Source organism: Megascapheus bottae, chromosome 4, assembly GCF_031878675.1.
Source record: "Megascapheus bottae isolate mThoBot1 chromosome 4, mThoBot2.hap1, whole genome shotgun sequence".
Lineage (NCBI taxonomy): Eukaryota > Metazoa > Chordata > Mammalia > Rodentia > Geomyidae > Megascapheus > Megascapheus bottae.
In genome coordinates this window covers 53,961,006-54,033,094 of record NC_143512.1, presented here as the reverse complement: position 1 = coordinate 54,033,094, position 72,089 = coordinate 53,961,006, and the positions used below count along the sequence as shown (strand labels likewise).

Here is a 72,089-nt window from a genome sequence, read left to right as displayed (position 1 = left end):
TTCTCTAGTCCAGTCTCAAATGGTGATACTCCTGAGCTCTGCCTTCCAAGTATCTGGCATTATGGATGTGTCACTGTGTTTGGTCTTGAAGAGCCAAATTAATTTCAGGGGACAGGTTGATTCTTACTCAGTTTTCTTTTCCTGGTGCTTTTCCTCTGTTTCAGGTTGATTTATCCCAGTCTAGTTCTGCAGTTTTCACTCCTTTTTCCTTTTCTAATACTTCTTCAACCGTTTTACAGTATGTATAGGACTTCACTATTGTCCTTTTCTTTGTTTTCCTTGCACTTGTGTGCCCAGCCAATGAAGATGTGATAATTAAGTTCCAGTTGAGAGACTTACAGAGAGCAGCCAACTTTCAACTTGGGTAATCAGGTAATTGGAAACGTGTTGGTGATCAAACACAGAATCTTGTGTACATGGGGCCACTGCTTTACCACCAAACATGGCAGAGCACGTGCCATGTTCCAACAATTTTGTCTTGAGCAAGACAACCTGGGTCACAAATGTGAAGATGCTATTGACATATTGAGGCAACATTCAACTGGGGATCTCCAATATCCCCTGGGGAAGATCACTGAAATGACCAGCCTCTGAAGACCCACAGAGGAGTCTTGTCACAACTGGAGAATGGTCATCTACGGTGCCCCTGACCTACATTTTGAAGGGAATATTTATCCATTACTGCAGGACATACCTGAAAACCAGCTAGCACCTCCTGCTCTTTTCCAGCAAAAAGACGGAACTGGCAGCGAAAAGCTGAGACTGTTTGAATTTCTTGCAGTTCATATATATATATATATATATATATGTATATATATATGTATATGTATGTAAGATACCTACAGATTATTGGGGGATAGATTTATTGGGTTCAGGACAGAAATCAAGCAGCATCTCATCTTCATTTCTGTGCTTGGTAATCTAAGTTGAGGACAGGTAATTGAGATAGGAGAGTCACCTGATACAGTTTCCTTCTGCTTGCTTGTCTCATGGACCCGCAGCACACAGCGTGTGGTGAGAATTGGGCCTTCTGGGATTGTAGTATAACATCTGGGCTATCCCAGAAGTAGATGTGGAGGTAAAAATAGAAGTACAAAAGACATCTAGGGAAGCAGGGGATGATAGAGGGTGGCAGGCAGGCCACCAAGCTAACTCCCATCATAAGCAAGTGGAATTTCGACAGGGGGGAAGTGTGGGAGATGATGCAAATCCACACACATCTCAGTAGGAGCATCAGAGGGGCGGGGGAGCATTTACAGGACAGCATGCTATATGGTTTGTTGAAGGCGCCTTGTAGAGGTGCCATTTCTCAGTTGCCCTTCTCCTCTTATTCCCCTTCTCTTCCTCCTTCACTCTTCCTCTTCTCTTGTCTCCATCGTTACCTCCTCCTCCAACCCCTTCCTCCTCTCTTCTTCCTTCTCCCCTCTATCATTTCCTCCTCCTCCTTCTCCTCCTCCTCTTCTTTTCTTCTTTCTCCTCCTCATCTCTCCTCTTCCCCTTCCTTCTTCTCTTCTGCTCCCTCTTCTCCTCCACCTCTGTTTTCTCCTCCTTCTCCTCCTCCTGCTCCTCCACTTTCATCCTATTATGTTTCTCCTCCTCCTCCTCTTCTTCTTTCCCTTTATTTGTAATGCTTAGGATCAAACTTTGCATTGGCCAGTATTTTCTTATATTTTAAGAGTATTCTTTATATTTTCAACCCTAAGTCTTATCTAATTTAGAGTTTGGTATACCTGAATCTTGTTAATTTGTCCATCTTTTATTTTTTAAAATAGGAACAACGAGCAATTCTCTGAACTTCAAAAATTTGTTTTTATGTTTCTCGCTACCAGGTATCTCCGTAAAGAAACCAGATTCTTTTTCTTCCTGTGGTGATGCATCTTATTGTAGCAAAATTTAAATGGAAAAAATGAATTAAGAAAATATACTTTGGGGGACCAGGAGTATGGCCTAGTGGTAGAGTGCTTGCCTAGCATGCATGGAGCCCTGAGTTCAATTCTCCAGTACCACATACACAGAAAAAGCCAGAAGTGGTGCTCAAGTGGCAGAGTGCTAGCCCTGAGCAAAATAGCTCAAGGACAGAGCCCCGGCTCTGAGTTCAATCTCTAAAAATAAAAATGAAATACAATAAAAAGAGAAACTATGCTTTAGTCAAAAAATTTAAGTGAATTCACCAAATACAACAGCTTGATTGATGGGGCCAGGAGTTTGGCCTAGTGGTAGAGTGCTTGCCTAGCATGCACGAAGACCCAGGTTTGATTCCTCAGTACCCCACATACATAGCAAAAAGCCAGAAGTGGTGCTGAGGCTAAAGTGGTAGAGTGCTAGCCTTGAGAAAGTCCAAGGACAGTGCTCAGGCTCTGAGCTCAAGCCCAGGACTGGCAAACAAACAAAAAACAACAGCTTGATTGAATTAGTCCCTTATTAGCCAATTCTGACTCCACATAAAATATAAAATAAACAATTCTTTTGTCAGATAATTTGAAATAAAACTTAAAGAAACTGAAAGTCCTCTGATCAGTGGGACAGATCCAGGTTTGATTTATTTTCCCTAATGTCATGGAAAAGTACGAATACCACTATTTTATCTAAAATTGTCTTCATCAGCAGCCTTAACTGCTGTGAGAGTAGAAGGAGCCTGTGGCAGGCTGCTACGTAATCCCCACCTTGTTTTTCACATAGTAGACTTCAGTACAACCTGTAGGAAAAATGACCCTAACACAGGTTTAAAACTTAGTGTTTTTAAGTTCTGAGGCCAGTAAGAATATGGATTTATTTATCTCCATGGTACACCTGAAGAAACAATATAGACATTTGTCAAGATCTCTGTCATTCTTCAAGTATCTTCTTTACCCATCACCCGCTGGAACATAGGTCAGGGAGATTTCGTTTCTTTTCTCAGTTAAACCAATGAAAGCTTAGAGGTTGAGTAGTTTTTCCTGGGTCCCCGATAGAGAATGGCTGAGCTATGTTCATAATTAGGTTTCCTGTTTCTCAAATTCACGTTGCCAGCCTATTGTGCTCAAGTCTGTGAAATCTGGCTTTCAGTTGGCCTGTGGGGAGATGTGAGTCATTTCCCATACAGATCAACCTTTACTTAGGAACTGCTCAGGCCAACTTTTGTTTCATATGCTTGTGTTGCTTATCACAATGCCTTGGGTTTCTATTACTCTTTTCTCTGAGAAAACCCAGGCACATTCCAGACACTCAAGACTAATCAGCCTGATAGAAGGCAAGAAGGACTGGACTGCAGAGGGGAGAAGGGGGTGTTTGGCGCTTGCCCAGCAACTGTTGGGTAACCTGTACCTTCTAGCATTTCTGAAGAAAGTCCAGGCCTCAGTGACCTGCCCCCTTCAGTGCACTGGATACTTGTCTGGTTTTCTTTCTCCTTATAATCACATTCATACCTCCCCTGCTGTGAATTCCTTGTCTGTCATTCCTTCTTGCCAAATTTCCCTGAAGAGTAGTGTGTGTACCTTATTTCTCATTCCTCTTTATTTCTTGCATTGTTTAAATATTTGTGCATTTATTTACCCATTGAATAAATGAAATAAACAGTTAACAGTAGAGCTGGTGTTGTTTTGGGTTATGGCAGAGAGGGAAAATAAAGCTCTTGCTATGAAGTGTATCATTCTCATGGATGAATAGAAACAGGGAAACCTGTTATATGTGTTAAATAATATAGTACTATGAGGACAAAAATGGAGCAGCATGAGGGAGAATGCAAATTCCAGTATGGGTGGAAAGATAGTGGGCATCTTACATGGGATATACAATGACTCTCCTCTGGAAAGACCTGAAGGGAATGAGTCCTAGAAGGTTTTTGTTTGTTTGTTTTTGTTGGTTTTGGGGCCTGGACTCTGGGCCTAGGTGTTGTCCCTGAGCAATTCAGCTGAAGGCAACTATCCTACCCCTTGAGCCTCAGCGCCACTTCCAGTTTTCTGGCCATTAATTGAAGAGTCTCATGAACTTTAGTGCCGGGCTGGCTTTGAACCATGGTCCTCAGATCTCAGCCACCGGAGTAGTTAGGATTAAAGGTGTGAGCCACCACGCCCAGCCCAGAAGGTTTTTAGTTTTAGTTTTTGAGACAGAATTTCACTATGTCACTATGTAGCTCAGACTGCCCTTGAACTTGTAACCTTCCTGTTACTACCTCCCAGGGGGTGGGATTACAGGCTTTAGGAATAGTTCCTCAGCCCTTATCCTCAACTTGTCAGCTGACTTTAGCCCTGAACTTCCCTTAAGTCGTTCTCTCTAAAGGTCTCAGATGATATATTTCCCAAGGTTTCTTTCTCCATAGCCTGCAATTAGCTGCGCTCTTGTTCTTGTAACTTTTTTCCCTTTAACAGTTCTACTCTGGTTCTCTTTCTAGCTCTCCAGATACCACTTTCTTTGTGGTGTCTTGGGCCTCATGTTGTTCTTCCTTTCCATAACAGCTGGGAAAAGCCAAGGTCCTTGAAGTTCCACCTACTTTTCTGTCTGGGCATTGTGTGGCTTCTGTGGCCTCACCTCTGACTTCAGTTTCACAGCAGCTCAATTCTACCATCTTTCCTCAGGCTCAGCCTTGACTGCCCAGATGCTGACTGGTAGTTCTCTTGGATGTCTAGTTCCCATTTTAAACTTAAGTCTGACCTCTGATTTCACTTGATCTCTCTCTTAGACACTTCCATTTCTGCTGGCACCCTCCTTTCATTCCCTCATGGTCAGTGTTTTGTATTATTTTGGGTTCCTTCTTCCCCTGAAAATAAAACATTAGAATCCTTCCTGTCATATCTACTTCTCATCCTTTTGTTTCCATTACCATAGCTGACCATCTGTGTGGCAACAAATAATCTGCTTTTGAATTCTATTCTTCAGCCACTATAACATTCTACACCATTTCACTTACAATATTTATGTTTGTGTTATAGGCTGCTGCCTTCTTGCTATGTATTATCCGGTGTATATTTTCCAGTTTAACGATGAGAAGGTAGAATTATTCTCTTATGGAACCCATAGACTTGGATACATTTTAATGGGGTCTTAGCTTCCCGATGCTCTATTTAGCGTAGAAATGGGTAGCAAGGAAAGAAAACTCACTGCATCATCTTACATTTTTCCAAAGTGGAGTTCTGAGATGAGTCCTCTGCTTTGAGGAGCTAGCTTCTAAAATGAGGCTAGATAAATGCTATCCTATGACTGTGGTGATTAGATATTAGACATGAATGTATGCACTTGCCAGCCTTGAGGGCCTGGCTTAGAAAATTCATTATTTTTTCCTTGTAGAGAGAGATAAGGCCTTAGCATTCCTTATTGATTCTGGAACCACTTCTAGAATGCAAACAACACCTATCTGAAAAATTTAGTTCTTATCACAGAAAAATGTGGTCATGTTCGTCCTGTACTGCAAGAATTTCCATCACGGTAGGTCTATGGAATATTTTCCTCTTACTATTCAGGGCTCTGTGGACAAACATCTCTTTTAATTGGGAAGTCACAGTGCAAAAGCAGGACACTGGAATTCCTTCTTCACTAATTCTTGTTGTCATGTTGGCAGAAACCCTTGGCCAATCTATCTCCCTGTGGGTGAGTCAAATAAATTTCCTTGTTCACCAAATGTTGATATTTAATGTCCACTATTGTGTTGTTCTCAAGCTCTTCTTCTCATTAACGCCAGCCCTCAAGAAAAAATACTGACAGACGATATATGATATCTTTGAAGTGGAATGCAAGGCTTCATCTTCTGAAGGAAATGCGGCTGGCCAGGGATGTCAGTGTGCTGAGAGTATTGACCAGAGATGTGTCTATGTGCTGCACACCTGCAAACAACCCTGTATTTAACCAGACGGGGAACATCCAGATGTCCTGAGGGTCAGATTGTAGAAAGAAGGTGCAATGACAGAGATAAAGTCCTCATCTGTGCACATCTGCTTAAGGCCAACATGCTCATTTCAGAGAGGTTTCTGAGGACAATGTTGAAGAGATTGTTTATAGTCCATCAAACATGTCTGCTTCCTTTGTTGCTTTACACCTCCTTACTCTCCCAACACTCCAATTTCTGGATTGGACCCAGGATGCAAATGATGCTATAGAATTTAACCCTAGCTCTTCTCTCTTCACTGCCATCCATCCTTTCAAAGTGAATCAAGGGGAGAGGTAACACAAGGATGTTCATCTGTTTATAATATAAACAATTTCTGGCTGCAGGAAAGTGGGCTGGATTTTGATAGAGCGATAGTCTGCTTCCTGCAGAAATGACCTTTGGTGCCTGTTTATCTTGACTGTTGGAACGAGGGGCCAGGAAATGCTTTCAAAACACGGACACATCAAGAACTGGGATATTTGTGTACTGATTCCCTGGGACTGCTTGGCTTTGACAGGCAGGCAGTTTTACTTCTGCAGTTTTTCACAAAGTAACTGGTTAGCCCTTCACTTTCTCAAAGGAACTAACTCAAATACATTTTTGAGTATTAATGCAACAAAAAGTCTTGAAGATAATCATAGTTCTTGAACCTTATTTTTGGTGGGTCCTGGGGCTTGAACTCAGCTTGGGCACTGTTTCTGAGCTCTTCAGCTCAAGACTACCACCCTACCCTTGAGCCAAGCCCCACTTCCCATTTTCTAGAGGTTAATTAGAGATAAGAATCTCAGATCCATTTGTGCCCAGGCTGGCTTTGAACCTTGTTCCTCAGATCTCAGCCTCCTGAGTAGCTAGGATTATAGGCATGAGCCACTGTGCCTGGCTTCTTGAAGCTTTTTGCAAAATATTCTTCCTTGGTTGGACCAAACTGGAGGTGAAACCGTATTATGGATAGCCTTCAAGTTTGAAGGTCAATTGGCTTAAATCAGTTCCTCGATGTGAAGAGCTTACTGCCAGTTACTTCTCATAAATGTTCTCATTTCACCTTACTAATAACCCAGGAAGATTTAAAAGTTAATATTACATTAATAGCTAAGGAAATCAGATCAAAGAAAATAAGCATCAAGATCTTTTCTCTTGAGCAAGCGCTCTCCAAGTTGAACCATAAACATTGAGAGAGGTCCTTCTTAGCTACATAAACAACTGTGTGTGTGTGTGTGTGTGTGTGTGTGTGTGTGTGTGTGTGTAGAAAACTTAGAAGGCATTAGTGTCTCTAGGTGGCTTCCAGGGAGTATTATAGCAATGTTTGGGAGCAGGCAATGGGCATTTCTTAGGGCTCAGAGCAGTCTGACTTGAGCCTCTTCCAGGTTTCCATGAGGGAAGATGACTTTGAACCCTGCATTACCCACATCTCTGCCATGTGACTCATCTCCTAGCTCTGAGGCAGCTGCCACATGGTGCTGCAGAAGCCCTGACTTACTTTTTAGTTGGGAACTTTTTGGTTGTGTTCAAGTTATTTATTGTGAACTAAAACAACATTTAGTTTACCTGTTAAATTACAATTTGGTCATGACTTGGGAGGGATAGCTCTTCCTGTTCCCTAAAATGTCACTTGGGGATGCTTGAATCTAGAGATGCCTTGATAGTAGGGGACTGGAATCATCTGAAGACTTGTTTGCTAACATGCCTGATATGTGGCTCAGGCTGTGGCTGGGACATCAGTTAGAATATCTGCATGTGATCTTTCTATGTGGCTCCCTGACTTTCTCATAGTATGGTTGGAACAACTAACAGAAGAAGGCCAAAGCCTGAGGCATGTGGTATGGCATGTGTGCTTTGGTTTTGTTAGCTTACTTTGTTGCCCAGGCTGTCCTTAAGTTCCTGTTTCACCTGCCTGCCTTAGCCTCCAGAATTCTGGGATTACAGACATGTGCTACCATGGCTTGCTAGCTTGTGGTATATTTTATAATGGGCTCTAGATATCAGTACTACTGTACTCAAAGTAATTCTTTTTTTATTGTAATTAATAGAAGGGTTACAGCTGTATTCGCCAGATAGAAGGTGTATTACTTCACATACACTGATATCCCTTCTCATGTTTTTGTCCCCATTTCCTCCCCCACCCCTCTCCTTATCTTGTTTCCCCTTTCCCTTTCCTATTTCAAATAAACAAATAAACATATATACAATATATCAGATAACAAGGTAAGATATTGTAACAATATAAGAATAACCAAGGGATAACAAAAGAGATGAGAAATAACATAGTACATTAAGAACAACAATCACACATTATATGGCCCTTGTTTCCATATCCTGGAGGTTCTTTCATTTAGCCTCATCCTATATGACCTTATGTATCTAGGTTTTAAGCTATTGTAATCCTGTGTTAGGAGATTTCAAGATTTGTACTAATTATTACAGATGAGGGAAAGCATTGAGCCTATGTTCCTTTGGGTCTAGATTACTTCACTTAATATGATTTTTTTCCAATTCTTTCCATTTCCTTACAAATGGGATGATATTGTTCTTTCTGATGGCAGCATAGAATTTCAAAGTAATTCTTATTCAGTGTATGGGAGTTTTCTTTTTTAATGTTATTTCTACAATACCTCTTCATATTTTCTTCTTCTGGTATCTGAAAGAACACTCACCATTCATGTATGAGGTCACTCTTGTTATTCATGCATATAATAATGCCTACTGCTATTTATTTGCCATTTGCCTGTGCTTTTTTTTTTGCCAGTCCTGGGTCTTGAACTCAGGGCCTGGGCACTGTCTTTGGGCTTTCTCAAGGCTAGGTCTCTACCAATTGAGCCACAGCACCATTTCTGGCTTTTTGCTATGTATGTGGTACCGAGGAATTAAACCCCGGTCTCCGTGTATGCTAGGCAAACACTCTACCACTAGGCTAAACTCCCAGCCCTGCCTGTGCTTCTGTGTTTTGGAATTTTCTGTTTATGCTCCATCTGAATAAGTTTCTGCATTCTCAATTCTACTTTTTTAAAGTTTAACATTTGCTATAATATTTTTAAAAATTACATCCTTCTCTTAATTCTGGAGGTGTCTCATTTCCTTCTCCTCTTCTTCTTTCTTCTCCTACCCTCCTCCTTTTTTTCCTCTTTCCCCTCTTCCTCCTCCGTCCTTACTTTTTTATTTATCTGTTGTGGGACTTGAACTGGGGGCCTGGGCATTGTCCTTGAGCTCTTCAGCTCAAGGCTGCCACCCTACCCCTTGAGCCACAGTGCCATGTCTGGTTTTCTGGTGGCTAATTGGAGAGAAGAATCTCATGGTAAATTTAATGCCCAGACTGGCTTTGAACTGAGATCCTCAGATCTCTGCCTAGAAGATTATACTATTTGAGTTCTCTATAGAATCTCTTAAACTTCCATTAATTCATTTATAACAACTTATATACCACTTAGTGTGTTTACTTATAGATTTACAGGCATATTCTAGCTACCACAAATGAGAGAAAGAGAGAAACCTTTTTTTTTAATCTTTGTTTTTTCCTGGGTCTAGTTTATTTCACTTATATAATTTTTCTCAAGTCTTCCTATTTCCTTTTCTAATATATGAGAAAAAGTCCATTTCATATATAGAGCACATTTTCTTGATCCATTTGAGGGACATCTGTATTGATTCCATATCTTGGTTATGGTGAATCTAGTGCAGCAATGAACATGGTTGTGCTGATGATTTAACTGTATCTTTGTGTTCTATTAGATAATTGCCAAGGAGTGGGATTGCAGGGTCATACAGTAGTTCTATGTTTGTTTTTTTGAGGAACTCCAGACTGATTTTCATCTTAAACAGACATCTAGTATGGAAGTGCTGATGGGTAAAGCCCGGAAAGCCAGATCAGTTATGACAGTGTCACTCCAATCTTGTGGCTGACAGCCATTTCCTTCCCCTTCCCCTCTTGCATTGGTGGCATCTCAAATACCCCAGTCTTATCTCCGTGACTGCAAGAGAGCAGAGAGTGCCAGCCAGGGGAAGTGATTTCTTGGAGAAGCTTGCAGTTTATTTAAAGGGTCTTTTATGCCTCACCACATTTAGTTTAATTTAGAGGAAGCTTGCAGTCTCCAAATAAAGCAATGTCTTCTTTATATGTTTATTTATTTTTTACCATATTTTATTTTAGTGAGTGAACATGGAAAATAAACCTTGTGCCTGAATGGAGTGCCAATGTTTAATAATTTTTCTTAAAAATAAAATTCCTTCCTTCCCCTCTCCCACCCTCCTTCCCTCCCTCCCTCCCTCCCTTCCTTTCTCCCTTCTTTCTTTCCTTCCTTCTGTCCAGTTTCTCTAGTAAGCAAAATTTTGGGTCCTTTCTTGTTTGTTTAGTTTAAACTTGGGAAAGGTAGAAGACCCCTGAGGCTGATATCTTACAGAGGGCAAAACAACTCCTCATATTCCTTGGCTTGGCATCCCTGTTTCTCTTCCTGAATGCCTGATTGTTCTGAAGCTACTGGCATCTTTACTATTCTGGGAGGAGGGAAGGGGTGAGTTACAGGTTTTCTCTTTGATGAGCCTTTCATGCTGTCTCCAAGCCTCTGCCAATCTGTTAAAATCCAAGGAGAGCTTTAGTTCTCAAAGTTTCTAGGATGCTTTCCTCACCAGCACTTTTCCCTCTTGGTGGATGAATACAGTTGCCAAAGATGAAAAATGAAGCCCTGGATTCCATTCTAGCTCCTGTACTGGTTAGCAACACGGGCTAAAACACTTGACTTTCTGAGTCTTAGTTTTTTCATCTATTACAAGGGGAGTGATATCACCCCTTGTGAGAACTGTCATGAAGACTGTGTCAGTGGACGTGAAAGGCTGGAAAATAGTGCATACTGGACGTGTGTTTGGATCCATCCCAGTTTACTCAGAGCCAGGGTTCAGGGAATTCAAATATGTCAGGATTTCATATGGCATGGTGTAGGAAAGTAGGGATCTGTGAAGAAGAAACAGGGGCCAAGATCACAGACCATGTATGCTAGCTACTTGGGGGAGAAAAGGCGGGGCGGAGGGAGGGAGGGAGAGAGAGAGCGCACAGGAGAGCTGGGCCTGATGCTCAAGGGCTTGTTTGGGGAGTGGATGTAGAGACCAGGTTTTAGCAGTGTTGCTCGCTATCAACGCACAGAGCAGGATGAGATCACTCGCTATCAATGCACAGAGCAGGATGAGATCACTCATTCTCTCCTTGGCTTGGCACTGGCTGTGGAGGAGGCTGCTCTCACAATAGGTGTATTTCTTAACACTGGGCAATTCACTATCGTGGTGCCGGCACATTCAGTCTTAGATGAAGGCTCATTTTCTTTTAAAAACTATCTTTAAGGTGTTATACAAAGGGGTTTGAAGTCAACATGTCAGTTTATGACCATAGTGCATCTTGACCAGTGTCACCCCTCAATCATTCTCCTCAGCATCTCCCAACCCCGCCCAACCCCTCAAGTTATCGGGTTCCATCTTCACACCTGTATATTGAATATTATGATTATTATTGAATATAACGATTGTACTTGCCCACTTTTCCTTTCTCCATTTGTCTGCCCTCCCTCCTCTTGACCTCAGCCCTTCTCCACTGTAGTTAGCTTCCTGGTATTCATTTTCTTAAACTGCAAGTTAATTGTTCAAAAGATCTTCAGTGGCTTATAGCATACTGTATTTAATCTGTTGTAGTATATGCATAGGACCCTGTCTGTATTTTCACATGGCTTTATAATTTAGCATTTTTTTTTATCAGTTCTGGGGCTTGAACTCAGGGCCTGAGCACTATCCTTGGGATTTCCTCAAAGCTACAGCTCTACCCCTTGAGCCATAGCACCATATATGGCATTTCTGTGTAGATGGTACAAGGAATTGAACTCAGGTCTTCGTGCATCCTAGGCAAGCACTCTACCACTAGGCCAAACTCCAGGTGTGGATTTTTAATTTAGATCTAACTTCCACATATGAGACTTTAAGGCTCACTGTCCTATTTAATGATAGTGCCTGCTTGCACTGTCCTTCCACCAATGCAAGCAGCTTCATGCCTCTGGCCTGAGCATCATGTTATTATGCAGTCATTTTCAGCCTGTGGCTTTTCATGTGTGGTTATGATGTGAGTTTAGGGCAAGACAGTGGTAACATTTCTTGTAGATCTCATAAAGCATAGGATCTCATAAAGAATAGCTGGTGAGACTTCAACAGAAGGTTGTAAGTGTCATGCTATTCAGATGTGAGCAGAATTCAGTGAAACTGAGATTCTATTTCTCAGCCACACAGGACAGGTAGATGTGGGAAACTGAAATGGTGCAAACACAAACCATCAGAAACATCAGTGGTAAAGGGAAAAAAGAAAGAATTAGAATCAGATAAACCATGTCTTGGGGTTTTGGTTCAAGTGGCAGAGTGCCTGCCTAGCAAGTGCATGAGTTCAAGCTCTAGTACTGCTTCAAAGAAACAAACAAATAGATTAAGCCAGGCTGGAGATTTGCATGATCTCTTTCATACTTCATTTCCTCATTTTTGGTAGTTTATTGGAGATAAGAAGAGTTTCATGGATGTTCTTCCTGGCTTTGAACCATGATCCTTAGACATCAGCCTCCTGAATAACTAGGATTACAGGCACAGCCCACTAGTGCTTGGCTTCCTCATCTTTAAATTAGAAGCATTGTCACTTCTCTTATAATTAGAGAATTTAAACTTTCTATATGTGATGGGATTAGCAGAATGCTTGTCCTGGGATAGAAATTCAGTAAATAGCAGCTCTTTATTATGAACCTGCTCCAGGTCAGGCACTTTGCTCCCTATTGGCACTGTGGAAACTGGGTTGTATGGGGGCTTGCGTGGGCCTGTCAAAGGGGATTTTGGTTCCACCTCTCAGAGGCTAAGGTAGTTTGAGATCTCTTAGAGATTCACTAGTTTAGGCACAAGGTGTAGAGTCGGTTTTAAGTTGCGCAAGGTTGTAAGATATGCCTGTCAATCAATACCTGTCAATATGTGTCGGTTTCTTCTTGCTGCTGTAATGTATTATCACAAATGTAGTGACTTAAAAACAACAGAAATTTATCAGCTTATGGTTCTAGAGGTCAGAAGTCCTCATAGGCAGAAGGGATGCGTTTTTTTGGCAGATCGAAGGAAAAATCGATTTCTTTGCTTTTTTTTCTTTTTTTTTTGAACAGATAAAATCAAGCTTTTATTTATATGCATACATAAATTATTCTTTGCTTTTTTTTCTATTTCTTGAGGCTGCCTGTGGTCCATGACTGGTGGACCCTTCCACCATGTTTAAAGCAAGAAGTCTGCTTTCTTCCTATGTCTTTCTGACTGCCTCCATACTTCAATGGAAGTATTTGCTCTAAAAACACTGAGGAGATCCCCTGGAATTGCTTCTAAGGTAGAAATACATATTGTAGGGGGTGGGGGGAGGGAAATGGGGACCAAGACATGAGAAAGGGTATCAATGTATGTGAATTAATGCACCTTCCATCTAGTGAATATAATGTAACCCTTCTACTAATTACAATAAAAATATCTGGAAAAAAGAAATACATATTGTAAAGTTTTCCTAAAACAAACCTGAGAAGTATAAAGCTTATGGAATAGCCTGTTTCTGGTATAGAATAACCAAAAGAGAACAATAGAGTGTAAAGAGTATAAAAGAAAAAAATGAGATGCTGAAGAAAATCAAAATGTTGAAGAGTCTAATATTCCTCAGGCCACAGTAACCAAGTATCCAAAACTGTATGGCTTAAAACAACAGAAAATTATTTGTGAGAGGGACATGGGGAAAGGATAAGATACTGAGCTGTTAAGAGGATTTAAATATGAAGACAGCATAATTAAACCCACCAAATACTGTTTGTATAAGGAGGGAGAAAGGGAATGTGAGAATCTAATAGAAAAGGTAAACCTGTTCAAACATACATATGTATTCATAGAATTATCACAGCAAATTCTCCTCAGATTATAATGCATATCATTCATAAAGTAGAATTGTTATTTCACAGAATTCTAAAATCAAGATGTTAGCAGAACTAAGCTTTCTCTAATGGCTCTAGGGGAGGATTCCCCTTGGCTTTTCGCTAGTTTCTTAGAGAGAGCTAGGCTGGGTCCCTATTGTTTCAGTGCCATCTTGCTTCTCCATATTCTAGTTTCTTTTACCATTCTCTGGACTGTAAATAAATCACACCCATTGCACACCAGTGTTTTCCTTTTATATCCTCACATAACAGAACAGGTCATATTGGATTACAGGCTACCTCAGTGACTTCATTTTGACTTGATTAGCTCTGTAAAACCCTATTTCAAAATAATTTCACATCCTGGAGTATCAGAAGTTGGGATTTCAACATACTGTGTCGGGAAACAATTGAATACATAAAAACATGTTAGATCTAAGATAATAAATCAGAAATCACAGTAGTGAGAGTTGCTGAAGGCAACCAAACGCTCACCCACACAGGGGAATGAGTTGTCAAGATTTTAAAAGAAAGAATGGGTCAAAGTACAAAGTCAAGAAATACAATTTTAGTTGGGCTAGAGTGGCTCACACTTGTAATCTTAGCTATGAAGGAGCTGAGATCTGAGGATAGAGGTTCAAAGCGGGTTGCCCAGGTAGACAAATCTGAGGGACTCATTTCCAATTAATTATTCCAGTAGAAAGCTGGAGACAGAGATGTGGCTCAAGTGATAGTTCATAAATCTTTTTTTGGGGGAGGATATGCCATTAGGAGAGGTTCTAATAAACTTCTGGGAAAATGTAGAAGCATTCAGAAGAGATTAATTCAAGGAATAAGGAGTAGAGAAAATATAATATATATATATATATATTTGAAGTAATCCAAGAAGCCATAGAATGTTCCTTGATAGGTTTCCTTGTACACAGTTTTATCATACCAAATTAGAAGGTTTCACAGTCTAAGGAGGCCTTCCTGTGGGTTATAAAAACTTCAGACCATTGATCCAAAGTAACCAACATCTCTTAGATGTTATTTACTTTTCACAGAAGATCAGATCCAAAAATTCACAATGTACTGCATTTTTGCTTTATTTTCTTTGGCATCTATGCAGGGTCAGTGGATGAAGTGACAATCACCATCCAAAATAAACAAAGGTTTGAATTAGAGTGGGAAGTCTCTGATATGTATTACCAGAAGGCTTTTTATTCTGTGATTTGAACATTATCATCTTCTTCTGTGCATAGCTGAACACTAATTTCACCGTGTTTACAGAGAAGCTAAGCCTAATTCACAAGGACTTCAGCACAGTGTAAAAAGCAACATACACAATGTTGAAACCATGTTTTGAACCAAGTGATAATTAACATCTCTTTGTTGATTTCTCTGGTCCTGCCAGAGAAATCCAAAGCTGGGGTTATACAGAGGACATAGAACTTGAAAGCATCTGATGTGGGCTTGGATATACTTCATGTAATCCAGTTTCTCTGAAACCTCTGTCACTCTTGTTAGCCACTAAGAGAAAGGGAAGAAACAACATACATCTGGACTGAAGAAAGCAGGGTACAGTCTATTGCTGGGATCAGATCTTGGGCACAGGACAATCATGGAAACTTTGCATTTGGCAGTATCCTGTCAAATTAAATTGTAGTCGGCAGTTTCCTGTAGAATTAAATTGATGAGCCTCAAGATATGCCACTTGTGACAATTTGTGTGCTGTGCTTGTAGGCATTGTCTCTTCAGGAGCTGAGTTTACTGTCTTTGATGACCTTTATTGCATTGATGGAGTCACTTCTTGTTAGGGAAATGAGTTGATTTGAGGGAACTTTCTCCCACCGGATCATTCATGAACCAGCACAAATTTTATTACAGGAAGATCTTGGGGACATCTGATGGAGATGAGATACACAAAGGATCAATCTTTACAACATTTTCCCTGTTTTTGTCCTTTTCTATTTTTTGTCAAATCAATCATCTCTTCACTGATGAGGGATATAACATAGATAAGGGATGTAGAGGAGAGCAAGGAAAGTTGTCCTAAGAAAGTTATGAGTAGTCAAAGCCTGCAACAGCGACAACTATTGTTTGAATTAGAATGGGAAGTCTCTAATATGTATTACCAGAAGGCTTTTTATTCTGTGATTTGCACATTATCATCTTCTTTTCCTGTGCACAGCTGAACACTGATTTCACCATGTTGACAGAGAAGCTAAGCCTAATTCACAAGGACTTCAACACAATGTAAAAAGCAACATACACAATGTTGAAACCTTGTTTTGAACACTACTCCAAGTATCCTATAAGAAAGCATGACACAACTTCTTCCCAAGCTACTAGGGCTTTCCAATAATACCACCTTCAAATTTTGGCCTCATTTTCTAACTGGCATGGTGGTTTTAGTCTTTAAAATGTCTTACAAGATCAAGGAAGAAAGCTTACCTTTATTCTACCAGAGATATTTTTTAGCAAGATTTTTTTCCAGAATTTATTATCTCCTAAGCATGCACTTCACCAAGCTAAGGTATCAACAGATGGTTTTGAGGGTTACCAGATGGAAGTGTGGAGAGTTGAACCTTCTTGTGTGTTGCTCTAAAAGTTGGACCCGGATTAGAAGCAGATCTGGCATCTTTCCATATGGCTGTGACTTAGATTTTTGTGGCAGCAGGCAGAAGCTCCAGGTCTAAGGTCTTCATCATCAGACTGTACAGCTTCTTCATTCCCACTATCCAATGTACCATTCTACTTTGAGAGGGCAAGTTTAAGCACAAGAATAGCACATGCTGATAAAGAGAGAAGAAAAGAAAAAAAAGGCACAGACAAACATACTGGTATGTGTCTTGGCATCTCTTTTGCCCAGTTTTACTGGTTAATGGGGATGATAGTCTGGGCCAAAGATTTACCAGAGATTGTTATTAAAAATTAGAAGAGGGTTAAATTATAATTTTCTAGAAGACACCCATAGTAGACAATATCAACTGAGTCCTTTTCATGTACTGGTCCAGGCACTGTGTAAATAAAATAAAGTAAGGCTGATCTCCATTCACTCAGAACATGTGATAGTCACTTAGAATGATTCAGAGAATAAATAAATAAGACAAATAAACATACCAGTGTTTGCACAAATATAAGCAGATACAGAACAAAGTAAGTTGGGGAAAAAAACAAAATATTTTCTTAGGGAGAAGAGAAAAATTGTTCCACAAAACAGAAAGCAGTGATCCCTATACTATTAATATATGCTAATAGAATGTGTCATATGTTCATTAAAAAAGGCAAGTAAGTCCATCAGGAAAAACTACCCATTCTTTCTTCTAGGGGAGAATTTTCTTCGGGGTCAAGGTCAAAGGAAGGTGAGGAGTGGCAGTGCACAACACCCTAAGTAGGAAGAAGGAAGGAGATGCTGTTATAGTGTCAGCTTCACCCTTCAGGCGCTCTCAGTTGTGCTATTTTATTCAGCACTATACAGCCCCAGTCAAAGAAGTAGGATTGTTGAACACTTGTCATGACTGAGAACTCAGAGAGAAGCAATATTTGGTTAATTATTATATAGCTGATATGTGGCAGATCTGGGTCCTAATTTGGGTCTTTCTGTCCTTACTATGGATCAGTCTTCTTTGAAAGGACACAATTACGGACAAGAATGGAATAGGCTAGTAGGGAGAGAAGGAGAGGGGGTGGAGGCAGAAAGGACAGATAGGAGTGCGGAATAATCCCAGAGGGTTGCAATAGTCTGATTTATGTTCTGGGTACTATGAAAACTATATCTTATCATCTATTTTCTGATATGTATGTGACAAAAAAGAGAGGACGAGTTAGGTACATTAGGTGTCCCTGGTCTTCCAGCATGGTTTATGAAAGGACGCAGCCCCTGTACTATCCAGGAAAACACAAGAGAGATGGCAGGTGGAGGTGAGGGGATGGCAGCTGTGAGGCAGGTGATAAAAATCACACCATGGCATTTGCCCAGCAAAGTTCTACCCACCCTTAGTGTCATTTTTTTTCACAATTGAAATGGCATGTTTGTTTTATTAGCTATACTTGTAAAAAATGTTATGTCTTGTAACGAATGGCATATTATATTCAAGGCCTTAGTGTCATCTTGAATGCCATCTGCTCCACAGAGGCCTTCTAGAGTCCTCTGTCTGTCTCATTCTTCTGCATAGCTATTAACCTTTCTTCAGTGACTTGGCCTGTCCTTGCGTGACTCCTCAGCCATTTTTGTACATGCCATGCCTATCTGATTATTAACTTTCAGGAATAGAAGGGTTTCACTTTGGGATTTTCCTTGGCCCCTTTGTCAGATGAGGTCCTAATTGATACAGACTTGAAGAGAAGAAACAACATTGTGGCAAAGCTGGTGGAGTGAATGTCAGTAGTCCATGCCTAAGAATGGGCAAATATTGGCCCCGGTCAAATTTTCAAATACTTGACACTACTTTTGGCTCCAAATTTTCCTTTTTCCCCCCTCCTTCCTGGACTCCCTGGTGATGGTGGTGTGTCAGGAACTTTCTCCCCCTCCCTGAATTCTTAGCGTAAGAATGTGCCTGCATAGTTCCTTGCCCTAAGGGCAACATTTTTTTTTTTTTTTTTGCCAGTCCTGGGCTTGAGCTCAGGGCCTGAGCACTGTCCTTGGACTCTCTCAAGGCTAGAGCTCTACCACTTGAGCCTCAGCACCACTTCCGGCTTTTTTCTATGTATGTATGTGGTACCAAGGAATCGAACCCGGGTCTTCCTGCATGCTAGGCAAGCACTTTAACCACTAGGCCAAACTCCAGGCCCCAGGGCAACATTTTGTAATTAGGTCACTAAGCAACCCATGCCTGCTTGTGTTGATATGCAAACATCCTACCACCTGACCTCCTACTCCAAGCTGCTCCACAACCAGCTCTTGCCTCTCCTGAAGAGGCATATAGACCCCTGTGTGAAAAATAAAATTCGCAGCTTGATCAGAACGCTTGTCTTGCTGCCTTCTTCGTGTCTCCTGTCCCTTTCATTCCTCCCTCTAGGTTCTTGGCCCTCGTTGATGTCACGGGACAGTGGTGGGAGGGTAGGGATGAATGGCTCTCATTTCCCTCCTATTTTTATTGGGGAGAAATGTGAAGGAAGAAAAGAAAAATATACCACATACTAAGTACTTAACATATGCCAGAAACTTTATTGAATTCTCTGGATTGTAAGATGGCACTGAGTTTGGAACAATATTTTTTGGGAGAAGATTTTTGGAATATCATACCAATACAATGGGAAGGTCCATTTTAATTTTGATGAAGGAATTTCGAGATGTAACATGAAACTTAGCCTCCCCATTTAGCTCTTAATGCTAACAAAAAGTGGTCCTGCTTAGTAGGAGTCACTTGCCGTTGAAACTAGTTAAACAAATATTTCTATGACTTGAGCATATTCTCTGACATTTCACTTTTACCACTGCTTTGCTTTATTATCTTCAGATAGTTGTACAAAGCCGTTCTAATTGAACATGTCCATTTATAAGCATACTGCATTTTTATCATTCTCATCACCATTTATCTATGAATGTATTAGTTCTTTGAAAATGGTGAAATCTCTCCAGGTAGACTTTTTTTGGCCATTGAATTATTTTTCCAATAAATATTTTATGTAATATAGTTCTCATGTATCTATGTCGGAAGCAAGCATTACTATGACTACATACAGAAATATAAAAGGGTGCTTTTTCCAGGTAATAAGGAGTGGCACAGACAGGATTGAGTTGAATTGCCTTGTCTCTAAGACATGCACCTTTCTTTTTGCTTCATTCCTGCTCCAGTATCTCTGCACCAGAAGTCTTCCATTACCCAGTAAATCTAGCCAATTTGTAAATCTAGGAACCTGAAGGGATCTCGGCTAGAAAGAGATGGTAGAACCAAGCAAAGATGATGATTAATACTCTCAAGCTTACATGTAGCCAGGAAAATAAGAATTATTATGAGGAAACTATGAATCTTTGATTTGTAATCCAAGCAGTAGATTTAGGAGTGTGCATGTGTATGGGAAGGGAGGAGCAAGCAGTAGATTTAGGAGTGTGCATGTGTGTGGGAAGGGAGGAGTAGTGGTGGAACTGAAGGTCCTAGAACCAAGTCAAAGCACCAGGGAAGTAAAGGGACTGATAGCCAATGACTCCTTGCTTGCCACAGCCACTTCCTGTTGAAAAGGAGCTTGGGTGAGAGGAGAGCACACCCCCTTGCATTCAGAAATAGTGACTTTAAATACAAAAAGGAGGTTTATTGCACTCTAGAAATTGAGAGTGGACAAACACAGAGATTTATATAGAACTCTAGAAAGCATAATATTAAGTTTACAAATATTACATAGCTTAGAAAAGGAAAATAATTTGTACAACCTTGCCTATGTTTTCCCTGACCTTTCATAGGAGCCTGAGGACTTGGAGGGAGAGTGTGGGATGCTGTGCATTGATTGTTCTAAAACCAGTTCCTGTTTGCTGAGATTGACTTTTTTTTAAAGGAAAACAATGAACTTTGACTTTTTCTTTTATTTGTTTCTGTGATATTTTCTTTCTTCTTGTGTGTTTTGCATTATGTTTGAGAATTAAAACTGAGGATGGAGAAAGCATGAGGAGATGGGGTTGAGAATTAGGAATAAAGGAGAAGATAAATAAGGGAAGAAGAAAAAGGTGTCCTAGGTCTTCCAGCATGGTTGAAGGAGGGCTGAAAGACCCTCTCCTGTCCCCTGCTTACAACTACCAGCAGATGACAATATTCTGAGCGTAGGCTTGTTAGGGTCTTTTCCCGATTGGCTTCTGTGTTCATTAATTTTCTTTGGCCAGCATTTGGGATTTTTCTGTTGTTGCATTTCATTCTCATCAGCTCTGGTGCCCTCAATTATTGTCTTCCTTTGGAGCGTTTCCTTAGAAAGACATTTTATTACATCAGTGCAGCAGCTTCTTAAAATGGTGCTCTTATTCCAGAAATGGCAGCGATGGTTGTTTGGGGTAATGAATTGTGCATGGTTAGGCTCTCTATTGAAGGCTGGATCTCAAGGTTCTGAAATTGGCAGAAAAAAAAAAAAACATGGCAGACAGAATAATGCCTGCCTCAAAAAAATTTATGATATCCATCTACCTTCCATCCCCCCCTACCTGCCGAAACCTCTGTGAATATGTTCCCCAGTTGTGACTAAGTTAAAGATATTGAGCTATTGGTTATCTTGCATTGTTTAGGTGAGATCAATATAATCACAGGACAGAGGTAGGAGAAGGGTTAGAAAAGCTTGGAGCTTGGAGTGATGGAGTAGTGATGTGACTGATGGATTTGAAGGTAGGAGAGAATCATCTGAGGAAGACAAGTACCTTATAAACACTTCTCAAAGCAGGAACATCAATTACTTCCTACATCTCTAGAAGGAACCCACACTGCTAAACCATTTTGTAATCCTTCTCCCACTTTCCCTCCCCCCAACCCCTCTTACTCATCTTGATTTTTTCCTTACCTTCCTTTTTCAAATATACAAATGAACATATATACAATATACCAAGTACCAAAGTCATGAAACAAACCTTACGGGGAAAAAAGACATAGTACATTGAGAACAACAATCACAAAGATAAGCCTCTTGTTTCCATATGCTGGAGTTCATTTTGCTTAGCCTCACCTTTATGGACATATGTACATAGCTTTTGAGCTATTATTATCCTCTGTTAGGAGAATCTTGGACATACACTAATTGGGACAAATGAGAAAAACACAGAGCCTATGTTTCTTTAGGTTTGGCTTACTTCACTTAATATGATTTTTTCCCTAAATCTTTCCATTTCCTTACAAATGGGGCAATGTCATTCTTTTTGATGGCAGCATAGAATTCCATGGTGTAAATATCCCACATCTTCATGATTCATTCATCTACTGAGGGTCATCTGGGTTGGTTCCATATCTTAGCTATGGTGAAAAATGCTGCAATGAACATGTTTGTGCTGGTAGGTTTAGTATGGCTTTGTTTCTGGATATTTAGGTAAATGCCCAGGAGTGGGATTGCTGGGTCATAGGGGAGTTAGTCTATGTTTAGTCTTTTGAGGAACCTCCATACTATTTTCCATAGTGGTTGAACCAGTTTACACTCCCACCAACAGTGCAGTAGCCATCCATTTTTGCCACATTCCCCCCAGTATCTTTTGTTATTAGATTTCTTGGTAATGGCTATTCTAACTGGGGTGAAGTGGAACCTCAAAGTTTTTTTCATGTGTTATTGGCCTTTATTTATTTATTTATTTATTTATTTATTGTGAGTTGTGGGACTTGGACTCTGGGCTTGGGTGTTGTCCCTGAGCTCTTCAGCTCAAGGCTATCGTCCTACCTCTTGAGCCATAGTACCACTTCTGGTTTTCTAGTGGTTAATTGGAGATAAGAGTCTCAGGGTCTTTAATGCCCAGGCTGACTTTGAACCTTGATCCTCAGATCTCAGCCTCCTGAGTAGCTAGGATTATAGATGTGAGCCTCTATGCCTAGCTTCTATTGGCCATTTTTAGTTCCTCTTCCGGGAAGTCTCTCTTTAAGTCTTTAGCCTTAAGTCTTTTAATGGGATGATTGTTTGAGGGTTTAAGGGTTTGTTTTGATCACTCCAACTTTAAACTTTTTTTTTTGCCAGTTCTGGGCTTGAACTCAGGGCCTGGGCACTGTCTTTGCACTTTCTCAAGGCTAGAGCTCTACCACTTGAGCCATAGCACCACTTCCAGCTTTTCTATATATGTGGTACCGAAGAATTGAACCCGGATCTTCTTGCATGCTAGGCAAGCACTCTACCACTAGGCCAAACTCCCAGCCCCTTTAAGTGTTTTTATATGAATAATCATTATATCTTGGGCTTTTATCTAACTTTCTTTAATTATATCTCTTTGCATTGCATGTAGTTTCTTCCACTACTGGATCACATTACTGGAAACACTTTTCTAGTATATTCTGGCATAAGGCACTGAGTTAGTAGTTGCAAAATTACTGAATAAATTCAGTAAGTTTTTTTCATATTTTTTATTGTAATTAATAGAAGGGTTACATTATATTCACCAGATAGAGGGTGCATTAGTTCACAAACATTGATACCCTTTCTCATGTCTTGGTCCCCATTTCCTTCCCCATCCGCTCCCCATCTTGTTTTCCCCCCTTCCCTATCTGATTTCAAATAACCAAATAAGCATATATACAATATATCTTATAACACAAACAACTACCATTTGATTATCTGGAAAATTAAATATCTGTATTTAGGCCCCTCATTATAGAATTTTGAACTCTATATCTAGGACATAGTCTAATCTCTATCCTATGATTATTTTATCTCACTATTGAAAACCAAGCACAACTACATGCTAGAGGAGAGTGTAGGTTTTGGATCAGTTATGCTTTCAGAAAATATTTTTTGTGATTGAAGAATAAGCAGGGACATTGTGCTATAGCACTAGCCTTCAGTTGTAGCTCAGAATGTATGATTAATGGAGAGAGAACTTTATCCACAGTGGTGTGGAACTCACCTGAGAAGCCTGTGTCAGTGCTGTCCTATCCTAGCAGGAATACAAAAGATTCAAGTGTCCAACATTATTTCCTGATCATGGGTCTATAATGTGCTTTAAATTTTGTTTTTAGAATTGCGATTTCTCCATTTTGTTGTATGTTTAGATTCTTACTCCTTACTTACTGAATTAAACTTTTGAGCCTAAAGTCAGAGAATCTATCATTGTATAAGATTCTGTAAGTAAATTAGTTGATGAGTCAGTCTAGTAAGGTACTCATGAATAACATGCCACTTTATTACTTTACCTTGATTTTTAAAATACAAAGTTTTGAGATGGGGGGTTTCCTGATTAGTCTCATTCCTCAATCAGTCAATATTGATAAATAGGCAAATACCCGAAGGTTCAAAGTTTAAACTTTTGTTTGTCTTATGGGTTCATTTTTCATCTAATGTTGCAGGGTTCTGTTGCTTACTCTTTTGGAAGTTCGTCTGACCTGTTCCATAAAGTGTCTGTGGGTGGGGAAATATGTTTTTCTGGTCATTTAAAATGTAGGTCAGAATTTTTGTGAGAGTTACTCCCTCTGCAAATGGAAAGCGTTATAGCATATAAATCCCAGATATCATTGTTGACATTATCTCTGACTACTAATTACCAGAACACTAGTTTATACACTAAGCTTGAGATTGTTAAGGAAATGACAAAAAACTTATAATATTATATGATCATCCGTCATTTAATGTTCTTAAAATTCGCCTTTTAATTTAATGTTTACATGATCAAATATGGAAGATATAAAATTGCAACATACAGATGAACAGGTTATATATGGGAACATAAGTCTCTCTGGACCATTCTCTAGTTTTTTTTTGAAAACTTAGAGGAAATAACAGGAAATCTAAGAATGCAAATACAAAGCGAACTTAATTTAATGTGAGGAGACTCCATTCTTGTAAAATGAAGTGCCTTTACAGATTAATTTTAGGAAAGTGCATTTACAAAAACATGTTCATAGCTAAGGAAACCAGGAATGATCAAGTTATTTGAAAAGGTTAATCTTAAACAGTAAATGTATACAGATTCAGTTCAGATATTTAAAATACAACTAGAAGTTTCACAACTAAGAGGAACCTCAAGAACCCGCAAAGCTTTAGTAAGTAAACAGATAAACAATTTAAATCTTCAGACAAGAACTAAAAAAATACAAATAACCCTGATATCCAAATAAACAAAACAGTACTTAAAATGTATTGTTAAACCATCACTGGATTTATCAAACCATTTAAAGACTATGGAAAGTTGCACTGATACTTTCATAGATGATAGGATCTCAGAGATATGTGCATCAAGAAGTATTGCTAGTCACTGGATGTAATAAAGCAGAATTATTATATAGTTTTTCCAGGAACACATGGGATTACTACACTGCACTTAATTATATCTTACAAAAAGATACTGCAGTTGTATTTCCTTATTGTGAGATCCTTCAGAAAAGAAATATCTCAAATCATAGCTGAAGGGACTTGTTCAAGACATGTTTTATTATTCTAAGCAAAACAAAGTTATGCTCACATTGTAGTGGAATGATATTAATTTGATGTTGCATCTAGTTACAGCATTAGGCTTTATCTGTATGTTTACTATTTTATAAATATGATGAAGTTTAATAGTAAGGTACTAAAATACATTTGACCAGCAGAAATCCACCAAGAGCTGCAAATGTAGTTGATTTATACACAATGTTAACAGAATGGTGGCTGGTTCATTGTGCTTATTTAGCAAGGAAACAAAACATGGAGACTGTTGGAGAGTAAAGAAATTTACATTAGTTGCCCAGATAGCCAGGTATTCTCTAGTACATTTTTAAGACAGATTTTGTTTTTTGGTACTTACGTGATAACAATATTCATTTTATGTAAATGACAAGGTAAACACAGAACAAATACTTCAACAAGACACAAAGTTCTAAATATACACAGTTCTTTACAGACAGCTTTTGCTGACTATTGTAACAAGATCTAGATTTTTTTTTTTGCCAGTCCTGGGCTTGAGCTCAAGGATGAGCACTGAGCCCCAGCACCACTTCCGGCTTTTTTCTATGTGTGTGGTACCGAGGAATTGAACCCGGGTCTTGGCGCATGCTACACAAGCACTCTACCACTAGGCCAAACTCCCGGCCCAAGATCTAGATTTTAAACCCTGAGAACTCTAGGTATCCATAAAATGGTATTTCTCATTTTATTCCTTACCGCATTGTATTTGAGCTGAAGAGCAGACTGAGAGCACAGGTGAGAATTCTTTTCAGTTGTTAGACCTCGGGACGGTGGTTCGCTAAGCCAGACCGCAGGCCACCACGCGTGGAGATAACGCATTGGCTAGGTGTGTGCGGTAGGAAGCGGGGAGAGCCGCGCCAGGACCACGACCTGGAGGAAAGGGGGCCGTTCAGAAGCATTTCCTGTGCACGATAGGAGGCCCGGCCTCGTCGTATTCCTGCTTACTGATCCACATCTGCTGGAAGGTGGACAGGCTGGCCAGGATGGAGCCTCCGATCCACACGGAGTACTTGCGCTCTGGGGGAGCGATGATCTTGATCTTCATGGTGCCGGGTGCCAGGGCCACGATCTCCTTCTGCATCCGGTCGGCGATGCCTGGGTACATGGTGCTGCCGCCAGACAGCACCGTGTTGGCGTACAGATCCCTGCGGATGTCCACATCGCACTTCAGGATGGAGTTGAAGGTGGCCTCGTGGATGCCGCGGGACTCCAGGCCCAGGAAGGAAGGCTGAAACATGGCTTCCGGGCATCGGAAGCGTTCGTTGCCTATGGTGATGACCTGGCCGTCCGGGAGCTCGTAGCTCTTTTCGAGGGACGAGGCTGTGGCGGCGGAGGCGCTCACCATCTCCTGCTCAAAGTCCAGGGCGACGTAGCACAGCTTCTCCTTGACGTCGCGCACGATCTCCCGCTCGGCGGTGGTGGTGAAGCTGTAGCCCCGCTCGGTCAGGATCTTCATGAGGTACTCCGTCAGGTCTCTCCCGGCCAGGTCCAGGCGCAGGATGGCGTGGGGCAGCGCGTAGCCCTCGTAGATGGGCACGGCGTGTGTGACCCCGTCTCCAGAGTCCATCACGATCCCCGTGGTGCGGCCCGAGGCGTAGAGGGACAGCACCGCCTGGATGGCCACATACATGGCCGGGGTGTTGAAGGCCTCGAACATGATCTGGGTCATCTTTTCCCGGTTGATCTTGGGGTTGAGGGGGGCCTCGGTGAGAAGCACGGGGTGCTCGTCGGGCGCCACGCGCAGCTCGTTGTAGAAGGTGTGGTACCAGACCTTCTCCATGTCGTCCCAGTTGGTGACGACGCCGTGCTCGATGGGGTACTTCAGGCTCAGGATGCCTCTCTTGCTCTGGGCCTCGTCTCCCACGTAGCAGTCCTTCTGACCCATGCCGACCATCACACCCTGGTGCCGAGGGCGCCCCACCATGGAGGGGAACACGGCCCTGGGGGCGTCGTCACCCCCAAAACCTGCCTTGCACATCCCTGACCCATTGTCCACAACCAAGGCCGTCAGCTCGTCATCCACCATGGTGCTAGCTGGAGTCGTCTAGATGGGCCAACGGAAGGAAAGCAGAGGGAACAGTCTAGATGCGCCAGAGAAAGAGGGGACAGAGCTGCTTTCGGCCAGGGCCACCTGCGTTCTGACCACAGGTATTTAAAGGACTGCATTGACCACACCCGCGACCTCCCCCCGTCGGTTCCCAGCATCTCTGGGTGGAGCCACCACTGAGGTATTAATAATGATGATGATTAATAGACCCTTCATAGGTTACCAAGTGGCCAAATCTCAGGTTACTGTAATTAGGCGGCCCACACAAGCTGCCGGCTTGCTTGGCCGGATCTCCAGATAGTTATGAAGCACTGGGGGAGAGAAAGGCAAGATGAAAGAAGGCCGGTGGTGGGGGTGGGTGACACCCCTACAAAAACCATCGACTCCTTAGTTTGCCCTCTGGATCTCTTTTCTCTACACTAGCTTTGACTTTTCAGATTTACTGTATGGTTCTTATGAAGGGTCTGAGGTTTGTAATCTTCATTCTTTCAAGGTTTCCCTTTCCATTGGGTTCCTAATCCTACAGGATGTCATCATGATTGAAGCTGCTTTAATGAGCGAAAATAATGAATGTCCAAGTGGGACCCGACAGCTATAATTATAATGCCCTTGTGCACTGTAAAAGGTAATGATACTTAACAGCTTCAAATTCATCGGAGATAAGTTAAATAGGGTGATCAATAATGCAAACCAACATAGATTTTTTTTTCTTGATGTAAATTTACAATCACTAATTTTTATTGCATGCTTAAGACACATAGATTTTTCCTTAGGTTAATTGGCTCCATGTTGGCTGAATGGAGGCAGAAAGGCAATGTTCTTCCATGATTTATTCATTAAAATACAGAGTTAAAATGAGTCTAGATGCAGTAATTTAAGTTATACAACAATGAACAACAAGACAGACTTAAATTATATATTTGAGCTGATGTTTAAAATATTTTTTATCATTGCTATAATTCTAGCTACTCAGGAGGCTGAGATCTGAGGATCATGGTTCAAAGCTGAAAATCCATGAAATCCTTATCTCTAATTAACCACTAGAAAACTTGAAAGTTATGTGGTAGCCTTGAGCTGAAGAGCTCAGGGTCAGCACCCAGACTCTGAGTTCATACCCCACAACTGAAAAAAAATGTGTAAATATATATATATATATATATATATACACACACACACCTATATATTGCCTTTAAGAGACATACATCATTAATAGGATCAAACCTCTTTGAACTTATTAAATTCTTCATAACTGAAATAGTCTTCTTTTTCTTCCATTTTATATGATATGTTATGTTTAATAGAGAAATATAGACAACCTGATAAGATATGTACCCATGATAAAATGTAGGATATTGTAATGTGTTACAAAGAAAGCAGTAATTAAACAAAGCTCATTACTTCTGGTGACATACATTTTAGATAAAGAGGATGTATCTTTTGTTATCAGTTTTTCTAAAGCAAAATGCTATTTTATATTCATATCTGAGTCACCTTTATTTTCCTTCCTTCTCATTTTCCTTCCTTTTTTCCTTTCTTCTTTCTCCAAGAAAGCACATCTATTAAGTAGTAACAGCATCCCTTCATTCAAAGCCAACAAAACTAATTAGCCTGTGTCTTTGGAAAGTCAAAATATATTGTGATCCCTTGGGTATATCATATTGTTGCAGTATCTCACTTTGTTATCTGATATATTGAATTTATTTGTATTTGGTTATTTGAAATTTGATAGGGAAGGGGGGAAAACCAAGACGGGTAGGGGGGTTGGGGGGAGGGTTATGGGTACCAAGACATGTGAAAGGATATCAATGTATGTGAATTAATGCACCTTCTATCTGGCAAATATCATGTAACCCTTTTATTAATTACAATAAAAAATTAAAAAAAAGATATATTGTGAGTGTCTTCATCCACAACTTCATATAGAATAATTTTTATTGTAATTAATAGAAGGGTTACATGATATTTGCCAGATAGAAGGTACATGTTAACAATCATTGCTCATGTTTTTGTCCCCATTTTCCGCCCCACACCCTCCCTTCATCTTGTTTTCCCTCTTCCCTATCCTATTTCAAATAAACAAATATATATATATATATAATATATCAGATAACACAGTAAGATGAGAATAACATAGTACGTTAAGAACAACAGTCACACCTTATATGTCTCTTGTTTCTGTATCTTGGAGGTTCTTTCATTAGCCTCATCCTATATGGCCTTATGTATCTAGGTTTTGCACTGTTGTAATCCTCTGCTAGGAGAGTCCAAGGTTTATACTAATTATTACAAATGAGGGAAACTATTGAGCCTATGTTCCTTTAAATCTGGCTTACTTCACTATATGATTTTTTTCTAAGTATATAGAATAATTTTTTTCTCTGGTTTAATCTTTAAAACAAAGTACCTTTAGACTGTGCCTTTTTTGTTATAAATCAGCAGTGGCCAAATGTGTGTTTCAATGTAAGATTCCTTCTTGTGCTTTGGAACCCACCAGGACTAAATTATCTTTTAATCCTTTCTGAAACTGAAAGTTTTCCCTGTATCATTGCTAATGAACTAATCTTCTAACCCAACTGATTTTTTTCATATATTTTTTGTTGTAATTAATAGAAGGGTTACATTATATGCACCAGATAGAAAGTGCATTATTTCACATACATTGATACCCTTTCTCATGTCTTGGTCCCCATTTCCCTCCCCCCACCCCACCCCTCATTTTATTCTCCCCCCTTCCCTATCCGATTTCAAATAACCAAATACACATATATACAATATATCAGATAACAAGGTGAAATATTGTAACAATATGAGATAACCAAGGGACAGCAAAAGAGATAAGAGATAACATAGTACATTAAGGACAACAATCACTCATTATATGGCTTTTGTTTCTATATCCGGGAGGTCCTTTCATTTAGCGTCATACTATATAGCCTTATGTATCTAGGTTTTGTTCTATTGTAAATCTCTGCTAGGAAAGCCCAAGGTTTCTATTGATTATGACAAATGAGGGAAAACATTGAGCCTATGTTCCTTTGAGTTTGGCTTACTTCACTTAATATGATTTTTTTCTAGGTCTTTTCATTTCCTTACAAATGGGGCAATGTGGTTCTTTCTGACAGCAGCATAGGATTCCATTGTGTATAAATACCACATCTTGTTGATCCACTCATCAACTGAGGGACATCTAGGTTAGTTCCATATCTTTGCTATTAACTCAATTGATTTTATAAACTTTCTTTCATATATGTGGCACAATCAAATTTTGATTAAAACAATTTCTAATTGCTATAGAATGATGCTCCTGGAAATTTTTTTTAAATTGTATTTTATTGTTGGGATAATGTATAGAGGGGCTGCAGTTAAATTCATCAGGTAGTGGGTACATTCTTTCTTGAACCTTGATACCCCTTCAGAATGCTTTTTTTCAAAAAACAAAGTACCTTTTATCAAACTGGGTTCATCTTACAAAATAGAAAACATAATCCAGGTCCCCACTGATGAATGTTGCAAACTATATGTAGCAGGTATAGCCTTGCACCCTAGAAAGGAAGACTGTTGATATTGTATTCATACAGCCTCACTTATCGCAAGCATGTGGCTGATGTGGAGTTTTGGTAATGTGCTGGCTTCTATTTGGTTTAGTGTCCCAAAGGAAAGTTTTGTTACTAATGTATTGTTATTATAGTTAAATTAGCTTCTAATAGTAGAACAGAGCATATCATAATTCAATGGCCATTAAAATGTCATTGTTTTAGTCTGGCTAAATTTGAAATGGTAGAAGAACTTGTGTAAGTGAACATAGGAATCTTAGTTTTCAAATATTGGGCTCTAGGGAAGGAAGTCAGGGATTCTCTTCTGCAGGTACTAGGTATTATATCTAACCAGAATTTGAAGATGTTTAGCTTAACTAAACCTGGAAGGCCTTTTGTAGTTAATTAATTTCTGAAAGCCCATCATCTCATTTTCTTGTGCATTTAACCTAGTTTGAGTACCCATTGTGAAACTACAATATGGTCATTGTATGTGAGGACAACCCCTCCTGAGGTGACTTCCATGGTGAATAGAAGTAGTTGTCTTATATAACCTAGGATGTCTTTATTTAGTCCATATGTACTAAGCATTGGTAATATTCTGGTGAATACAGCAGTCTCATTTTACAGAGTCTTTTGTTTGCCTTTCCCCACATTCTTCCCATGTAAAGAGTCTCATTCACCTGTAGTACTTTCTTAGTGGAGATGTGCAACATGTTTATTAGATAGTGTGATGTATTCACTATGTGCTGTTTTTGTTTGCCCTGGTCATGGGGCTTGAAATCTGAGCCTGGGTGCTGTCCCTGAGCTCTTCAGCTTAAGGTCACTGTCCTATCCCTTGAGCCTCAGCATCACTTCCAGTTTTCTAGTGGTTAATTGGAGATAAGAGTCTCATGGATTTTAGTGCCCAAGCTGGCTTTGAACCATGATCCTCAGATCTCAGCCTCCTGAGTAGCTAGGATTACAGGTGTGAGCCACTGCACCCGGCTTATGTGCTTATTTTTTAAATTGATAAGTAGATACGACTGACCACTTTTGAAAATCTCATTTGTTTGTGATTAAATATCACCTCAAGTTTACTTTTTATGTTGATAAAATGGTTCAATTTTAGTATGTTATGAACTGTAAATATACACTCTGGAGAAATTCCAAACACATGGGCTTTCAAATTTTCTTTTCTCTTTTTTGTTTTTTTGGCCAGTCCTGGTGCTTGTACATAGGGCCTAATCACTGTCCTTGGCTTTCTCAAGGATAGAACTACCACTTAAGCCACAACACCACTTCTGGCCTTTTTTCTATGTATGTGGTGCCGAGGAATCAAACTTGGGTCTTCGTGCATGCTAGACAAGCACTCTAGTAGGCCAAACACCAGCCCTCCCAAATCAATAATAATTACCAATAAATTTTGTAGTAATTTTCTGGCTAGTTGTTTTAATATAGAAATCTTTGTTAGAAATAAAAATAATGTGAAAAATTTAAAGTGTCATGGATTTCTTCCCAAATGAGACATGAGATACCCTGAGACAGGCCTGGACAGAGGCAGGTAACAGTGGTTTGGTGAGGTACCTCTTGACCAGTTCCAGGATGTACTTAGAAGGAAAACCCAGATGCAAGCATCATTTTCATGATGCAGCTTGCCAAAGTCTAGGCCTCCAGCCAGCACCATCCTACTAGCCATGAATAATTGTAGGGTTTACTCTACAGGGTACTAAATCTCCCCTTTGTTGTTGAAACTTCAGAAATGGAACTTATGGTAGTTCTTAATAAATGACATTGCAAAACCTTTGGCTATTTCAATTGACCAGCAAACACAGTTGCTAAGAATAGGCAGAGATTTTGGTATGTGGTGGATGGACCTTTGGGTATGTTGTGATTCTAAGAAGAATCTAAGTGGAGGAAATTTGTGCAATCAGAAGCATTCACAGAAGCTCATCCATGACTGATAGAAAGCACATAAGCCTCCAAGATTGTGAGTTATATTCAGATCCTGTACGGCGGAGGAAGAACAAGAAAAGCCATGATTACAAATCACTAGAATGTTCGTCCCATGCTAAATGTTTCATTTGCACATTAGTTTTTGAAAAATCTTCATAGCAACCTGGATGAGGCACATGGAACCATCTCCCCATTTTAGGAGTTTGAAACTGAAACAATAAACTCACCAAAGATATTGAGATGATATCTCATGTCAATCTCAAGATTTTAACCCAAGCAAACTAAACACACAACCCAAGCTTTGCTCAAGATGAAAGAAAGGCCAGAAGAAATGGTAGAGAACCTGAGGGGGTTGGCTCCCCACTGAGAGAGGAGGTCAGCAGTGATCACTCCTACAAAGTCTGTGTGCCCTGTCAGCAATGACTATCGGAAAGTTTCCAAATGCCAACTCAGATCATTCACATCAAGATCTCCTCCTCTCAGAGTGGAGGAAAAGAAATGAAGTTAATGCCTGGAAGAAGAAAGAGGAACATTTGCAAGAGGCAAATCTCCCATTATGTAAAATAAGCAAATGGTGTAGAGTGAATTCCAGAGGATGTAGCTGGATAGATGATTGGCTGTGAGGAATAAAACCTACATCAGGAAGACAAATGTGCCCTTTGGGACGCAGTCCCTATGGGAAGTATAGCCTGCTTGGTAGGTATCAGTTTTCAGATCCCAAATGACACTGTTTTCAGACACACAGATTTGATTCCTGGTCTGTAGCAAATGTACAAAAAGTTGTAGAAAGTTGGTCAGTGGCTCTAGTTTTAGGATGCGGAAGGAGCATGGGAGAGCCTGCCTGGTGTCAAAATAAAGGCCCTCATGATTAGACCACTACAAGCTGCAAGGAAGGATTCCTTTGTGAGCTGATGAGCTAAGCCAATTCACAGAATGTGAGTGACCCAGAGCCTGCAGGGAAGCTCTCAGAGTTGGAGAAAAACAACTGTGAATCCAGTTGTGACCTGAGGCAGATGGTGCAGAGATCATAAGTCCTGAAAAAGCGAATTATCAAATCGAGTCTGTCCTAAAAAGACAAAACACAAAAAAGAAATAGAGATGAAAAAATGCTTTATGTTTACTGGGTTGTGGTTGGCCTTTATCTTCATTCTGTTGAAGCTGATTCTGTGACTGAAGGTCACATCTGATTTCTTCCACATTTTGATTTGGATCACACAGAATTGCCTGTTTAGTTGTAACTGACAGAGCAGGCTTACAAATGGTCAAATGCTAGAGCATACTCTCGTTGCATGGACAGCCTGCTGCTGTAGAAATGTTCTGTCCTGGGTAAAGGACTTTGGAGGAGGAGAATGCAAGATGAAAAGGTTAATTCTGTTTTGGGAGGATCTTCTAGATCTTGTCCAGGGGAAAAATTTGCTAATTGGTGGGATATAACTCAATGTAGTTTTGTTTTATTTTAGCTAATGTCTGCTGTTGCCTGGGATCAATACACATGAGGTGAGAGGATATTGAGCTTTGTAGTTTAGGGAAGCAGCAGTTCTAAGATTTCAGGAAACACAGGGAAGGAATTGTATCCGGTATCTGGAACTTCTGAGGATTTTCTTAGTTCCCCAATGGCTGACATCAGGGCAGTTTGTGATCTGCTGACAGAAAAAGGATATATGGGAAGAAAGCCCTATTGGGGTGAGGTTTAGGAGAGAAGGGATACAGAAGTAAAATAGGAGACCTAGATGAAGCTCTATTGGTTTCCTTTCTCTTATTTGTGATTCACCCAGTCTAGGAAAGAGGACACCCATAAGATTCAAGAAAAGACAAAGCTATCTGCAGTGTAGATTCTGGTTTATGGTTATGTCTTCTTTGTCCTATACAGTGTTTAACAAACATTACTGAATTTTTAGCTTTAAAAGTGTATATAATAAGTAGATTTATGAGTTGTCATTTCTCTTGCAAAAAAATAGAAAATCAAGCAACAGTAGCACTTCATTTCTAAACTATAGCTGAATAGTAGTTAAACCCCTCAGAAGGGGTTAGTATTCTCCTTAATTCAGGCCCCAACACTTTCTTTTTTTCCATATATTTTTTATTGTAATTAATAGAAGGGTTACATTGTATTCACCAGATAGAGGGTGCATTACTTCACATACATTGATACCTTTCTCATGTCTTTTGGTCTCCATTTCCCTCCCTCTTCCCCTACCCCTCATCTTGTTTTCCCCCCTTCCCTATCTGATGTCAAATAACCAAATACACATATAAACAATATATCAGATAACAAGGTGAAATATTGTAACAATATGAGATAACCAAGGGACAGCAAAAGAGATAAGAGATAACATAGTACATTAAGGACAACAATCACTCATTATATGGCTTTTGTTTTTGTATCCGGGAGGTCCTTTCATTTAGCGTCATACTATATAGCCTTATGTATCTAGGTTTTGTTCTATTGTAAATCTCTGCTAGGAAAGCCCAAGGTTTCTATTGATTATGACAAATGAGGGAAACCATTGAGCTTATGTTCCTTTGAGTCTGGCTTACCTCAGTTAATATGATTTTTTCTAGGTTTTTTCATTTCCTTACAAATGGGGCAATGTGATTCTTTCTTACAGCAGTATAGAATTCCATTGTGTATAAGTACCACATCTTGTTGATCCACTCATCAACTGAGGGGCATCTAGGTTGGTTCCATATCTTTGCTATGGTAAGTAGTGCTGCAATGAACATCGTTGTGCTAGTGGATTTAGTATGTCCTTGTTTCTGGACAATTGGTTAAAGGCCAAGTAGTGGAATTGCTGGATCAGAGGGGAGCTCTATGTTTAGTGTCTTGAGTAACTGCCATACTGTTTTCCATAGTGGTTGAATGAGTTTGCACTCCCACCAACAGTGTAACAGTGATCCCTCCTGGCCACATCCCCTCCGGCATCTGTTGTTATTAAATTTCTTGATCATGGCCATTCTAACGGGAGTGAGGTAGAACTTTAGAGTTGTTTTGATTTGCATTTCTTTTATGGCCAGAGATGTTGAGCATTTCTTCATGTTTCCATAGGCCATTCTTATTTCTTAGGTCCCGATCCTTTTGCAGGTGCTAAATTCCAAAGTATTCTGATAAACAATTCTTCTCCCAAATGATTCTGAAGACCAGTGTCTTCAAGCACTAAACTTCTCTGCCCTGGTTTGGTCCTGCCATGACTAAGGAAATATATGATTTTTGATTATGATGAAGCCAGGTTTGTAAACTTGACAGGTTTGTAAACTGGGCCATTCAGAACTTCCTAAAGTCCTAGTTTCCAGCTCTGTGAATGGAAGCTACTAATTGGATTTCCCTCATAAAGTTGTCTTGGGGTTCACATGAGATGATGCCTATTAAATGTTCAGCAGAGCAACAGTTCACTAACTACCAGCAGCAAACATAGCATTTCCCATTACTTCTCAGGAGGCCAACGCAGCTCTGGCTCATTGAGTGTCCTCACTGTGCCAGGGGAAGGGAGGTGAACAGAACATTTCTGGCAAGGATCCTGATGGGGTCTGAGACAACCCTGTACAGGAAGAAGGAATCTAGGGTCAACACCAAGGAAAGGGAATTTGGGGGCCCCTGAAGGGAGGTGGATAATTGGTGAAAGTTCTTGAGGTAAAAACATGCCTTTATTTCACTTGAGTGTTCAAACAGGGTTGTTGATTATGCTGTTGTGTCAGAGGTGGCTGTGTTCTGGATAGATAGAGAAACAAAATTGCTTTGAGGGGTTTATTGATCTAAGACAAGGTAAGGAGTCTGGCTAATGGATCTAAGTGTAGTGCTTTTCCTATTCCTGGGGTTTGGAGTTCTGAGACATCTGTTTGTTTTGTTAGCTCCCTGTCCTGGCTTGATTCCATCTGAGTCCTGTGGTATAGCTGAGCATCATGCTTGGACAGGGGTTTGGGAGAGAATGTGGTAGCCCATGTAAGTACCATGTAAGTGGCCCTGACATCTGGAACCACATCTGCTGCATAATCAGTGATGGTCACTTGGCAGAAACTAACTATCCGGAACTACCTAGTGCATAACGAGACATCAGGGAAGTTATAAGCATTGGTTTGAATCACACTTCCTACTGGCTTGTGTGCCATTTACCTGCCCAGCAAGGCAATTTTGATTGTGTTTTATTTTGTAGCATAGACATTTATCTATGCAGTTAGAATTTTCAACACTGAATGGATCTTCATTTGATTCTTAGTTTGTAATTCACAATCCTATGTGGACAATGGCAGAGAAATACAATATACTCCTACTATACACTTGAGAATGCTTATGGAATGATCTCATTTGTCACATTATTTGTTAAGGTTTCAATGACCAATGGTACTGTTGAGTCTTGTCTGCTGCATAGGAAAAAAAAACTAGTGGTATTACCCAGAAGTAAGATTTGATCTCATCACATAGGCTTACTTCCTGACCTAAGTAAGGCAGTAGATGGAACAGAGGGGAAAATATTCAGTTGGTTCTAGGGCTCTAGATGGTCCCATATTTCTCATTTTAGGCACTCAGGTGACTTGGAGAAAGCCACCTAGCATCTGTAGTCTTTATTTTTTCACTTATGAAATGAAATTAAGACATGTCTTGTTCATTCTGGCAGGTTTAACACATCTGTTTATCTGCATGTTCTCTACAAATACCACTGTACTTAGAGTAAGGAAATAAAAGGGCTTTAAGAGTGACTACAATGAAAACAGAAGAGCATATCACAGCTAGAATGTTTTCTTTTTCTTTTTCTTTTCTTTCTTTTTTTTCCAGTCCTGGGCCTTGAACTCAGGTCCTGGGTACTGTCCTTGGGGTTTCTCAAGGCTAGAGCTCTACCACTTGAGCCACAACAACACTTCTGGCTTTTTCTATGTATGTGGTACCGAGGAATCAAGCCTGGGTCTTTGTGCATGCTAGGCAAGCGCTCTACCACTAGGCCAAACTCCTGGCCAGATATAATATTTTCTTTTTTCTCTGAACTTCTGGTTCTGGTGCATGAACTCAGGGCATACTCTGATCGTCAGATCTCAGTTTCCCAAGTAGCTAAGGCACAGGCCTGAGCCACTGATTCCTGGCACAGCGGTCACATTTCTAAACAAGAAACAGGTAAACAAATGGAAACTAAGATGACTGGATTCCAGCAGTATGGGAAGGCCCAAATGCAAAAGTGTTCTTACTGGAGAGGCCCAGAAAAGCTCAGGAATGGAGATGAGGCACTTCTAAAAGTGAGGGTACAATAGGTTAGGAATAGAAAAACACACCAATGACACAAATAAACAGAAAATAAGTAAAAGATTCATTTATCCATTCACTTACTCATTCATCCACTATCCATGCAAATAACACACACACACACACATACACACACACACACACACACACACACACACTCTCCACCCTCTCCCTCTTCCCCTTCCTCTCCCCCTCCCTCTCTCTCCCCCTCCCTCCCTTTTTCCCTTCCTCCCTCCTTGCCCCCCCCCTCTCTCTCTCACACACACACACACACACACACACACACACACACACACACACACACACACACACATTATATTTGGCTAGTTACTAGAAAAAGCCTTTGCCTTCTGATTTAAACATTCATGACTTAAACACTTACAGTGTAAACAATGTGAACATTTATAATTTTAAAAGCACAGGGAGTGCCTTTGATGGATGATTTTCTCAGAACTATGCTGCAGAGGAAAAGCTATGCAGAAAGATAAGTCCTGTTGTGCTATTTTAGAGCCATTGGTGAACGTTGTGCTCGTCAATTAAATGTGAGAATGAAAACAGCCACTGAATCCTTTCTATTCTTACCAGACACCTGGACTTTCAGATTCATAGCACACACTTGTAAAGGAGAAAAGAAATTAATTAAAGGCATTGTAGGTGATTTTAAAAGAAAAGCAAAGTTGTTAACAATTGCTTGTCGTATACCCCAAAGAACTACCTTTTTTCCTTTTTAGTCATGTGAGTGTGAAATGTGGGCCTTCTTCAGTCTTGTGTCCTTGGACTGCAGCAAGCTATTGAAAGGAAATTCTTTTCCTCCCCTAGATGGCAGCAATGTTCTTTAGTGGGTCACTGGTCCAGCGCTCTGTTGCTAGGCAAACTTCTAATGCAGGGAGCTGCCACAGTCTCCCTCCTTAGTCTTTGCCCTCAAATTTACATAGTACATTAAGTGTGCTATTTCTATGGCTGCCTGGCATAGCAAATACACTATTTATTAATGCGACTAAATGACTCTTGCATGGAAAAATAATAGTTATGTATATTTAGTATCATTGTATTTATAGAACAGGCTTTTTCAGTATTGGCATTTTTTACATCTTTGGCTTCATAGGTCGTGTGTGTGTGTGTGTGTGTGTGTGTGTGTGTGTGTGTGTGTGTGTATGTGTAATAAATTGGGGTGCAGTGTCCTCTAAGGATATTTAGTAGTATCTCTGACCTTTATTCTGTGAGTAGCTGTAGCAGTCCATTTCACCTGACAATTTTCACAACCTAAAATGTCTCCAGAAATTGTTAAATGGCCTCTGGAGATCAGCTCTGGCATAGAATCACTGAATTAGCTTGTTTTACACTCCAGAGTTTAACCCTTATATTACACTAATTTAAAGTTTGCAGGTCTGAGTAAATGAAAGCATATCTACATATAATTTAAATGTTCTTTTTGTTTGTTTGTTTGCCTGGGAAATACTTTTCCTATAGGAAAAAAAATGAAATAGAAAAGACAGAGATACAAGTTAAAAGATGTGATGTTACACATCTCACCCTCAAGTGAGAGCACTGGATTTTTTCTTCTTGAACTTATGGTTTCTTATTAAGCATAATTACTGATTTTCTAGAGGTTAATTGGACATAAGAGTCTCTGGTGTCTTGGTGCCCGGGCTGGCTTTTGAGCCTTGATCCTCAGATCTCAGCCTCCTGAGTAGCTAGGATTACAGGCGTGAGCCACTGCTTGGCTTTTCTTTCTTTTTGTGAGATAGAGTCTTCCTACGTAGCCCAGGCTGGCTTCAAACCAAAGTCTCCATTCTCTTGCCTCAGCTTCCACAGGGCTGAGATAGATGTGTGTCACCACACCTCATTTCTTATGCCTCATCTTCAGTATAGGTGTGATTTCCAGGATAGACTAGATGGGGTTTTTTTTTTGGTGGGGGTGGGGGTGGGGGGATGAAGAAAGACAAGAAAGTTGGGTCAAAATAGGATCATTTTAGTCTTCTTCATCTAGCCCTAAGTAACAGTAATGCAATCACAGGGCAGAATACCTGTTAACGATAGGGTTTACTAGTGAGTAAGCCTGAGGCAGGTATGTGAGGGCAGAGAAAAAGGCCAGTTCTGGAGGAGAGGATCTTCTTTGAAGTTGCATATTCTTTAAATTTTCCTACTGGAAAATCCTATTGCTAGATCAAGCTCCATAAAGAATATCCATCTCCTTGGGGAGCAAGCTCTTTCTTTTCTTTTCGTTCTTTTGTTTCTTTGCGGGGCTTGAACTGTGGGCCTGGGCATTGTCTCTGAGGTCTTCAGGTAAAGGCTACTGCCCTACCCCCCGGAGCCACATCTCTACCTCTTCTCTCCTCTCCTCTCCTCTTCTCTTTCTCTTTCTCTTTCTCTTTCTTTTTTTTCTGGTCCTGAGTCTTGAACTAGCCTGAGTAGCTAAAATTACAGGTATGAACCACAAGGTTTTTTTTTTTTTTTACCCCTATGGCTTTTTTTTTGTCCTGTGATTCTTATCTTGCACAGAAGTTCCTCAGTTCTAGAGAGATCCTTTGGAGAGCTGAGTATTCACAGAATCTTCCCAGCAGTGACTTGGCCTTGTGGCCTCTGTCTGAGATGTTCAGATTCTGCCAAGTTGCAAGTAAGAAATCTTTCCACTGCAATGCAGGCCATAAAGCCCTGTGTGTGTTTCAAGAGGCTAAGGATGAGAGAGTAAGAGAAGGTCAACAGTGAACTAGGGACAATGCCAGGGATGGAACTTGATTTCCTAATTCTTGTTCCAGAACTTGAGCAGCTTGGCTCAGTGAGGGCCAGTCTGGTTCTGTTCATGGAGCTGTCATTTAGTTTTCGGCCACTTACCCACCATTTGTGAACTGTTCATAATTCCTGTGCAATTTTCCTCAGAAGAGGGAAAACAAAGACAGCAAAACAAGAGCTCCTTATGCTTTTTGCTCTGCTGTCGTCAGTGAATGAAATTGGCTGGGCAGAATACAAGCTTTTTCTTGCTACACTTGATGGAAAAAATGTTTTTGGCTGCATGAACATTTTTAGGGATGAAAATGTGTGTGTACAGTGTAAGTGCAGAAATATGTATAGCCCCAAATGAGAAGATTTGTTTTTCAAATAATAATTTCTTATTAATCTTGCCATCTCTTTTGACTGGGAGACAGAGAGATGGGTTAGAGTTACTGGATTAATCATTCAGCCAACATATATTTGAATAGACACAAATCAATTGTCACTGTCAGAGATGCTGCTAAGCCCACATCAAGTCTATGCAAATTTCATACTGAGCAGAAATAAAAGAGCCCTGTCCATGGGTACATGTCCCAGCCTGTTTGTTGGGTTTGTTTGTACAGATTAATAATACATCCAATATATGTGTCTATACTTTGAGGAAAGAGAGTAGATCCTATATTGAGTCATTAAACTTAAAAATTTCCTGAAAAGTAAGATTTTGAACAGGAAAAAGGTGGTTTTTTTTCCCCTTTCAATTCTTGGCTTGAATTCAGGGCCTGAGCACTGTCCTTGGACTTTCTCAAGGCTAGAGCTCTACCACTTGAGTCACAGCACCACTTCCAGCTTTTTAATATGTATGTGGTACCGAGGAATCGAACCCGGGTCTTCATGCATGCTAGGCAAGCACTCTATCACTAAGCCAAACTCCCGGCCCTGAAAAAGATTTTCTTAAAGGAAAAGAAAGACTATTAAGGGGGCATGGGAAACAGAAATCAATCAAATACTTATTCCAAAGGAAAAATGTATAGACATACTGGATCCTTGTCTCTGAAGTCTTTATCCTAAGGTTGAGCTAATAAAGCGTCCTCTGTGGTGTGGAAGCCATGCTGACTCTGGAAATACAGAAAAGAAAGAAGTAAGGATCCAGCATTGACTGGTAGTTGTAAACCTTTCCAGGTAATGCTAGTAGGCAGTCATCACTAAATATGATCTCAGCCTCCATCTGCCTACATTTTTGAGCTTTCATGTTGAGATGTGCGGCCTTTGCCTGGTCTCATGAGTCTGATTTCATCCCTGGCTCCCGTGTGTCCCTGGCTTATCACCAGACAGCTTTAGATTATATTTTGGAGCCAGGAGGCTGACAGGCATATCTGAAGACTCAGAGTTAGGCTATTGTGGTTTCTTTATCCTGTAATTCTAATCAATGCTATCCATCATCTCTGTCTTATTCAGGAAGGAACATCCTTTGTAGACAATGTTCAATTTATGAATGGATTGCATTCTAAAATTTGTGATTCATTTTTGGGGAACTAGAAGCAGATCTTTGTTATAACAAAGTTACAGAGAAAAGTGGGGAGTTTCAGTAGTCTGGGTAAATCTTTAAAAAGCTAGGCTGGAACTGGTCCCCAGGTAAGGGGAAGCAGTAGGGCCTTGATGTCAGGGACTTATAGGTGAGCTACGTGAGGTACTCCAACCTTAGACTCTATGGGGAAAACCATATTCTGCCTTTTTTTGGAGCCTACTTTCTGGGCCTGAAACAGCGATGGCTGCGGTGCTGGCAGGAACAGGCAGAATGCAGGCAGGGGCTGTAGAGTATCAGTATCACATAGGCCAGCCACAGGACAGCTGAGAGTATGCTGGTGAAAGCTCTCTGCCTTGATAGATGAGGAGCATTTCTCATGGATGAGTCAAAGCAAGAACCTTGCTTTGTGTGTATTGTCTTGCAAGAGACACTGCACACTTCAGACAGTGAGTCACAAAGCCATTGTTTTTCTTACCAATACAAAAGAGGCAGCTCTGTTCTCAGAATTTAGGATAAATGCCCAATGTATAGAAGGTACATTGTCTGGGTTGTCTGAGAACCAAACAGCCCTGGTTGGTTTTTCTTTGATTTTCTATGGAAAACTTAAAAGATTTTGCATGTGATTCCTTTAGAGATAAATGAAGCAGGCCTCAGAAAAAAATTTCTCCTGTGTTTATTGTTCAGAAAACTGACTAGGTAAAGGATTTAAGTTCATTTAGAAAGCAGTATTTTTTTGGCTGATGGTGATGGTACACCTATGATATTACCTATGTCAGAGGGAGAGATGGGAGAATCAGAATTTGAGACTGGCAAAGTCAGAAACACCAGGACTCTATCTGAAAAATAAAATAAAAGAAAGGTCTAAGAGTATGGTTCAAGTGGTATACTGCTTGTCCTAAGTTCAAACCCCAATACCAATGAAAAAATAAAGACAGAAGAGGAAGAACACAAGACAAAAGATTTTTATAATTGTGAATTTATTTATTATTTTTTTGCCAGCTGTGGGGCTTGAACTCAGGGCCTGAGTACTGTCCTTGAACTTTTCTCAAGGCCAGAGGTCCCACAGCATCACTTTCAGCTTTTTTCTATGTATGTGGTACCAAGGAATCAAACCCGGGTCTTCGTGCATGCTAGGGAAGCTCTCTACCACTAGGCCAAACTCCCGGCCATTGTGAATTTTATATTGCGTAACACCATATTCACAGATGCTTATCTTTTCTCCAATAATCCTCATTTTTATCTTGATTTCACATAAATTAAAATTCAATTTGTATCCAACATTCCTTTAATAAGATGGCTTGAGAATTGTGCTACTCCAGATGCAATTCAGGTTGGGGAGGGCAGAAGATCTGCACCCCACTGGAGAAGCTGTCAAAAGTCAACTATGGGATATAAAAAACAAAAAATAATGATTTCTTGTACTGCGGAGAGTATGAAAGATTTTTTTTAAAGGAAAAATTACTTCAGTCAAGCCTGAGTAAATAAAAACCCTGGAGGCCACATACAGGAGTCTTTATAGCACCCTGGGTCACAGTTGTCTCAGGGGTAAACAGAGAAGCAAATGAATGATTACAGATTCCATGGACCTGAAAAGCAGTCTAGTCTCTCAGCTTTCACAGGTGATTTCCATAATGCCTCTTCCTTCACCATGACATTTCTTTGCCATCTGTTACCTGTTTTGCAGCATGGGGTCCATTCTGAATCTTTGCACAATTATGTAAATGTGACTTCCGTAAAGTATGGGAAGGTAATGTTTCTGCCACTCATTTTGAAAGCCTTCCTTCCCATAACAGAGTCTCACACTAGACTAACTGCACCTATTATTCTTTCAATCCTTAATGTATTTTAGAAGGAAAAATTGGAAGCATTTTTCTTAAAATCATTTCTAATATGTCTTTCAATGGAAATCTTCCTTATTTTTATGATAATCTAGGATGCTTTTTAATTAAAAAAACAACAGCAACAACAAAAACTAAGGTCTGAGTATGGCTCTTTGGTTATTTCCAGATCAGAGACAATCTGAGTACAGTTTCTGCATACTGGTGATAGTAAAACACAGATACATACTCTGGCCCATGCTGTCACAGGGAGGTGGGGTGGGGAGGGGGGACTGTACTCCATCTATCATTAGACAATGGAAGTACCCCCATCATCTTTCTTCTACAATCCTGTCCCTGTTATAGTAATAGACCGGAACTGATCCACAGCCATACCCAGAAGTGACAGAAAGCCAGTGTTATTGTCTTCTACTTGGGTGCATCCAGGGCGAGATGGAGGTTATGTATGGACCATTCGGAGAACAGAATGGTCAGGAAAAAAGGCAGAGATATAGAAATGAAAAAATAGAACAAGAAGTGAGTCTAGTCATAGCAAAGGAGGGTAATGTATTTAAGGGATTAAAAATTAATAAGTAAGAACTACAAACCAAATGAACTTTAGAAAAGAAGGCAGATGCTAAAGGAAAAAAAGCACTATTCAAAAGAACAGGGGCTGGGTGCTGGTGGCTCATACCTGTAGTACTAGCTATTAGGAAGCTGAGATCTGAGGATCTTGGTTCAAAGCCATCCCAGGCAGGAAAGCCTGGGAGACTCTTATTTCTAATAAAATACTCAGGAAAAGCCACAAGTGGATCTGTGGCTCAAAATGAGAGTGATACAGCACCTAGAGAGACAGAACCTAGGCCCTGAGTGCAAACCTCCGAACTGGAAAAAAAAAAAAAAGGAACAAGGTATGGCAGAAGATAGTTATTCAATTAGCATTTTACAAAACTACCAATGCCTGCTGTGTTCTAAGAGCTATGCTGAAGATACAGGCAAAGACTGTCAGAGGTCACACTGATGGAGAGGCAGAAACGAAGTGTATTAATGGCCAAACAAATCCACTTAGGGATAAATGTACATGGACAACTAATAACATAATGAATGCAGCAATAATGAAAATTTCCAGATACTACAGAGGGCTCTGCAGTAACAGTAAGACAAGAGATATAGCAGACATCCAGATAGGACTTCAGACATCCTCTGTGTATCGGTTCCACCTGAGCAGAGATGATGGAAGTTATCTGAAGGTTGGACCATGGACACATCTGGGAGAATAATCTCCAAGAGGAGAAAGAGCTATGGTGAAGTCCTGAGGCAGGATACACGTGACTGGAAGTAGGAGGAAGGGCTGAATGTATGGGTCAGAGGGAAAGGAGGGAAATAAGGAAGATGAGTTCCAGGCAGAGGCAGGCCTGGCTCCCAGAGTTCATTGTAGGTCATACAGGGAGACGGAAATCCTAAAGAAGGGTTTTAGCAGGGGTGATGACATGATCTGCTTCATTCTGGAAAGTTTTGAAGACTGGCTGGAAGGGGAAAAGGAGTGAAGTTGGCAATGTGTTAGGAAGGTCAAGCAATTGGGCAGTCAGGCTTCAATCATAGTGGTGTGGGTACAGTAGAAAATTATTCCTGATTTGTGGCATATTTTGGAAGTAGGGCTAAGAAGATTTGCTGATATATTAGAGAAGAGGCTAGAATGTTCACTTTTTCTTGACTCAACAGGATGGGTCTTTTTTTTAGAGAGGCTGAGTTTGAGGTGCCTGCTAGATACATACAAATAAGTGGTGTCAACAAGGCAACTGGATATACAAACTGGAAGAGAGGAGAGCTAGAGCTGCCTATTTTGGGGTCCTTGGCATATAAAGATCAATCTATGTGCGCTGATTTTCAAGTCCTATATTTTATATATGTCCATCTCCATACTTTTACCTATGTCTTCCTATTTCTTTTTTTCTTCTTTTCTCTATGTGTTCCATTGTCTTTGAGATCTATGAGTATACCATCCTCAAAAGGTAGGTGCAATTTGGCATTTTTCTATGAAGATTAATAAGGAAGAGAATTCTGAATCCTTAGAATACTGGGTAAAATTTGAGTCTGAAGAATAAAGTAATACAAGATTTGATGGAAAGATCACCTCTGGCTATAAGCCCTTGTGGTTGTCTGTTCTAAAAACATGGACACATACGACTCCTCCTGTGTGTCATGTTTGGCCTAGCAATGGCAGAAATAAAACTTACATGCTTAGATCTCTTCTTCGGATGAACCATATCCAGAATCATAAATGATGCGAAACAGTATAGACTAGGGAAAGCCCTGAGTCACACTGGCCCCAACCTGAGGGATGTGAGGAAATCATGAGGTACAAGATCTTTCTAGCTAAGAAATTTTATCCTCTGCAGAAACAACTTCTGGTGCTATTTGAAGTCTATAAACATGGTATTTGGTAAACTTAAAGCTAATGCTAAAATATAACTGTAGGGTCTTTTTCAGTGCCTGTGAGATGGCTGCCCTTCCTGGGAGAGTCTTAGCAACTGATTATGTCTGGGTTACTATGCAAAAAGCATTGGCAATGGGAAAGGACAGATTCAAGCTGAGATTCTGATTCTTGACTCTGTTCTTGGGCAAGAGTCACCCTTCAGAAGTCTCAGGCCACTAGTGGGCTTGACCTCACTTTTCTGCACGGAGCTGTCTCATCGGCTGAGGTCTGGGTTATCTGCTCAGGGTGGCCTTCTCCTCTTCAATATCCAACAGAAAGGGACTCTAGTGACAATAAGTAGTCCAAATGGTTTTCTGCCCAGCATCTACTCATTCACAGTCAAAGAACTGGGTCTTACCAAGGGACCCACGAATCTGGTGAAAGGTACTTTACGAATGGCATAGTGACTAGGTCTGTGAGGCAGAGGTGATGCGAAAGGTTACTCCATTTAGCTGCAGTGAAGTTTTTTCTCCTAGGGCAAACAGCTATTAGAAGCATTTCTTCTTAGCTAGCTAGCACAGATTCTTTACAAAGCTACCCTCCCAAACCCCAACAGCATAAAGAACCTCTAACTCTTTCTGAACCTTAGAATCTCCATTTATTAGATATGTATAAATAATACTTCATTCTCAGCTGTGTGGGTTCACAATAAAACAGAAATGCTTTGTGTATAATTAGATGTGCAGCAAATAATTATTACATTGTGTCATCAGAGGCATTAGGGTTGAGTGTAAGAGGGTAGACATGTCAGAAGGTAGCAGAGTTCACAGATTTCTTTTGCTGTTTATTCAAGGGCTCTATTATAAGAACTTTGCAAGTCCAAATAAATTTCCCATCCATGTAGAGAGACATGATTTTGCCTGTTCTCTTCTCATTCTGAAAGGGCATATGGCTTCCTGAGCCACATCAGTGCCTCTGGCCGTTCCTGATCTGATGCTTATCTGGATGGGTGGAGAATGTGAGTGGCTTGGCAGCCAGGTCCTGGGTGTGGTCTTAGAGGCAGTCAGTGGTAGGCGTGGGGAAAGCATGCCTGTTGTGGGTCTAGCCGGCTCCCATGTGTTCTGACCCCCTCGGAGGTAAGTGGAGCCACATTTCTTTCCTGGCAGCTGCAGAGCCCAAGCATCAGCAAAGAGCTTTGAAGTTTCCTGGGGAGAAAAGGCATTCTATAAAGAGAAGGAATGATTATTGCTTCCTGACTCTGGCGAGTTAGCAATGGTCTGGTGGATTTGGATAGCAGCAGAGGACTTCATATTTAATTGTTTGAACTTATTTTTTAATAAAAAATGAAAACTCCTCTTAGTTATATGTCAGTAGCAAGTAAAAAAAAACATCAAAACAAAAACAACACACTTAAACAATTTGAACTAAAGAACAGTATAGATATTTAAGAATCAAAAAGTAAATTAAAAGATGAAAGACACGTGATTAGCAGTCATAATGTTCAGGGAGAATTTAAATTTATTGGAATTTAGTTATTGGAATACGCTTCCAATATATCCTCAGAATTTGTTGCTACCTCTCTTTTATTGAATAGGCCTGTGGCAGGAGTTACTTTATGTTTACCTCCAATTCATTCTGTCTTCCAAGTTGTATCCTCAATGTTGCTTCACCCCTTTTGCTGCTCCCCGCTTTCCTCATCTCCTCCTCCTCTGTCCTCTAATATTCGCAAGTGCCATGTGGTTGTATTGCTTTTGCCTGTGATGATATTCACAGGCAGGTATGGGCTTCTTTTCTCTTTTGGCAGGGCCTGGGTGCTCTCCCTGAGCTTTTCCTGCTCAAGGCTACTACTCTACAACTTTGAGGCACAGTGCCATTTCTCGGTTTCTGGTGGCTAATTGGCTAGATTTGAACCACAGTCCTCATATCTCAGCTTCCTGAGTTGCTAGGACTACAGGCATGACCCACCAGTGCCCCAGTTTTTAAACATGAATTTTATATTGGACTTTAATAAACTCAAGGGAGACAGAGGGACTATAGCTGACATAGATGGCATACTTGAATAGAGCTCTACATGGATGCATTTAACATTTAGCCAATTTATTCTAGGCAAGGTGGGGCATTTCACAATAGAAAAGTTACTTAGTATCTGCAGAAGGTGTGTGACAAGAAATGCAAAAGGTAGAAACCCAGAGAAGGGGGACACTTGTCTTTGAAGATGTGATCAGGAGATGAAAGCTTTATGCAGACATGGGGTCTGTGACATCTGGGAAGGCTGGAGGCTGTGAGTGGAGCTGGGGAGGAGTCAGCAGCTATTACAGGCAGTGCGGTGAGGTAAGTCAGGAACCCAGGAGATAGAATTGAACAGAACCATGAAATTAGAGCAGAATTAAGGGGTAAGACTATGGACTGAGTGGAGAACAATGAGTTGGGAAAGCCAAGGTCATGTGATAAAAGTGGAGACAAAAACTTAGAAAAGAAGATGCAAGTCAAGCATGTAAAAATTAAGCCCTTATTAAAGCAAGGGGATCAAGGATTCATGGAGAATAGCATGCAAAGATTAGAGAACCAGACAGAGGTGGAATTAAAATAGAGACTTACATTAAAGGTGGGACTGAGAAGGATAAGGGGAAGAATGTTTCCTTCTGGGCCTCAAATGCTGTCTCCTCTCTTTCCCTTGTCTGCTGTCAGTGGGTGGGATCTTGGAAAGCAGATTAACCTAAGGGCTACCCACTTAAATTTGGTGAATCCTGGATCTATCCTCTGGGCTCTGTGACCTGAGATAGATCAACCTTATTGTTCCTCAACTTTCCTATTAGTAAAGTGTGTGTGTGTGTGTGTGTGTGTGTGTGTGTGTGTGTGTGTGTGTGTGTAATGTGAGTACCTACCTTAAGTGTAAGAAGGCTGGATCATTATTCAGTTATTAGCTATTAGAACTGAGGTGTTTGCAACATATGGAAAGTGAGCATCGGGATCAAACTTAGTAGAAAGAAAGGACAAGAAACTGGAAGTTGCTGAGTACCTGGGGCTTAGCTCTGTCAGCTATACAGGAGGCTGAGATCTGAGGATCGTGATTCTAAGCTAGCCTGGGCAGGAAAGTCTATTAGACTCTTATCTCGAAATAACCACCAAAACTTGGAGCTGTGGTTCAAGTGGTAGAATGCTAACCTTGAGGAGAAAAGCTTAGGGACAGCACCCAGACCCTGAGTTCAAGCCCCAGGGCTGCCATATAAACAGATATACAGACACACACACACACACACACACACACACACACACACACACACACACGCACACACACATGTACACACACAATAACAACAAAAGAAGCTGGAAGCCAAACCCCTCTTCTGATCTAGGTAACTGGTTCTGTGTGCTAAAACTTGTTCAAGAATTAAACCCTCATTAACCTTTTTCCTACATCCCCACACAGTACACAGTACACAATGATCCTTTTATCTGTTAATTTATCGGGAACATTAAAAGAAGCCATATGGGCTACACTTGAGACAACATGGAACACTTACTTATAAGGCCATCAGTGAATGGGTAAGTTGTCCTTGACTCTGTGTGCAGAATGCACACTTGTAAGGGAAGAAGTTAAATTCTCTGGCTGAGATTGGTGACTGGCAGGGTGTTTTGTACTTTTCACTGATCATCTCAGTTAGTGTCTGTCAACAGCCCAGGGAAAAGGAACCATCATTCTCAATGTGCAAATAAGGAAACAAATTGAGAGTCATCGGGCTTCATGTCTAGACACAGATAGCTAGAAACACATTCTTACACCGTGAAATGATTAAAAACAAAACTTCACCCCTTTTGCCTCCAAAAAAAATCAGGGATCTTTTGTCTTGGAATATTAGAGGATCTGAGTCATCTGTCCATATGACCCTAACCTCCACTTTTGTGATTACAGGTCCTAAGTCTCTGCAGATCACATCATAGAAGAGAAATGTCCACGGGGTGTAGTAATTCATTCTGAACAACCTAGAATGGTATTTATTAATTAAGGGCACATATATTACAATCATTATTCTCTGCCAGTGGAAACTTTCATTGCTATGGCAAAATACCTGAGATAATCATTTTATCATGAGGAAAGGTCTGAGTCAGTTACTGAGTTTTTAATGGTCAGGTGGCTCATTGCATTTGGGCTTTATTGGTGTAATATATCATGGAGGTAGTGCATGGCGGAGGCAGCTGCTTACCTCATGGCAGTCAAGAGGAAATGAGAGAGACAGAAAGAGGTCAGGGTCCTGATATTCCCTTCTGGGCACATTGCCCATAACATAACTTCCTTCCACTGGGTTACACGCCCTAAAGTTGTACATGATCCTATAATGCCACAGGTTGACTACCAAGAATTTAGCATTTGGGCTTTTGGGGAACACTTATAACCCAGCCATAACACTGCCTGTGGAATGAAGAAAGCAAATTTCATCAGAAGATGAGCTGATATGTAAAGGTATGGTCTGTGTATTGATATGCTATGGTCTGCACTAGATTTTTTTTTGGCCAGTCCTGGAGCTTGAACTCAGCACCTTGGCACTGTCCTTGGGCTTTCTCAAGGCTAGTGCTCTATCACTTGAGCTACAGCACCACTTCTGGCTTTTTCTGTGTATGTGGTACTGAGGAATCAATCCCAGGGCTTTGGGCATGCTAGACAAGCATTCTACCACTAGACCATACTCCAGGCTCTGAACTAGATTTTTCTGAAGACCAACTTATCATAAAAACTTGTAAACAATGTTCATTGCAGCATTACTCACCATAGCAAAGATATGGAACCAACTTAGATGACCCTCCGTTGATGAATGGATCAACAAGATGTGGTATTTGTACACAATGGAATTCTATGCTGCTGTCAGAAAAAACGACATCGCTCCATTTGTTAGGAAATGGAAAGACTTAGAAAAAAATCATATTTAGTGAAGTAAGCCAGACTCAAAGGAACTTAGGTTCAATGGTTTCCCTCATTTGTCATAATCAGTAGAAACCTTGGGCTCTCCTAGCAGAGATTTGCAATAGAGCAAAACCTTGATACATAAGGCCATATAGTATGAAGCTAATTGAAAGGACCTCTAGGATATTGAAACAAAAGTCATATAATGAATGATTGTTGTCCTTAATGTACTATGTTATCTCTCATCTCTTTTGCTGTCCCTTGGTTATCTCATATTGTTACAGTATCTCACTTTGTTATCTGATATATTGGATATATTTGTATTTGGTTATTTGAAATTGGATAGGGAAGGGGGGAAAACCAAGATGGGGGGTGGGGGGGAGGGTAATGGGGACCAAGACATGTGAAAGAGTATCAATGTATGTGAATTAATGCACCTGCTATCTGGCAAATATCATGTAACCCTTTTATTAATTACAATAAAAATATTAAAAACTTGTACATTAATAAATAAATAATAAAATAATAGTAATAAAAGTAAAGTAGGGAGAGAGAAAGAGTATGTGGTGTGTGTGTGTGTGTGTGTGTGTGTGTGTGTGTGTGTGCGCGCGCACGCACGCATATGTGTTGATACTGGGGGCTTGCACTCAGGGCCTGGGCATTGTCCTTTAGCTTTTTCTGCTCAAGGCTAGTGCCGTACCACATGGGCTATACCACTTTCAGCCTTTTCCTGGTTAATTGAAGATGTGAATCCCATGGATTTCCTGCCGAGGTTGGCTTTAAAACCTCCTCCTCCCCTTTCTCCATCTTCTTCATCCTCTTTCTCCATCAAGATGCATCATATAAACTGACATGTTGAATCAAAATCCCTTTTTATGACTTTCTTAAATATAATACATTGTTTTCAAAAGAATTTTTTGTATATTTTGGATAACATTTACTTGGCACAGTGTCTTTGGCAAATATTTTCTCCACGTCTGTGCTTTGTTTTCTAATATACCTCACATTTTCTTTCATTGAGAAAAACAATTCCATTTTAATGAGATCCAGTTTATTAATTATTTCTTTTATTGAATGTACTTCTGGTGTTATACCTAAAAATTCATGGTCTTAAGTTCATCGAGATTTTCTCCTAAATTATCTCCTATGAGCTTTATAGCTTTGTATTTTACATTTATATGTAGCTCTATTTAGAGATAATTTTTGTGAAATGATTTGCTTAAGGACTTTGTCTAGATTTTCTCTCCCCTCACACTTTATTTTTGTGCTGGTTCTGGGGCTTGAACTCAGGGCCTAGGCACTATTCCTGAGCTTTACTCTTCAAGGCTAGTGCTTTACCACCTGACTCACAGTTCCACTTTTGGCTTTTTTGGGGTAATTAGAGATAAGAATCTCATAGGCTTAGTGGCTCTGTGGCTCAAGGAATAGGGTGGTAGCCTTGAGCTGAAGAGCTCAGGAACAGCATCCAGGCCCAGGGTTCAAATCCCATGACTGACAAAAAAAAAAAGAATCTCATGGGCTTTTCTACTTAGACTGGCTTTGAACTATAATCTTCAGATCTCAGTCTCCTGAGTGGCTAGGATTTTAGGCACAAGAAACTGGCACCTGGCAAGATTTCCTTTTCTTCAAATTAAAAAAAATGCTATTATAAAGCTGATGTGCAAAGGGGTTCCAGTGACATAAATCCATTTATTTATTTATTTATTTATTATTGTAATTAGTAAAAGGGTTACATGATATCCATTTATTTTTGTACAAGGCACTCTTTCCCTTTCTCTCCAGTTCTCCCCCCCACCCCGTCCCCACCCACATGTTGTGGGTTCATTTTCCAGTGTCTAGTGAGAACCACTGCTGCCTTTGCTTACTCTTTGTCCTTTCCAACAAACAAGAGAAAAAGGAAAACAAAACAAAACAAAACAAAAGGAAAACAGCGACAAAAAAGCAAACCACTTGTTTCTATTTCCTGGAATTAATTTTGATGAGTATTGTTGTGTATGATCAGATGCACATAGACACAGTGCCTTTGGGTCTGATTCTGTTTTTTTTTTCCCTATGGATATCCAGTTGTTCTAGCAACATTTGTTGAAGTGACCATCTTGTCTTTTCTCTGTGTAACTGTCTTTGCTAGTTTGCCAAAGGTGACTTGATTATATTTATATTAGTCTATTTCTAAAGTCTCTCTGTTCTGTTTCATTGACTTATTTGTCTAATCTTTTGCCAGAACCACAGACTTGATTAATGTAACACCATAAAATTGGAGCCAGGGAGAAGTAAACTTATGACTTTATTTGTCTTCAATATTATATTAGCATTTCTGGATCTTTGCCTATCTTACCCTTTTAAATTATTGCATGGAGTGATAGTCTATGCATATGCTATAATTTGGCCCATCTATTAATGACATATTTTAAAGTTAATTGTTTTTTCTAACACTAATAATTGTTATATATATATATATATATATATTGAGAATCTCTGTGAGTGTAGCTATAGGAGATTGCTAATTACTGCCAAATTGGCCTTGTTAGATACTGTTCTAAGTTATACTACCCCTACATCTTCAATGATGCAGAGCATCTGGAAGCATTCTATTTTTACAGGTTTAGTGAATGGAAAATGATGCTTTATTGCAGTTTTAATGTACATTTCTCTTATGGTGATCATTTTCTACATTAAAAGCCACTGTGATTCCTATCTACAAATTATCATCTTTTCTCACTTTTCAATTAAGTTAGATTGCTGATCTTTTTTTTGTAACAGGGTTATAGGATTTTCCTTTTTTTTCTTCCCTTCCCTTCCCTCCCCTCCCCTCCCCTCCCCTCTCCTCCCCTCCCTTCCTTTTCCCTTTCCTTTCCTTTCTTTTTTGCCAGTCCTAGAGCTTAAACTCAGGGCCTGAGCACTGTCCTTGGGCTTTCTCAAGGCTAGGGCTCTGCCACAGCGCCACTTCCAGCTTTCTCTGTGTATGTGGTGCCGAGGAATGGAACCCAGGGGTTCATGCATGCTAGCTAGGAAAGCACCCTAGCACTAGGCCAAACTCCTGCCAAACTCCTGACCCTGTCTTGGATTCGATGTTTTGGTTCCCTCCTTCTGTGACTGGGATTACAGATGGGCATTACCAAACCTTTCTCAATTTCTACTTTTTAAAGATGAAACTCACACAATCTGCTATACCCCCATTGTGGAGTTGTTTTGAGACTCTATAAGGATAATAGGTATGCATGTTAGAGTATATTAAATATGATGCAATTGCATAGGCAGAACTAGTAGTATTCAGTAGTGACTGAATACTACCAGTTCTGCCACTGATCTGAGCAACAAGTCTGGCTTCATTATCACTTGATTTTTTTTTTCATATTAATCACAAACTATTGGAAGCCACCCTTTGATGTGAATTATATAGTAGTTGTAGACAATAGGAATTCTTGAAGAGTTTTGTTTTGGAGTGAGTCTCACAGTTCTTTCCCTTCTATCAAACTAAGACACAGAAGAGCTGGGCACGGGTGGATCATGCCTGTAATCCTAGCTACTCAGGAAGCTGAGACCTCAGGATCACAGTTTGAAGCCATCCCTGGCAGAAAAGTCTGAAATTCTTATGATCAATTGAACACAAGAAAACAAGAAGTGGCACTGTGACTCAAAATGGCAGAGTGTAGCCTTGGGCAAAAGAGCTAAGGGACAGCCTCCAGGCCCCAAGGTCAAGGTCTATGACCAACAAAAAAAGCAAAAAAGCTCCAAACAAACAAACAAACAACCAAAACAAAAAGATACAGAAGAGGCTGGGAGTTTGGCCTAGTGGTACAGTGCTTGCCTAGCATGCACGAAGACCTGGGTTCGATTCCTCGGTACCACATACTTAGAAAAAGCCAGAAGTCGTGCTGAGGCCCAAGTGGTAGAGTTCTAGCCTTGAGATAAATCCAAGGACAGTGCTCAGGCCCTGAGCTTAAGGCCAAGACAGGCAAAAAAAAAAGATTCAGAAGAGTCACAGGATAGTAGATATTAAAGAACTGATGTAACAACACCTTTGGACTCATGGCTATTTTGTTTAATCTCAGTTCTTTACTGGTGTGATTGTATTATATAAGTTTTCATGCCTTTTAGTACTATTTATTTCATGAAAAGCATGTGCCACTCAAATGGTGCAATACACACAAAAGACTTATCACAGTGCCAGGTGCATGCTAAGTTTCAAAAAATATTCATTACTATCAACCTTATAGATACTGCCAAGGATGACATTTATAGTTTGTGATACTTGTCTGTGACCACTGTAACCAATTTCTACAGACTTGGTGCCTTAAAAAAACATGTATTTATTCACTTAGAGTTCTAGAGCCCAAAAGTCCAAAATCAGTATCACTGAACTGAAGCCTTAGCTTGTTTGGGCTGGTCTCTCTGGGAGACTTGCAGGGAATTTGCTTCCTTGACTTTTGCAGCTTCTAGAGCTTCATATGTTATTTGGCTCCATGACCTCTTATTTCATCTTCAAAGTCATATTCAAATCACCCTGTTGTTTTTCTTAAGGTTCTATTAACACTGATTTTTTACATCATATTTCAAATGTCAAATTTAACAAACAAGTATTCAAGAGTGGAATCTCTTGGCACATAAAATTAAGAACAAAATCAAAATTAAGCTGAATCTTTGTATGTCATAGATACATATTGATCTGCATAATATGTCAATATGTCTATAGAATATATATCCCATCCTATGTCTATTTAATTATATTTATATCTCCAAGTTCATGTCAATGACCTGAGTACTCGAGTACTGAGTCACTGCTCTTGCGTTGCTTGTATCTAACATCCACATACCATATGCCTTTGGTTCCTATAGTCTTGGTTTATCTCACTCAGCATAATTTGCTCTGGTTCCATCCACTTCCCAGCAAATGCCATTATTTTATCTTGTCTGGTGGCTATGTAGAATTCCATTGTATATATGAACCACATGTTTTGTATCCATTCATCTGCAGTAGGGCATCTGGATTGTTTCCATCGCTTGGCTATTGTGAATAGTGAAGAGATGAACATGGCTGAGCAGGTGTCCTCATCTTATCCTGGGTTATGATGCTCAGGGTAGATGCCCAGGAGTGGTATGGATGGGTCATAGGGAAGGTCTATTTTTAGTTTTTTGAGGAACCTCCAAACTGCCTTCCAGAGTGGTTGTACTAGTTTACAATCCCACCAGCAGTGCAATAGGGTTTCTGTTTCTTCACATCCCTGTCAGCATTTCTTGCTGTCTGAATTCAGAATATTGGCCATTCTGATTGTATAAGACAAATCACCCTGTTTTTACAATTTATCCATTTCTTGCTGCCTCTCCATTTTCCTCCTAAGAAGGACATTTGTGAATACATGTAGGGTCTGCTGGGTAATCCAGATAATCTTATTATTTCACAGTCCTTAATTCAATCACATCTGCAAAGTCCATTTTGCCAGATGTGGTAAAAGTCACGTGCCCCTGCGATTAGAACCTGAATATCCCTTGGAGTGAGGAAGCGATTACTCAGTCAATAACATCATTTAACTTTATTTTAGTTTTATTCTTGCTCTGCCTTCTTACCCTCTCCAAACAATGTTTATATGGCTAACAAAGAATTAAAATAGGACAGGATTCACATCTTATATTTTATGGTAGTGGGATTTTAATTCAGGCTGATCTTGTACTGCAGTTCACCTATCCATGCCTTCCTGATTTCATGCATGATCATGTTTCATTTTCCATCTTAATTTAGAGAGTTGTAAATATTTCCTACTCTAGACCTTTCACTTTCTTTCTACATATTTACTGAGACTGAATTCTAGTGCTAGAAATGGAGCACAGTAGAAATTCTGCCTAACCTTATGAGACATGCAGAGGAGAAAGGGTTAATAAAATTTAATCACATCATGTCAGCATATAGATAATAACTACAGGACACTTTGAGAGTGTAGAGAAAGTATTGCATGTTACAATGTATTATAATATGTAAATGGAATGTTTTGATTTGGTTCTAAAATGCTCCCCAAAGGCTATGTGCTATAGGCCTGGTTAGTAGCAGAAAAGGCTGTGCTAAGTGATGAATCATGAAGTCTCTGATCTCATCAATCAGTTCATAGTTGAATGGATTCTTAGTAGGTGCTAGAAACTGTAGGAAATAGGGCCTTTGTGGAAGAAGGCAGTCAGAGAGGATGTGCCCTGAAAGAGTATATGTTGTCTTCCCCTTTCTCTTAGTCTTTGCCTCCCTCCCTCCCTCCCTCCCTCCCTCCCTCCCTCCCTCCCTCCCTCCCTCCCTCCCTCTCTCTCTCTCTCTCTCTCTCTCTCTCTCTCTCTCTCTCTCTCTCCTTTCTCCGCTTCTTGGAGGCCATGCTATATGATATATGACCAGTTTTGCTCTACCACATGATCCCTGTCATTCTGTTTTGTCTCACTTTGGGCCAAAAAAGCCATGATCCAGCCAACTATGGACTGAAATCTCTGAACACTGAGTTCAAATAAATTTTTCCCCTCATTTGTTTTCTTGGGCATTGTAGACAACCTTAAGATATTTACTCTCCCAGAGACATCGTTGATATACTTCATTATGTTTATCTAGGAAGTTGGGCTCTCCTAGCAAAGATTTACAATAGAACAAAATCTAGACACATTAGACCAAATAGTACGACACTAAATGTAAGGACCTCCAGGATAAGGAAACAAAAACCATATAATGAGTGACTGTTGTCCTTAATGTACTATGTTATCGCTCATCTCTTTTGCCATCCCTTGGTTATCTCATATTGTTACAATATTTCACCTTGTAATCTGATATATTTTATATGTGCTTAATTGATTATTTGAAATTGGATAGGGAAGGGGGGAAATCAAGATAAACAGTGGGGGGGAGGGGGGGAGGGAAATGGGGACCATGTCATGAGAAAGGGTATCAATGTTTGTGAAGTTATGCACCTTCTATCTGGTGAATATAATGTAATCCTTCTATTAATCACAACAAAAATTATTTGATAAAAAATAATAATTAAGAAAAGAATATAGGAAATTGTTATTACTGATGAGAAAATTCCTAAAATACCTTATCAAAATAGGAATCAAGCAGAGGAGACACCACTCTTGGAACAAGAGAATATTTCACCTCAGAAAATATTCTGATGGAACAAGATATTACAATTTTCTTTGAACTACTAAGCAGAGGATAGGATTTGGTTTATATTGCTTTATGTGTGGTGAACTTAATTTAAGGAATGGCTTAGACTGGTCCTAGGGCTAGGGTCAAAGGAAAGCATCAAATTAGAATTTGTCCATTAGGATTAATGCTATAATTGACAATAATGATATTTTAAAATCATTTTTATAAGATTGCTCAAGAAATTAAAGATTGCTCATGAACATTACTACAAGTACCTAGTGGAAAAGAATTTTGTTATTTTTATTTTCCTAAAGTCCAAAGTAATAGTAAAAAGATTTCTATCAAAATAATGCATAATGTTGCTATGTCTTATAAAATTAAAACAGTGCCAGACAACAATTTGTTAGATTTTTTTCATATATTTTTTCTTGTAATTAATAGAAGGGTTACATGATATTTGCCAGATAGATGGTGCATTAATTCCCATACATTGATACCCTTTCACATGTCTTGGTGTCCATTTCCCCCCCCCCCACCCCTCATCTTGTTTTCCCCCATTTCCTATCCAATTTCAAATAACCAAATACAAATATATCCGATATATCAGGTAACAAAGTGAGATACTGTAACAATATGAGATAACCAAGGGACAGCAAAAGAGATGAGAGATAACATAGTACCTTAAGAACAACAATCATTCATTATATGGCTTATGTTTCTATATCCTAGAGATCCTTTCATTTAGCGTCCTACTATATGGCCTTTTGTATCAAGGTTTTGCTCTATTGCAAATCTCTGCTAGGAGAGCCCAAGATTTCTACAGATTATGACAAATGAGGGAAACCATTGAGCCTAAGTTCCTTTGAGTCTGGCTTACTTCACTTAATATGATCTTTTCTAAGTCTTTCCATTTCCTAACAAATGGGGCAATGTCATTCTTTCTGACAGCAGCATAGAATTCCATTGTGTACAAATACCACATAGCTAGTAAACTAATTAGGAAGCCTACAGAGTGGGAGAAGATCTTCCCCAACCATACAACAGACAAAGGCTTCATATCTAAAATATATCAACAGCTCAAAAAATTGAATCAATCCAAAACTAATCTCCAAAGTAACAACCATCCCATTAAAAGATGGGCTAAAGACTTAAAGAGAGTCTTCTCTGAAGAAGAAACAAAAATGGCCTATAGGCACATGAAGAAATGCTCAACATCTCTGGTCATAAAAGAAATGCAAATCAAAACAACTCTAAGATTCCACCTCACTCCAGTTAGAATGGCCAGGATCAAGAAAACTAATAACAACAGATGCTGGAGGGGATGTGGCCAGGAGGGATCACTACTACACTGTTGGTGGGAGTGCAAACTCGTTCAACCACTATGGAAAGCAGTATGGCAGTTTCTCAAAAGACTAAACATAGAGCTCCCCTATGACCCAGCAATTCACTACTTGGCATTTACCCAATCATCCAGAAACAAAGACATACTAAATCCACCAGCACAACAATGTTCATTGCAGCACTATTTACCATAGCAAAGATATGGAACCAACCTAGATGTCCCTCAGTTGATTTTTTTTTTTGTGGGTCATAGGGCCTGGGTGCTGTCCCTCAGCTCTTCAATTTAAGGCTACTGCCTTACCCTTGAGCCATGCCCCACTTCCTGTTTTCTAGAGGTTAATTGGAGATAAGTGTCAGGTCCTTTTGTGCCCGGGCTGGCTTTGAACCTTGATTCTCAGATCTCAGCCTCCTGAGTAGCTAGGATTACAAGTGTGAGCCACTGAACCCTGCTAGAATATTTTTAAATTTTAAATTATTGTCAGGGTCATGTACAGAGGGGTTACAGTTATATACATAATAGGGTAATGAATACATTTCTTGGACTTTCCAAACCTCCAGAAGGCAATTAATTTTAATTAATTAAACATTCTATCCTGTTAGAAAAGCTAAAATGTACCCCTTCTCATGTTTTTCTCCCACTTTCCATCCTCCTGTTATAATATTTTCTCTCTTGATCCCTTATCTCCATCTTAAAAATTCCATACAAACATATTCCTTGAGAGTATCTTCAAGATACCACCTAACATTATTATCTGGTAATAATGCTTCATATTTGAAGGTAGGTTTACTTTCTCTAAACATGCTTATTTCAACTAATGATTCTGAATGCCTACTGTATTGCAATCCATAAGATAGGGTTTGGTATTCATTAAGAAAATAATCAAAAAGACAGTGTGATAATAGAAGCTGAAATAGAAATGATGGAGGCCCAAAATTTCAATCTATTTTAGGAATTCATATGAAATGGAGCAGGTTTGTTTCTTCCCCTGAGTAGATTGTTAAAAGGATGTTGCCTTTCAGTAGGCTTTTTCTTCCCCCTTTGGTGCCAGTCCTGAGGCTTGCACTCAGGGGCTGGGCACTGAGCTTTTGTGCACAAGGCTAGTGTAGTACCACTTGAACAACAGTTCTACTTTTTGTATTTTGGTGGCTCATTGAAAAGTCTCACAGATTTTCCTTCCCAGGCTGGTTTTGAACTGCAATCCTCAGATCTCTGCCCTCCTAAGTAGCTAGGATTATAGGCATGAGTCACTGGCGCCAAGCCTTTCAAAATACTAACAGTAATTTTTTTTAAAATGGTGATCATAAGGCTTTGATATGAGGACACATTAGAAAAAATGAAGAAAAAGAAGAGAGCTGTGAGGCCGAGGGTTAGCTTTCCCTGCTTAAGAAGCAGATGTCAAGAATTTGCTTGGAAGATGAAGTAAGAAACAGCAGGTGAACAGGCTGTGGCTGAACTGGTGGGCAACTGGTACAAGCCATGGTTTACTCCTGCGGTCTGCACCCAACTTTCAGACTTCCACAGGAAGTACAGAGTTTTGGTTGGTCCAAAAAAGTTCAGTGGACAGAGGGCAAAGGTTGTGCTAGGAACTTTTTATCTTCAGACAACAGAGTTGAAAGCAGAGAAATAACTTGAAAGTATGCATTTTAGAAAACCATTTTTTAAAGGAAGGTGCACAGAAGTGATGTAAAGCTAAGAAAACAGAGGCCAAGGGAGAAGCTTTTGCCATAGTCCAAGCATGGGATATTGAAAACTAAGTCAAAATAGATGGGGGAAAAGAATAGATTTATTGGAGAAATTGACATGATCAAGAGATGAATTGTCAATAGTGGGAGACACTGGGGGAGTAATATTTCGTTTTCTAGCCTGGGAGATGGATGGATAGCTGGTATCCTGAACCTAGATGGCACGTACTTGAGAAGCATATGGAGGAAAGAATGGTATGTTTTATTCATATTAAAATAGAGATTCTAATCGAGTGTTGATAGCTCATGCCTATAATCTTAATTACTTAGGAGGCTGAGATCTGAGGATCATAGTTTGATTTATCAGCCAGCTCTCCATGAACAATCTGATACCCTTACCTCTATTTCATCACAGAAAACCAGAAGTATTTGAGTTCCACCATCATATAACAACAACAATACATAGAGTTCCTACAAACTATGCTTCTGAAATGTTCATAGTCCCTTCATGATACTGATTGTTCTCTAAGTTTTGATATCTAATTCATTCCATTCTGAGAATAAGCAAGTAGACTTGCTCATGAACGAAATAGTCAAGTTCCTTATATAGAAGCCTTATAGAAGGGATAGACTTGTTCAAGGAAAAGCAGTCTTGAATAGTAACATGGACAAGACATATTCTATTTAAAAGTGTGATAGGTGAAAAAAGCCTCTGTATAGGACTTGTCTCAATTTGTGTCACAGTCTCTTCAGGTGGGAATTTTCTAGCCAATGAATAGAGTGAAGGCTAATGAATGGAAAATTACTAAGAGGAAGCAAAAGAGATACGGGAGATGCTAGCTAAATCCATGTACAGGATTCTTTGCAAAGACAGACCAGAGGCTCACATACTAATTGTGGAAGGTGAAGAGTGTGGTTAGATATTGGGACTGATTAGATGTAGAGTAGAGATTCTCTCTAATGAGACTAGGTGGGGTTGTTGTTGTTGTTGTTTTTTGTCCCCATTTTCCTCCCTCCCTCCTCCGCTCCCTCCCAATTATCAAGCTTGGATTCTTGACATACTGAAATGTGGAGTTAAAAAAAGATGCCACCAAGGAGCCTGAAGAAATTTGGTTGAGGGGAACATATCTTGTCCAGCTGTAGAACCCTCCTTTGTCTTAAGAAGGTTTTGATGAATTTTCCTTTTCTCATTGTTTTCAGAATGCAGGATTCTATACTGGCCTGTGGAATCTGACCACAAGTAAGCTGATGAGGGAACATTCTTTGATGTAGCATTGCTGAGATGAGATGACGGCACTATTTTTCAGGACCTTTTATGCTCTCTCCTTGTCTTTGAATGAGTTTTGGGTTGCTGCTTTGAACGAAAAGCTCAGGAGAAATCTTTTGAAAATAGACTCCTAAGTCTGAACTAAATCACAATGATTCAGGCACCAGGGAGACATTAAAGGAAAACTTACTGAGACTGTTGAAATTTTATTTTACTTTTTTTTTTGGCGCAGAGACTTTACTTAAAGAAAGAAATGTGATGCTCCTTTCTTCTGGAGAAACAAAGATGTGATATTTTTCTTTTTGTCTCTTCCTGAGTTGTACTCAGGAGTCCCATGAGATGCTTTAAGAAATGAGAGCAGTGGTGATTTCTCAGATGAAAGGGCTTTTCCATCTGTTCTCCCGGACACTGCACTGTGGGGGGACCAACCTTACCCTCATCCCCCACAAGTCCTGTCACTGATGCTCATTCACAAGCCAGACAGCACCTCCTCTCTGCGCTGCCTGTGGTAAAGTCTATCATAAAACCCATTGTGTGCATTCTTTATCACTCCACTTTTGCCTGGGGAATCCTGCGGCACCTTTCCACTCTACATGTCTCCAGAGGAAATCCATCATGATATCCTGTTTGATAACATGAGCATGTATACGTGACCATATAAAATGATGCTAATCAAAATGAACTCTAAGATATGGAAACAAGACTGTTTTGTTTCTCTTTTTTGTTTTTTCTTTTTAAGGTACTGTGTAAAGTTATTTCTTTTTTTCATTCATTTCCCTTTCCCCTCTGTTTCTCCCCTGTTATCACTGTTTTTCATTTTGATACTCTGTGTCTTGTATATACAATTATCTGATTGGGGGAAGGAAGGGAACAACAAAATGGTGAGACAAAGGACAAAGAGTGACCAATGCAACAGCAATACTCACAAGACAATATGTTGGAAATGAACCTTACAACTTGGGAGGGAGTAGTAGGGGGATGGAAAGTCAGAGAAAAGGAGAAAGGGGATTAGCAATGATCTACAAGAAATGTACTCATTACCTTATTTATATAACTATAAACCTTCTGTACAGCACCTTTACAAAAAATAAAATTAAATAAAAAAATGAGCTTTTGTCATTTCAGGTGCTTGAATGGGAGCCAGTGATTGTAGGTGAAATGTCTGAACTATAAAGAACTGAACCAGCTGGTGAAGCTTATCTCTAGAAAATTTGAAAGTGATTTCTCATCTTACAGCAATTGAAGGTGTAGTTTAATTTTTTTTAATGTGATAGGTTCCATTTCTGGTTGTAATTTGGATGGAAGGCAAACAGCCTCTGAGGGATTTCATTAGAAAGAGAGGAGGAAAAGCACCTTCTCCCAATCCCATAAGGCTCAGTTTCCAGTTTCTTAAGAATTCAGAGAACTCTGGCTTGTGTCTCTATTCTTGGCCGTGGTAGAAGAGGAAGACAGCCTGGTTTGTGGTGGAGCAGGAAGAGAGTACCAGAGAGCTGGAGAAACACTTCCTTAGGCCCTCAACCTAAGTCTGTGGGAAAGTGTCTGGCTTATCACTCAACTTGTGCATTTAAATGGAAAAATACACGGAGACAATCTTTCCATTTGTTCTAAGAAATGATTCATAAAATGTCACTAACAAGCTCATCTCCCTTTCTCCCCACCCACCTTGTCTGCATGGAAAGTGCTGATCTAAGTCTGCTCTTCTTATGTTTCCTTAGCCCATAAAGAATGTCAAATAAAATGAATAAATAGCTATGATGTTATTTCCATTATGCATTACTATTGAATTAAGTTTGAAACTTGAGGCTTATTTATCTCAGAGTCTCTCGTGTACCATTTATTACCTCTGCTCCTCAGTTCTTATGATACCCTAGGTAGGCTCTTTTGTAGTACCAGAAATCATATATGCAGATGTCATGTCACTCAAAGGTTACATCTGAGGTATAAGTGGTAGATGGCAAGGCAAAAAAAGCAGAAGCAAAGTAAATTAAAAAACAAACAAACAAATAAAAGCCAACATTGACAGTGTATACTTGTATTTCCAGCTACTCATAAATTCAAGACCAATTTGGACACCATAGTAACACTCTCAAAAACAATGTCAATTTTTTGGTCTTAATGCAGCTTTGTATCTTAACCAAAGAGAGTTAGCCACTCAGATATCTTACTCACTGAATGTCGAAGACCTTTCTTGAATCTGTTTTTCAAAGAAGGTCTTTAAATAGAGGATTTATCTTATATTTAACAAAGAAGGTCTTTAAATAGAGTTCAATCTAGTGCTTCTACCCCATCAGGACAACGACTAGATGCTGTCAGCCAGGTTCAGATAGCCCTCAATAAATTCTAGACATTGGAGAGATACCAACTATATTGAAAAGGTAATGTAAAATTTAAAATTTTATTGTTATTAATTGTTGTATAAAAGGAATATAATTCCACAAGTCAGGTTATGAGTGCAATGCTTCTTGACACTACCACCCTTCTCTGTAAACTTGTTTTTATGTATTAAAGAAATATGAACTTGATTTTTTATTAATACATGTATAATTTATATGATCTCCCCATTCAGCACATTAAAATCCTATTATGTAGGTAGAATTTTAGAGTCACAGTTTTTCAAGTGTTGTTGCACCATGTTTTATCAAATTTGTGGTTCCAGGTAGGTGCCCAGATCAGCTGCTTTAAGGCCTGAGAGAGTCACGAGAAGGGGGATTTCTAGATTCTTTTACTGCAGTAGATTAGGCTCCCTTTGATCTGTTTATACTGGTCCTGGAAATGTGGTTTAGTTGAGAGACTTCTCTTGCTCACAATTGAAAGCCAACTGATTTATGGTTCCTGAATTTAGCCAGCAACCTCTCCTGTCAAGCATCTTGATATTAAGATGTCGATCGTCTTTTGTCTTTGCTCCTGCCATGGTTCTGATTCTCTTCTTGTGCTAACCTTTCTGACACATAGGTCCTCTATTCTACAGAATGTATATAATGATTTCCTGGATGTTTTCTAAATTAGTATCATTTTTTTAAAGGCTGTAACATCTTTTATTAAAAAATAGATGGAAATAATAGATGAAAATAAAAAATAGATTTTTTAATTAAAAAAATTAGATCCAAACAGTACAAGAGCGATGACTTAATTTTGGGTACCCAATGTTATGGACATGGTCTTGGAGATATAAACATAACTACATAGACACAAAAATCTATGATGGGCTATATACGCTATAGACATAATGTTTTATTATATAGATTAATGCTTAATTTTAATTATGTTCTAGGTATACAGAAATTCCCTTCTTGAATACTTATTTGTTAAACATGACATTTGAAATATGATGTAAAAATCAATGTTAATAAATGCTTTAATAATAAAATTTTAAAAATAGATGGAAATAGATGGTCATTAGGCCACTATCTTTGGGTAATGGTATAATTTAGATACTCAGGTCTAGCTTTCTATTTGTTTCTGGAAATATATATATATTCACCATCTATATAAAATGTATGTGTATATATATATACTTACATGTACATTGGTATATGCACAAATCTATTTGCTTTTCAAACTACATCAATATTACACTTTTGGACTACTTATAATTTACTAGGTAGCAATTATACAAAGTTGGGAAAACAAGAATATTGCCATAGACCATCTTTAGAGTTTTTTTTTGGCCTTGCTTTAAAAAGATTATCTTTAAGTAGTTGTACAGGAAGTTGACATTTAACCAAGTAGTTAATGAATACAATGAATGCATCTTGATCAATGTGAGCCTTCCAACACATGGTTAGAATGTGCTGGTATCTTTTTGTCTTCATATTGCTATCTTTGAGTCTAAGAATCTTTTTTTCCCTCTCTTTTCTTTGTTGGTACTGGAGATTGAACCCGGAATGTTGCAATTGCTAGGCAAGTGCTTTGCCACTGAGCTACACCCCAACCCCAAAAATCCTTTTAAAAAATAATTAATTAGGGGCCAGGAGTTTGGCATAGTGATAGAGTGCCTGCCTAGCATGCACGAAGATCCGGGTTCGATTCCTCGGCACCACATACACAGGAAAAAGCCGGAAGTGGTGCTCAGGCTCAAGTGGTAGAGCTCTAGTCTTGAGAAATCCCAAGGACAGAGCTCAGTCTCTGAGCTCAAGCCCAGGACTGGCAAAAAAAAATTAGTTAAAGTCATTTTTTTCATGCTTCTCAAATTCCATTTCTTGACAGTTGCTTAAATGATATTTTTGTACCTAACTATAATAACAAATCCTTATTTTTTTCCTGAAGTTTTAGAACCTCAGGTTGATCCTCCACTTGGCTCTGGTTCATGTTCTTTGGTCCATCACGTGCCATTAGCCATGTCTATATTTCGGCTCCAGTCAAGAAAGCCTTTTTTCCCCTTTTATCCATTCTCCATTGGGAATGAATGGTTTGATTGGCCTCTCATTTCTCACTTAACAAATTCCTTCACTCTCAGTCTACATAGTTCCTTTAAGAGTTTTATTTTTCATTAATCTATACTGTACATTTTTTCTTTCTAATTTAATTTTGCGTTTTCATACCATGTACTCATTGATCAGATACTCTGAAGTCCACAAAAACAACAAAACAGTTACTTTGGTAAAAAGTAACAAAAGGATTTACAGAAAGACCCAAATCACTTACAAAGCCCCATATGTATAAAACCAAAACTAAGATACAAGCCAGAAATTAGGACTGATTTTTGTAATATGTATCACTTACTTAGGGCCATTTGGATAATTCATTATAACTTCATTTAAAGAGAAGACTGGAATAGGGGGATCAGAATATAGAATGGACTTAAGTATTTCCGGCTCTTAAGATACACAAAACAAAGCACTTTCAATGTTTTTATTGAGTTACCCATTTTGCATCAAAACAAAAACCTGCCACCAGACTTTATAGCATTAATTTTTTAAATGTACTATACTTGTTATTTATTATTGGATCTCCTTTTTAGGATTTGTTCACTGATTGCTGTATAATTTGCCTTCCTAGTCCCTCTAACTGTGGCTGGGAAGTAGTAGGTACTCTATAAAAATTTGATTAGGAAAATCCTAACTTGACTGACAAAGCCTCAGAATAAAATTAAATAGGGTAATATTGTAGCTAACATGTATGGATGGAGGAATGCTTATATGCTACTTGCATGAAGTATAAACATACATAGACATAAATTCACATTACCCATTATATATACATTATATATAATGTATGTGTAGATAAATGAAAATGCTATGGAATTCATTCTACAGCTTTGACTGTAGACTCAGATGCTTGATCAAGACACCTCATAGGACTCCAGTATATGCAAATTTGGTTAGATTCCTGGGCCAAATGATAACCATGAGAAATTGGAGCACATGTTCTGTGCATTAGAGCCGCGTCTGACTGCCAGCCCAGACCTCACGGGTCTGTCAGCACTTACACTGGTCTGCTCATTTTAGAAATCTCTAGCAGCATTCTTTACTGGGATCTTGGCAAGCTATGACTCCCTATGGGAATAACTTGATTTGGTTTCAGTCCAGCTGATTGAAGCTCCATTACCTGCTAAGTCTATTTAATGTGAATACTTCTGTCCTTTTGCCCCAACTGTACAGTCTGGCTGTACTTTGAGTGCCAACTGTTTCTATAAATAACTATAGCATTTTTATTATTTGGAGCCACAATCATTTCTGGTCACAGTGGATGTTTGCTTTGGTCTTGAGATATGCAAGTAGATCTCTATGCAAACTATCCAGGGATGATTTATTCATTTACCCTGATAAAGATATTTGTTGACCTCTATTTTAAAAATTATTATTAGTTATTATTATGAAGGTGGTGTACAGAGCTATTTGTGTTTCATAATTCAGGTAATGAGTGCATTTCTTTGTGGACATGCTGCCCCTTCCTTCACTCTTTCCTTGTTTTTCCTCCCGTGCCCACCCACAAGTCATATAGTTCATTTTCAAAATAGTGTCTAGTGTGAATCACTGCTGCATTTGTTCACCCTTTGTCCCCCCCACTTCTGTGTCCCCCCATCCTCCAAAAGATAGATGAATGAACAAACATGACAAAAAGAAAAGGAAAAGATCCTCTTGTTTTCACTTCCTAAAGTTTATTCTGATAAATATTATTTGACCAGAAGTTGACCCCTATTTTTATCTTGTCACACTTTCCTTGATTTGGGGCATATTGTACTTTGAAGCATATAGCTCTTCTAGCTTGAAATTAATACTCTGTAGAGGTCAAGAACTGAAGAGAATTCACTTCAAAATTCAATTTTTTAGAGTTAGGTGCAGTAGTGTGTACCTTTGGTCTCAGCTATTCAGAAGGTTAAATACAAAGAACCACTTGAACCCAGAAGTTTGAGATCAGTCTGAGCAACGTAGAAGGATCCTGTTTCAAAAAAAAAACAACAAAAAACAAAAAAGATACACTTTTAAAATATTTATTTAAATTTCAAAATCTAGAGGACCACATTCCCAGAAAGAACAAACCAGACTGGGGCTGAATAATGTTACCTTCTTTAAAATTTTTTTAGTGTTTTCAACTTAGTAATACATACAAATAAAATTTGGAAAGTACTAAGTGACATAAAGTAGAAACTATGCCTCCTTTCTCCCCTCAGAGACTCCTTTAGAGATGACAAGTGTGCCGCAGAGGCCAGCCCCTGGGTGCTAACCTGCCTCCTCTTACTTCTTTACCTCACCTGCTGGACTCTCTTGCAGCTTCTTTCCACCCCTCCACCATCCCAAGGGCACTTTCACAGAGATTCTTTACATACCTGCTTTCTACTGGTGATAGGGCTTGTACTCAATACTTAGTCATAGTCCCTGAGCTTTCAATTTTTTTATTTACTTAGTTTTTATTTATTTTTATTGTAAAGGTGATGTACAGAGCAGTTACAGTTACATAAATCAGGCAAGGTGTGCATTTCTTTTTGAGCAGTGTCACCCCCTTCCTCTTTTTCTCCCAAATTTTTTCCTCCTGACCCTCCTTCTACAGAAGTTGTATAGTTTAGCCAGGTGCCATGGCTCACACCTGTAATCCTAGCTACTCAGGAGGCTGAGATCTGAGGATCACTGTTCAAAGCCAGCGTGGGCACTAAAGTCCATGACTCTCGTCTCCAATTAACCACCAGAAAATGGGAAGTGGGGCTGTGGCTCAGAGACAGTGCCCAGGCCCAGAGTTCAAGCCCCATGACCCACAAAAAATGTTGTCTAGTTCATTTTCAACATAGTGTCTAGTTAGTCTCATTATTGCATTTGTTCACTCTTCGTCCCACCATTTCTGTGCTCCCCTTTATTTGTCCCCAAACAAACTTACATCCAAGATAAAAGGCACAAGAATATAAAAGAAACAGAGGAGATAGAGAAAGCAGCAAAATAGCAAAAAGTCTTCTTGTTTCCATTTCTTGGAATTCATTTTAATGAACATCATTTTAAATGATACATTGAGCCTTTATGATCCCTGAGAGCTCCTTCGCTCAGGCTAGTGCTGTACCAGTTTGAGTCACAGCTTCACTTTTGGTTTTCTGGTGGTTAATTGGAGATAAGAGTCTCATGGACTTTCCTGCCCAGGCTGGGCTTCTAATCATTACCCTCAGATCTCAGCCTCCTTAGGATTATAGGTATAAGCCACCAGAAGATCTAGTTCTTTTTAGGGCCAGAGGTTCATTATAGGTCCTGAAGTTAGGGTTTATGTCCTCTTTTCAATGTTTATATCTGTAATGCTTAGGTGTTGGGGTCCAGGTCCCTGTTCCCTCTCTACTAGTAGGGGGGATGGGGAAAAACAAACCCCGACCAGGCCAAGCCGGGAGAGGAAGGGGCCCACTGTCCTCCCGCACTCAGTCTTCTTACCCCTGAGCACGAACAGAGATGCTATGCAGCTTCATCAAGGCAGGAAGATTTCTCTTTATTCCCTAAATTCCTCCTCCTTATATTGGGTGCGAGAGCCTATCAGTATAAAAGATGGACAGGACGAAGAGGTCCACGTGTTTTATCCCTACTACAAGCCTCAGCAGAAAGTTATTAGACATGGTGTTACTTGGCCCCCAACACTTAGGTTCTTGGCACACTTTTGCTAGTGCATAAGGTTTGTTGAATGAATAAATTAACAGATGTAAAAATAAAAGGAATATTTGCTAGACAAGGCATAGCAGAATAGAACCAAAAGTCAAAAGGTAAATTTCAATACTATCAAAAAATACTAACAAAACCTCTATGGTTTATACTTCAGAAACAAACAGATTTATAATCATCTGGCTGTATATGATAGTATTTGTGATTACTTCCTGAAGCAGGAATCTAGACTTTATAAATCTTGATACGAGTACAAAATGGAGACAGTTTTGGGGTGGGAGCAGAGAATGTAGGGAGAGTAAAAGAATAGGATGATAGGGGACTGAATATGCATCCATGTATGAAAACAGGATAATGAAGCTGGTTAAAAGTGAGAGGAAGAGGGACAAGAAAGAGCAGTGAAGGAAAGCGACCAAGGTACAATTTTATATGTTACTATGGAAACACCATAATGAAATTCCTGTGAATTAATATATGCTAATGAAAATTAAATTAAAGGAAACTAAGGTGATGAATCATGAGTTTAATACCAGCCTGTCAGTACTGCTTATAGAGATGCTATTAAAAAGAAAAAGAACAGCGATCACAAAGGTAAACCTCTTGTTTCCATAAACTAGAGTTCATTTTGTTTAGTCTCATCCTGTCTGACCATATGTATATTGGTCTTGAGGTATTGTGATCCTCTGCTAGGAGAATCCTAGATGTATACTAATTATGAGGGAAACCATGGAGCCTTGTGATTGTTGTTCTTAATGTATTACGTGAAGTTATTTCTTTTCTCCTTTTTTCCACTTATGGTTAATCTCACGTGGTTACTCTTTCTGATCTTGTTACCTGGTATGCTGTATATACACTTATTTGTTTATTTGAAATATGGAAGGGAAGGGGGAAAACAGATGACTGGGCGGGGGTGGAGAGAGGAAAAGGGAGACAAAAACATGAGAAGGGATATCAAGCTTTGATAAGAAACGCACCCATTACCTGATGAATGTAACTGTAACCCCTCTACACATTATCTCGACAATAAAATACAATTTAAAAAAAGAGAAAAACAAACCACATGGAAAAGAGAGAAGCGTTAAGAACTACCAAAATGCAAGACTGAACTTTGTGCAGAGCCACTAGCAATATGTAATTGAACAATGCCTGAAGATTTTAAAAACTATTAAAAGTAATTTCCTGGAAAATTTCACGTTTGTCCTTGGAACTCCAAGCTATTTACCCTTGTATGCATTCACCTAACTTTCTGTTCAGCATTTTGTTTCATAAATTGTATAGCAAATAACACCCAAAAATCACAGCTTGCTCATATGTGAGTGTGTACTGTATGCCTGTAAGTATTCTGTGATGTTTTTCTTTTGTGTGCATTTGTGTGTGTGTGTGTGTGTGTGTGTGTGTGTGTGTGTGTGTGTGTGTGACTGAGGTAGAACAGCTTTACAAAAAGCAGGTTTTTCAAGTGTATATTAATTGTGCAAAGGGATTTCACATGCATACAAATTATAATTTGTGTATACACTGTTCTATGACTGGGTACCTGAAGGAAGGCGAGGGCCAACAAGAAAAGGAGAAGAAGGTGAATCTGGATAAAATATTTTGTATGAAAATAGAACGGGGAAATCTGCTGACATGGTTTTCACAAGGGAGAAGATGGAGGAACGAGAGTGATGGTGTGGGTAAATTTGTGTGGTGCATATTGTACATATGCATGGAAGATCAC

At 39.6% G+C, this 72,089-nt stretch overlaps 1 protein-coding gene and 1 long non-coding RNA gene across 3 annotated transcripts; one reads left to right on the top strand and one right to left on the bottom strand.

The window, feature by feature from the left end:
• Nucleotides 1-25,684: 25,684 nt before the first annotated feature.
• Nucleotides 25,685-26,821, bottom strand: Actbl2 (actin beta like 2). Of its 2 annotated transcripts, XM_090331144.1 has the most exons (2): nt 26,693-26,821; nt 25,685-26,566 (listed from the first exon to the last, which is right to left on the bottom strand). In XM_090331144.1, the coding sequence occupies exons 1-2, from the start codon at nt 26,819-26,821 to the stop codon at nt 25,685-25,687; spliced, it is 1,011 nt and encodes a 336-aa protein (XP_090187270.1). The 2 variants fall into 2 exon arrangements, with proteins under 2 accessions (XP_090187270.1, XP_090187269.1); XM_090331143.1 differs by having other exon boundaries at nt 25,685-26,821.
• Nucleotides 26,822-26,863: 42 nt separating this feature from the next.
• On the top strand, nt 26,864-64,030 carry LOC150064467 (uncharacterized). The gene is made up of 4 exons (XR_016535162.1): nt 26,864-26,943; nt 27,369-27,467; nt 62,240-62,279; nt 63,432-64,030. It is a non-coding gene; the product is annotated as an uncharacterized LOC150064467 (long non-coding RNA).
• The last annotated feature ends 8,059 nt before the right edge of the window (nt 64,031-72,089 follow it).

Bases quoted from the DNA above. Each gene is read 5' to 3' on its own strand.
- Actbl2 (XM_090331143.1), bottom strand. From the start codon at position 26,821: ATGGTGGATGACGAGCTGACGGCCTTGGTTGTGGACAATGGGTCAGGG.